The 72,089-nt window shown below is 35.5% G+C and overlaps 1 long non-coding RNA gene across 1 annotated transcript; it reads left to right on the forward strand.

The window, feature by feature from the left end:
• The first annotated feature begins 15,628 nt into the window (after positions 1–15,628).
• On the forward strand, positions 15,629–54,825 carry LOC113603870 (uncharacterized). Its single transcript, XR_003425635.2, has 2 exons — positions 15,629–16,133; positions 53,984–54,825. It is a non-coding gene; the product is annotated as an uncharacterized LOC113603870 (long non-coding RNA).
• Positions 54,826–72,089: the final 17,264 nt, after the last annotated feature.

The raw sequence follows: 72,089 nt of genomic DNA on the forward strand, positions 1-72,089 counted from the left end.
GGACTTGGATTAGTTGTAAATGCATATTGAAAGCTCTAGGATAACCACTAAAAAAAGTAAAAAAAAAGATATTAATGATATGCTAAGAAAAAAATGGAATCATATAAAATGCCCGATTAAAGCCAAGAAAGTCAGGAAAAGAGTGAGAGAAGCACTGTTGCTGGCAGGGAGTGTTTGGTTATTCCTCAGCTATCAGAAATGCACTGATTTTGTTGGCTCAAGTGACTCTATCCAATAATCTGGAAATTAATGACAGAACCCAATTTGTGAAACTCTGATGGGTGTACCTCTTCTGTCTTTACTGTCTGTGTCCTCAATAGCCCAGTGGTAAGGGGTACTTCTGCTTATTGGAAGTCCTGTTCCTAAAATTGGCCCAACTCCTTCCCATAGTAAATCTATGACTTCTGTCTTTACTGCAGGATTACCAGAATGTCTGTGTGGGCAGACTTCTGCAAAACTGCAGGATGGACTTAACAGTCCCTTACATGAGGAGGATTGGGCACGCTACATGGATGGAAGAGGGACATGTGACTCCTTCCTCTTAGATTCATGTGACTAGGACTTTACCTTAGAAAGAGGGAGAAGCTTCACAAGTGGCCTCATCCCTGCTCTTGTTAGCCTAGTTTTCTTTCCTCATTTTGTCTAGAATGGCTCACACATTCTTCTCACGGACTTGGGTGTTCCTCTTGTCATCTTTAGGGCACTTGAGAGCTTCCCAGAGCTTCTCCAGTACCTTTTCCACTCTGCTTATATATCACCACTCTCTTCCTTAAGCAAAGAATTTCCTCTGCCACCTTCTCCATTGAAACAAACGAAAGCCAGACTTCAACTATCCCCTCCCATTCTCTCCCTTTCTAATCCACCTTTGGTTCAATTGATAAACTTGCTTTATCTCACTTATTCCCACATCTCCTATACCACCGTATGCCCCAGAGCAGATCATAGCATTTCCTGTCCTTGTTTTTTTCCTTACCCAGGCACTTGAATCTGTACTTTTTGCCCACCCATTCAAAGTATAAGCTGTATTGCTGCACACTCACCATGGTTGTATTGAGTTATCACAGAAAAAAGATGAATTCAACCAGTTGAGGCAATGTATTCATCACACAAAAACAAACGTTCATGTGTGGTTATGCAGGCAGTAGGGGGTATCTGGCCAGCTCAAAGGACCTCCAAGTTTCCTTGATTTAAATTTTTTATTTTAAACCAGTTCCAGGGGCCATTTAGTCAACATTTAATGTATGAAATATCCACCATGTCACGATACTTAGGAACTCTTTAACTTAAGGCTTCTAATCAGAGGTAGAGTTTTCCAACTAGAGACTACAATTTTTCATAGGCCTGGCAATGTCTATACTGGTCTCACAACCACTCATCCTAATCCAAATCTTCTCTCTACATCAGTTTAATCCCCACATTGCCACCAGAGTTATTTCCCTAAAAATAAATCAGTAAATTTGGTTTAAATGTCCCATTTTCGCTCAAGGCTCCATGCCCTTCAGGCTCTACATAAACTGTTATACCCTTCCTCTCTTTGAATTTTTATTCTACAGACCTAACTCAGACATGTCACTTACATGAAACCTTCTGCTAACCTGCCTGGAAACTAGTCATTCTTCCCTCTGTGGTGTCTTTTCAGAAAAAAAAAAAAAGAATACAAAGTTTATTGAGTTGTTTTGACATGTAACTGTCTCTGCAAGGCTATATTTGGCCATACACATTTCTGGAAATTTTTCTAGCATATAGATAATTACTCATAAAAACAAATAACTTGTAGGAAAATAAACCCTGAATGTAAGCAACCACAGTAAGCACATTTGCAGAAATCTGTTTTGAAAGTCTAGTGCAAATGTGAAAACTACCTAGTGGTTGGAATTGAAACCCCGCTGGATAGGCTTGTAGCAGCCAGTTGTACACATCTTCTCCTCATGTGTTCAGTGATGTCACATCAGCCACATTAGGTGCATTACATCATGGAAATCAGCAAATGCTACAAATCAGGACTCTTTCCTACCTCCTCTGTACCCCTCCCCAAATCAAACATTTTTCAACACTCCACTGAGTAACGTTCCTTTTTACAAAACCATCCCACATCTGTGGTTTGTAATCAAACCTTCTTTATTATCCTTATTTAAAAATTCTTAGTCTTATCATCAGATTTTATTTTAAAAAGCATGCTTTTGCTTACTAATACATTTCATGGCAGTATGAATTTATCTTTTGAGGTTATTTCCACAAACACTTGACTAGTTAAGCTCTATAGTTGACTCAATCAGCTTGATAAAATAATTCTGAATTTTAAAATCAATATTTTATATCGTTATTATGGGAGAATATTACATAAAAATACAAATGATGTCACCAAAGTTAAAAATCATTTATAAGAATGAATGATTTAAACAAACTATGAAGTATAATGTGATTCTTCTATTATATTTAGCTTGTTTTCATTTTTCCTTGATACTTACATTCTGTTCCTTGTGGCTTGTAGCCTCTGGTGTCTGCTGGCATTCCTTGGGTTCTGGCCACATCATTCCCGTCTCTACCTCCGTCATCATCGTACCTTCACGTGTGTGTGTGTGTGTGTGTGTGTGTGTGTGTGTGTATGTCTTTTCTGCTTGTGTCAAATCTCCCTGTGCCTCTCTCTTATAAGGTGACTTATAAATGTGATTACATTATACCCACCTGGAAAATCTCAAGATATTACCCATCTCCAAATATTTAATTACATCTTTTACCACTTAAGGTAATATTTACAGGTTCCAGAGATGAGATTAGAACTCAATATCATCACACTACATCATTGATCATATTTTAAAAAACCACTAAGTATTTGTAAAAACCTATTCCAAGGGAGCCTAAGTGTTTCAACCATTTTTTTCAGAGGCTTGAACAAAGTTGTCTAGTATTGCCAAGCATTCACTGAACACTCAGGAGTGGCAAAAATAAAGATACAAACGATCTATCTTATTAATATTTATGGATTATTTTGGTTATTTTTGAACTTCATTCTATGCATGTCATTTTAAAGTTTATTATGTATGAAATACCTTGCTTTCCGCCCCCCCCTTTCATAGGTATGGTACAATCCCGTGTTCATTTTTAAAGTTGGGTTGTTTATTCATGAACAAATATTTTTCAATACTCACCTTGTATTAAGTACTTTTTAATTTCTTACCTGAACATTTTATGACAGGTGTTACCAATGATGTATTTTTTCATAAGTCCCAGCATACATGAATCAAACTGATTTGCCAAGATTCCTTATAATCATGATTTGAATTATAACATTCCCATTGAAAATGTTTTTATTGAATGCCAAGTATGTCTGCAGTGCTTTATCATCTTCTCAGAAAAAGAAAAAAACCACAAACTACTGTTAAGGAATTACAGAGTTTTAAAGGCAACAGAGAGAAGTGAACTAGTTCAGCAAGATCGAGACCTTCAGCCATTTCAGCTGGTTTAAAACAATGTATGAGAGTATTGATTCATATGATCTTATTCTGCCAGGGTTTCATGTTTACTACCTCCTGTATTACATGGAATTTAACAATGGAGAAATCATTCATGAGTTACAGATAGCTTAGAAGGGTGATGGGGGATGTTTTTGGATTCAGACTTGGTTGGTTTCTTGATTCTGGCTCATATGTGGACAAATCATAAAACTAAACAAATCATTACCTTGCTGTATTCATTTATACTAAATGAATAGACACAGTGAGCCTCCCGATATATGATAATGCCTACTAGAATAAATAAAATATGAGAAGACTTATATTATGTGGTTAGAGACTACATGTGCTTATGTGTACGGGATTTTTTTAATGACAATTATTTTTTGAGAGAATAAGAGAAGGCTTTAGGAAGGAAGGTCTTCAACCTTGAAAGATTGAGGAAAGGGATGAGGAGAAAACACATTACACACACACACACACACACACACACACACACACACACGAAGGAGGAATAAGATCAGGAGGAAAAGGATAAAGTTGTGGCAGATGAAACTAACATGGTATGTTTATATGACAGCTGGAATCAGCCCTGACTGCATTAGGGAGAATGTTAGGTAATACTAGGAAATAACGTTCCACAGCTAGAAGACACAGACACTATAGATCTTGAAAATCAGGGGGAAAAATTGGTTACATATGATGAGACAAGAGATAGAACCATTGAAGGTTTTTGAGCAGAAGAGTGACATAATGGAAATAGTTGATAATTTGCATATATAGTGAAAGAGTTTAAAGAATACTAATCAAATAAAATTGGGAACTGAGAAAAATATTTCTTCTGAAATAGACAATTTAATGGAAAATAGTGACACTATCCAAGTAAATAACATAACAAGAAAAAGACTTTGCAGAATATTGATTTAATGCATCACTTAAGCAAGAGAATATCTCAAACCTGCATTATCTATGCTCTATTTCCTTGTACCTTGGACAGCTTATCTATTTACCTCCTTCCAAAGAACAGGCACATTTTTCTACATGAATTGTTTGCTTATGATGTATAGTATTTAACAGTATGATAAACTGCATCTCAAAGAGTATTCAGCACTTTTAAAGTTATGTATTTGTTAATATGCCATGGGTTAGAATATCATAATAAAAATGACTAAAATTAAATTCAGACCAGCAGAGAATAACTGCCATCATCATCATCTGTTGAAAACATATCACTGCCAAAGAAATCACTTTCAATATGCACAAAAGTTTGTAAATTGCAATTTGACCTCATTGTATAAATTTCAATAGTCATCTGAAACATCAAAAGAACCCATTTAAAATAATTATGTTGATTCTAAATTGTACATTCAAATGATATGTTCAGTTCACAGATTGATGAAATGACAAGAACATATGCCATAAAACCAAGATGAAAAGTTGAAGTTAGTTATCAAGCCTGTTGTTAATTTTTAGATGCAGGTATGGAAAATCTACCTCTTTAAATTAAGAGGTCTAATCTGAAAACAAACAAAGAGAAATTGTGTGGTTATATCTATGTAGTTACCATATTAGAGATAAAATTAGCCTTTATTACAAGGAAAACTCTGGAATTCTTTTAGGATAGGAAAATAAATGTCATTCCCCATTAGAATGAAGCAAATGCCTTATTTGGTCAAGGCAGCATGCATAATTTAATTAGATGCCTTAATATTCTGGAAAATGGCATGAAAGGGCAGCTCAAATATATTTAGCAGTTATGAATTTTAGAGACACAGTAGCTAAAAGATGTGTATCCTTACAGAACACTTTATGATAGCATCATTTCTGCTCATGGGTGTAAAGGGTCTTAGTACATTTCTACTTCCCTGAAACAGCAGGGCACAATGGGAACAGGAATTAATGAATGTGAAAGTTGAGAGCCAGAGAGCTTTATGAATTTCATAACAAGGATCTGAAGAGATCAAGGTTTGCAGCAATCTGGAACTGGTAAGAGCTACAAAGGATGTGGCTTTAGGGAGCAGAGGGTAGAGAGAGGAAAGTCCTTGTAATTGAAATTCTTTGGGGGGATGAGAAGTTTGATCTCACTTTTGTTTTCATGAATATAAGCAAATAAGAAAAGTGATATCTTATTATTTATAAAACCCTGAATATTTTGACAAACCCTAATTTAAGGTTGGAAATCAGAATCGAATGAAATACATCAGTGTCATTTGAGTTTCCCTCCCCTGGGAGTTGATTTGACTCTAGTTCAATGAGAGAATCAGTAAACGTGAAATGATGGAGATGAACTCAAAACATTGATAAAAAGCTCTCTCAAAGAGCTTAATGAAAATCGTACCATTTACAGGCACTACAGAACACTCCAAATCAGAAGGAAAGAGTTGTAAGAGATATTTGCAGAGCAATGCTCTTAGTGTTGACTGGACTTTTACTTTCTTAATGTCAAGATTAGTTTTTCTATTTTTGGATTATATATAATACATTACATATAATTCAATATATCAAAAGAAGCCTAGAAGTCAATGCCACATTTATTATTTTAGGTGCATTTCAATGATTCTATACCTTATCTCTTCCTGTGAGGTAAGAAAAGTCAGTATCCTCATTTTCATTTTCTCAACTAATGATAGTGCTGGGTAATAGTACGTTGTCAATAAATATTTATTGGCTGACTGATTTAATCTTACTATGCATATTACAAATGAAGAAAATGTTTAGGCCTCATATGGTACTTGAGGCAAACTTAAGGGCAATTTTGCAGTCACTCCATGGGACTTGAAGTGACTGATAAAAGGGATATGTGTTTTTCTATTCAAATGCAATTTATTACACAACTTAGAAGGAAAGTGAGGTTAATTTACATATCATACGATGGTTGTGATCAGAAGTTGCACCACACCTGTACGGAATGGATGTCTGTTTCTGTAACCGAACTTTGTCTCATCTGAATCAAAGGAACGTATGTCTTTGGGGGTTGAAGGAAAGATGGCAGGAAATCCGAGGGTCAGAACATAACCAACTCTTAGGACCGAGACCAGACTATGGCATTATAGAAAATTCAAGAACTGTACCGTCCACATCTGTAAGCTCCTGTGCATCACTCCTAATTCTTGCTGATGATTTGCTTTACTTCCTAGTCTATGGTCTTGCTGAAAATGGACCCTCAATCCTGTATAGTCTATCGACTAACGCTAAAATCTTTTAGTCACAAGTTCAAATGCCTAGTTAGCTGGGCTTAGATGAAGTCCCATCTCTGCACCAACACGTGGTGGGCTAGGTAATAGGAGACAACTGCTCCAGTTGCAGTGTGTGGATGAAACGCTGTGATGAGACTTTCTAGAAAGTATCCAAGAGGCATTCCTGTCTACCTGTAGCTGCTGGCAGGAATTCTCTCAATAAGAAATACCTGACAGTGGGACTTAAATACCTTTTCTCCTTGCAATGCCTCCATATCCTCCCAGGTGTTCTTGGCTAGATATTGGCCACTGCATTTTTATTTGATCTAGTAGCTATCAACCTAAGGACCAGTCTACAATCATCTTAGTATGCTCCATCCATTCCTGCTTTCTTTTACTCATGCCCGGATCTGCAGCTCATATTCTAGCATGCTTCACAGCCGATTGTGCCCACTGTAGAGTCCTTTCTGTCCTCACTGACTAAGAAGCATATTTTTATCATTTGCTTTCCATTCCATGAGCCCATTTCTAGTGCTAAAGCTCAACCCAGAAATTTCCAACATAACAATCATCTGTTAAAGCAGCCCAGTGATGTTACTATCCCCCCTCACCTCCCAAATCCGTACAAGTGGAAAAAAATAATCCATTTGGGGAAGGCAGCAGAATGATTCCATTTTCTTTTTAACCTTTCTTTCAATAATTTTTATATAGACAAGAAGGATTTATATATTCAAAGTTTTATATAGACAAGAAGGATTTTTTCCTGTTTTCAAAGTATTTTAAAATAATATTGAAAAGCACATCCAACAACCCATTTTTCTAACTGAAAATTTCATTGCTTATTCTGAAACTTTAAAATTTCAAGCTTCACTGATAAAACTTTCAGCATAAATTATTAATCCAATTTAATTTAAATTTTCATAAGTTATTAAAGAAGATTGCATGTGAGTAACCAATTTTCAGATTTGGTAAGTTCTAATTCAAGACAGCGCTAATGTGCAGCCTTTGGGTATTAACTTTCCTTAAGTAAAGCATGAAATAATTTCTTTCATCCAAGACAAAATGTGCATGGCAGATGCTTTTCAAAGGGTTTAATTAATTATCTCAATTTTAGACCACCCAAGAGTTGGAAGTAGACTTGGAATTGAGTATATAGATACAACTCAAAAGTAATGTGATGTCTGGTAAGGCTAACAATTTTCATAATTGAAGATCTTAATAGATAATTTGGTGTGTCTGTGAAAGCCATGCACTTACGTAGGTTAAGAAACTAGAGTTGTGGAGTGAATTATTATTCTTTGTAACTTCTTTATTTTATTTTCTAGGGTCAATAAGATAATTTCTTAAAGTTAATTGCCTAGAAGGCACTTTCACTAAATACAGTTATCCATTCAGTCATTATCATAGCCTGAGGATTATTTTTGAAGATAAGTAAGAAATAACAGAAAAGAAATTTTCGTGAAAGTGTCCTAGGAAGACTAAATGAGCATTCTGCAGAAGTTTCCATAAATATTTACAACTCCCTAAATAGGGCTGAAAGTACTTCAACCTTGGCATTTCACTGCGTTACTACCATATGGATACTCAATTTATACCAAGGAAGCTAGAACAGCTTAAGTTACTCATATGTGTGATATTAGAAAAAACAAATGCCAAACCCAGAATGCAGTAGATAGCACATCACTTAATGGTGTTATTTAAGGATCATAAAATAATCTCACCTCTTACCAAAATGTTTCCTCTCCAAGTAGTCATTGCCTAAAATTTTCACCACTGGATATCCAAATGGATAAATATCTTACCTAATTATATTTATTCATGCAGGTGCTGTCTCGTGGAACAACACCACTGGAGAATGCTCTTTAACAAAATCAGTCCAACAATAAATTTCATATATTAAAAAAATAATAAATAAAATAAAAAATAAAATAAAAAAAAGATTATTAAAAATAAATAAATAAATAAATAAATCTTTCTTCTTATAAGGGCACTAATCCCATCCATGAAGACTCCAGCCATATGACCTAATTACCTTCCAAACGCCCTATGTTTTAATATCATTACAGTGGGTGTTAAGGGTTTCAACATATGGATTTTGGGGGGACAGAAACATTTAGTCTGTAACTGCTATAAATTATATTGGGACTGCAGTAGATATATAGATTAATTTGTGGGGACTTGATAGCCTAAAAATTCATGAACATGGTATATCTCTTTAATTGCTTAAATCTTTAATTTCTCTCAGTAATGTTAATTAGTTTTTGGTACATAAGTCTTACACATCTTTCATTAGATTCCTCAAATATTTTGATTATTTTGGTGCTATCATAAATAATCTTTCTAAAATTTTATTTTCTACTTTTTGTTGCTTACTAGCCACAAATACAATTATTTTGTTTTATAAAAATATAATAATTCTTGTATATTGATTTTTCTTGTAGTCAGCAAATTTGCTACATTTATTGTCAATTCTAAAAGTTTACAGATTCTTTTGTATGTTGTCGTTCCACAATCATGTAAACAATATCAGCTTTATCCATTTCTTTTCTATCCTTAGTGCTTTTTATTTCTTTTTGTTTGTTAATGTTTTGTTGTATCTGTTACTGCAACCAGTAGAATATTGAATAGAAATAATGAAAGTGGGCATTTCTGACTTCAAATAAAGTTTTCAATATTTGTAAAAAAAAAATCAGTCCAGCAAAATGTTGAGCAAGCATTTCAGGAAAAAAATTATATTATTTTAAAATTTATTTTGGCATAAAAATATAACAAAAACTAGGCAAAAATTAGTTTTCATAGTTTTAAGTTCCCCCCCAAAAAAAAAAATTTCAAGGACTAAGTGAGATCATACCAGAGTGCAAATCTGGATTAAAGATGACTGTAATATCTCAAATGGAGAAATAAAGTAGCAGTACTCTGAGCAGGAGCTGTGGCATGGCTCAGCAGACATTTTATAGATTCTGCTTGGCTGCCGTGTGGCTGAGGATCAGATAAGAATGTTGTGCCCCTTTTTTAAAGGCATCACCTGGAGTTCAGCAACTGCATGAAACATCATACGCCAAGTGATAGCAAGGTGTGACAAAATGTGGAGGGTGAGGGAGAAAATGGACAGCTGATGAGAAAGGTGGGGAAAAGAAAATGAGAGAAACTCTCCCACTGGAGATAATTAGTAAGCCGTATTGAGTAGTTGGTCCCTAATGCTATGTTCTAATCTAATACTTCTAAGTGGCTTCCAGAGCCTTGCTAATAAAAGTGTCCTCAGCTGACCAGCATCATCAGCATCACAAAGGAGATTGCTAGACAGACATGCTGAATCTAAAACCATGCCCCCCACCTACAGAACCAGCTTTAAACCAAGTCCAAGGTAATTCATGGGCACATTAGTGTTAGAAAAGCATTGCCGTGTGGTAGGTAGATATAAACACTCAAAAGATGTACTGATAAGTGAAATTAAGACTCTAATGAAATCATTGTTCTTTCACATAACTGTAATTGTGTTATATTAATCTGAGACAAGCTAATGATGATACCTTGTTTTGGTGACTTTTGTTCTAAAAATTAGAGTCTCTGTTTATAGACTGTATGCTGTCCACATAGCTGTTTCCTTCTGATTGGAAGAAACAGAAAATGCACTTTGCTTTTGATCATCGAAGGCATTAGAAGTCAGGAGATTTAAGACAACAGTAGGTCAGCCTACTTCTCTCGCTTGTTCACTTTATGCCAACACAGCCACATGAAAAGTGACAAGCCAAAATAGTGGGGTTTTTACTGTGTTCTACATTAATCATGTGCATATTTGGGAAATCCTCTATGTCTGGATATTAATTTTTACTCGTAGGAAATGTGAACATCACACTCAAGAGAGGGTAATAAACTGAGAAAATTCAAAAGCATTTCAGTCACTTAAAGGTAAACATCTAAGTTCATAAAAGGTTTGTCTTTTACGAAGTTCAAAAAAAAGAAAAAGAAAAAAAAGAGTAAGAAGCAAACTCTTCAGTATGTTTGGCCCAACTCCCTGAGATCTGACCACACATCCCAATACGTGCTCATTATAAATTCAGAACAGTTGAGAGACTTCCTGCTCAGATATCTCTCATTTTCGTCTGATCCCAATTTTCCCACCCAAGTCTCAGACCACCCATGACAAACAAACAAAATTACTACCAACAGCTAATTTTATAACAAAAAACATTTTGTATGTAAATGTGTGAAAAGCAGAAATTTCTATGTGTCCTTTATTTCAGAATACAAAGTTGAGGCCAAGTTAGAAGGCTTAACATAATCCAATAATTTAATACTTGCATATTTGAGCTACGGAACTCTTAACCTCCTGCCCTCGTATAGCCCACATCTCATGACATCATACCTTGTGTTGCGAGTGCAGAGACATGGTACTGATTCTATGTTGCATTGTTTCTATAAATCATGTAATTTTCCACATCTTAGTCTCTCTGTACATAGTCAAGGGGATAGCAATACTTTTCTCACTGAGTCATTGTAAATATCAAATATAACAGTGGGCCTTAAAGTGCTTTGAAATATAAGATATATCAAGTACATATCAAGTACTGTACATATAAAAGACAGTTACTGGTAAATGTGTTTCTTAAAGACATTTTAGGATTTATAATATGGTATGTATTCTGGGATTATTTAATAATATGCAATTTAGAAGGTCCAATTCTTCCATCAATGATATTTCATTCTTTAATAGATTTTCCTTCAGAAAGTTGAAAGTATAAATTGAGCTTTTTAATGTAGAAAGAGTATTTTTATTTTTTGTAAATATTTATTTATTTATTTTTGAGAGACAGAGAAAGCCAGGGAGAGACAGAGAGTTCCAAGTAGGCTCTATGCTGTCAGCACAGAGCCTGACATGGGGTTTGACCTCATGAACCTTGAGATCATGACCTGAGCTGAAATCAAGAGTCAGATTCTTAACTGACTGAGCCACCCAGGCACCCTAGAAAGAGTATCTTTATGTAACAAAAATATAGATATACTCTTTTTATTTATTTACTGGACTTAAATAATTATAAAAGCACATAGATACAAATTTTAAAGAATCAGCAAAACATATAAACACAAAACTAATTTATTGGTGTTATTTTAATTTTATTTCCATCACCACTGCATTGGACATTTTATTCAGTTTCATTTTCTCAACCAGTCCTTTGCAGCTGAACATACTGAATGGCTGTTATATAGGATATTTGGAATTTTTTAGCTCAAAGTGTGAACAATAAACACAACAAACTTCAGAAAACAAGGCTCATATTCAGGTGGGGAGAGACATATGGCAGACAAGTACATTTGGAAAATGATATATTTTCTGATGATAATAAGTTCAATGGGCAAAAAACAAATCCAGGCAATAAATTAGATTGGATAATAGGTGGGTGTCATTCTATGAAGAAAAGTTTGCCTGAGCAGTAACATGTGAAGAGAAACAGATGACGAGGGAGCCAACAGGTAAAGATCTAGGACAAAGGTGTTCCAGGCAGTGGGGACAATGAATCAAACAGCTTGAGGAAAGTCTGATATATATATATATATATATATATATATATATATATATAGCAAGGACACAAGCCAGATTGCATAAGTAGAGAAGTGAGAAAAAAGAAACTACAAATAGTGAATGTCACTAAATCATTTAAGAGGTTTACCCAGGAAAGACACAATACAGGATGGGGGACCTGGTACCTAAGGCAAGGATTTTTAAATATCGAAGACCCTTGAGCATCTTAAAATGCTAGTAAAAAAAACTTTGTAGGCAAGGAGCTGCTGACAATTTGAGAAAGGTAGAGACATTTAAGAAAAGTTTTCTGAAAACAGCAGGAGGAGTTATCTAGGAACACTGTAATTGATTTGCCTTAGGTAGGTTGAAAAACTTTTCCATTGTAATGGGAAAGAATAAGAAAAGGATGAATCTACATTTTGGCAAGTTAGTTCCTCTAAGGATGGGAAGGCAATGCAATCTAGGGAGAAAGAGTAGAGAGAGAAAAAAAGAGTGGATAGCATTGTGGAAAATGAGAAAAGCTGAGTGAGCAAACACAAGTTTTATACAGCATTGAGTAGTCAAATCTGGAGACTCTGAAATAGTGACGTCTTTTATAGATGGATTTGATTTTTATCTAGCATCCCTTGGAAGCCCAGAAGAGAGGAGATTATCCCCTGTATTTATCCTAAATTGGATTTTGCCTGGTGGAACTGATGGGACATCAAAAGGCAAACCAGGCAAGAAAGTTGGGTATCTTGACCAGATGTGGTATGATGTCATGAAATATGGCTATACTAGGGCAAGGCGTATGAAAGGAAAGGGAATGGAACATGGAAGAGAATGATAGATAAAGAGACAATGGAGGAGCCAGAGAATTGGAGGTATCAGAAAAGGTTGAAAAAGAGGTGTAGAAGGGTGGAAATGGTAGATAGAGAGTAGGTGACTTGACTTTGCAGTATTAACAGTACACTTTTCCAATCTACAGTTTGTGTGGAGTGATTGTAGTGGGAGTGGAGGCGGCCCCATCATCAGAATTGAGATCAGTGAAGTCAGATATTAGAGTGTTGATTGGATTGCCTGTATGAGCATTGAACTCAACCAGGGTGATGGCAGAACTAGAGATGAAGGGGGAATCTGAGACCCAGAAGCCTTGTGTTCAGTGAATAAGGACTGAAGACAACAAGGAGGAGTTAGGTAACTGTGAGCCAATCTTGCGACCATTAATTTAAATCAGAGTAAGTGTCCTGTATGATTAATTTAGACCAAAATTGGTGAGAATCTGTGGTCTCAAAATAGTTTCCCTATTTGTCCTCCAGTGTCTGATTCATTTATTTGGACTTTATTTTAACATATTCTTTTTAACACACTAGCATTATTTATCAGATTTTTTTTGTGATCTGTTGGCCACCAGTGAATAGGTCACTGCAAAACAAACAAAAAAACAGCAAAAATTATCTCTACTATGATAGGAATTAAGAGGGATTAAAAATAGTGAAATACAATTCAGCCCTTGAAATATTTACACTATAGTAGAGAAACTTAATAAAAATAGGATAACATAATATTATCACTTGAGTGTTGAATGAGAAGACAGAACTAGCAAAATTCTGGATGGGGTGGCAACAATTTATGGGAAGCTAAGCACCACTCAATGAAAAAAATATTCAAAAAGAAGAGGACTAAAAATTATCTTCTAATTCTACTTAGGACCTGCATAACCTATTCTAGCTACAACACACTCTAGGAGATAGCAGTGTGTACTTTAGATTGCATAGGTGGTGAGGATGCAGTCATATTTCCTTCAGGAATTGCCTCCAGTCTACAAATAGGCCACATGGAGATGAGGAGGAGTGAATGCAAGTTCCTTAGGCTGGAGGAGGGACACATTCAAAAAACTCCAGGAGGACTCTTGATATTTCCCTAGCAGAAATGGAATTTTTGATGCCATTTTGGAAAGGATCCATGACTTGTCTGATCCTATTAATTCATGGGTTTCAAGCTCCAAACCAGTTGCAAGACTCCTTAAACTCCAGACTAATGTTCTCGGAAAATGCATTCCTTCAACAAATATGGAAGCTTCTATTGTTACAAGATTCTATGGAGGGGCTCTCTCCTGAGGCCCAAAGAAAAATATGGCTCCATGCCTGCTACGCTAATGCCTATTTATAGTCACATTAGGGTCACTTTTAATGGTATGGTCTAGGTCTGATCTAAGCACACTTACATGACTGTATATTCTCTGTTTATGCCGAAACATTCAAATATATTATACCAGAAAGAAAAAGGAAGGAAGGAAGGAAGGAAGGAAGGAAGGAAGGAAGGAAGGAAAGGAGGAAGGGAAAATATATCATCTTATTCAACATCATGATGACAATCTCTATACAACGCATAGTAAAATGGATGAAAATTGGTTTGAATCAAGTGCCACCAATTACCAACTTTATGACACTGGGTAGTATAAACCCCATTTTCTCATCTACAAAGTGGGGATAACAGAGTAACTAACCTATTAATAGTTGTAAGGATTGAACAAGATGATGTGAAGTGCTGTGCACATTACCTCGCATACACAAAAGGAAGATACCTATAAGAGATAACCATTATTGTTTTAGAAGGGAACATATCTATTTGAAAAACAAGGACATGAAATCAGTCAAATATGGGTTCAAAACATGGTAGCAAATTATCTGTCTTTGCCACAGAGAAACAAAGTAATAAAAGGGACTCTATGGATTGTTGTAATGATTGAATTAAACAAGAGTGATTATGTCTTGGTAGGCACACAAGAAAGAGCGAACTCCTATTCACTTCGCTATCCATTTATTTTGCGTAACTCTGCGGATCAGTGTGAATGGATAGAGTTAGTATTTGTCAGAGACCGCCTTCCTCACCTTCAACCCTAGAAATATGGGATTTGATCATCTCTTGGGTAACTTGTACCCCTAAATCTTATGCACCAGTGATTTTTAGGAATCGGGTGAATGAAATCATCCTGAAGTGACTGAAAAATAAATTCTGGCTGTCAGTATTATTACAGTTTTGCATTACCGTAAGTGCTAAATTAAAGAATGACTTTAGAAAAATTATACTTCCTCTCCAGCCCTGCTTAGCTGAAGCCCTTACTTTGATTTCTTTGACATTGTTGCCTTTTAATGTTTTCCAGAGTTATTTTTCCCCCTGCTTTCAGCAGCAACTCAAAAAAGTTAATTCTATTTCTGGGTCACTATTGAATAATTTAGTCTGCTAGTTTAGAACTGCATAAAGCTTGTGTATCAAAATAAAATCTGAAAATTCATGATTGACAAAAAGAAAATGATTTTGTGCTTCCAAATGTGATTGAGTTCCACAAAGGAATGAGATGAGAATTTACTTTCTGTCACCTCCAAAGTTAACTGGGAAAACACACACACACACACACACACACACACACACACACACACGTTTTTCTGACAGGCAACCAGGCAAATCACAGACAAAACTGCAGGGCAGGGGGATAAAAAGGAAAGAAAAATCTTGAAAAAGCTGAGCTTCCAATCTCCTCCCACTGGTTTCTGTGAAGGATGACTTCAGTCCCTTTCTTAACTAATTCTGTCACTGTAAAATCCTACAGTCATTCTTCCACACATAAAGGACAAATAAACTCAAGAGGAGGATCCAGATGCTTTCAGTTTTAACTATTCACCAATGGTGGAAAAGGCAGAATGCCTAAGCTATGTCTTGGTGGCCAATAGGATGGCTGTGTATCTCCCACATGACTCGCTGCCTCTGTCTTTCACATGGGCTGTAATTTAGTTCAATTCAGAACTGCAGATAGTACAGCTTTCACAGGAGCAAGGATGCCTGAGCACAAGTGGCTGAGTTCTGAGTGACTTTATGAAGCACTTTCCTACCTCCCTCCGTCATGAAAACGGGGATTCTGCACCTGCATCAGGGACAGTCTGGCAAAAGCCTCTGCTATGCCTCCGGGGACAAGGAACTAGCACAAATAACCATTTTGAAATTGTAAGTATACATTTCTTTCCGTCAAGTGTACTGATTAAAATAGTTTTATGTCATAAGCATCAAATATTTGAAGATTTTTTTAGGGTACTCTTTTATACGTGTATGGAAAGGTATTCAGCAGGCAGGAAAATGTTTCAGGGACAATTGTTGCATGCTTTATTACGTTAAAGATAAAGAATTAAAAATAAAAGTCAGGCATTCCAAAGAGTAGCTGCAGGAAGCTGCACCCCGGAACATTGCTCCAGTATGCTGCTTTGTTCATAAGAAAAAATGAAGGCACACACATATGTACTTACTTCACTTCTTTTCATTCTTTATGTCTAATCAGATCTGATCTGTCCCCAAGAAAAATAAAAGACAAACTTTGCTGACTCCACTGACAAGGGTACCATAGACTTTCCAGACATCTGACAGTTATTATAATTAGCTATGAAAGACTGTTAAGACACTTGGGGGCAAATAGCTCTGAAATTCTGAACAATGGCTTCAAGCCAGAGCTTTCTTTTTATTTATGTTTTTTAACTACCACTTTTCATTTCATAATAATGATAGAGACTGAACTGGTTTCAGCATTTTAGTCCACAAAATGTGAAATAAAGTCCCGGCAGAAGTGAAAGGTGACCGTGTAAAGTGGTCAGTGTAAAGACAGAAGGAAAAGACAGCTTTCTGTATCAGGATCCAGCCTTCCATGTATAAAGATTTTTTTTTTTTTGAAATTCCTAATAGGGTGGAGTGAGGATGTGGGGGTGGGGAGGAAGCATGCGGAAGCTTCTTTATATAAGAATGCTTGAAGAATAAAATAATTTGGGATTTCTTCTTACCAGAAGGCAAAAGATATGCTTAGCATCTCACATTCTTGGTAAGGTTTTTTTGATGGAGTTTCAAACAGAAGCGACGTACAAACCAGTTTTTTTTTTATTTATTTATAAAATAATTGGAAACAAATGGGGGAGAATGATCCTGTATTATTGCTTTCTTTTTACATTCAGCTAGGGTAATCTAGCAATGCATTATGCTTTTACTTCTAGAATCATCCAAATTCTTAAAAAGTTATAAGCTGAGTCTCATAAGAAATTAAAAGGCAAATCAAATCGACGTGATTGTGACTGATGAAGATTTTGAACGACAAAGCCTCCAACAAAAAGAGAGTTTGTAAGAAAACATTGCCCTCCTTATTTTTAAAAGAGAGTATCAACTCCATCAATTATTGAAAGGAATTATTCAAAGGCTCCAGACATAACTAATTATGGCTTAAAGAGATCTGCCAGAGCAGAGCTTGCGTTCTAATTATAAAAGTCCAAGACGGTAGGATTCATTTTTTAAAGAGGACTTGGACACAAATTTTCGCATAATCTTTTTAAAATACACCATTTTTTTTCTTTGTCTGCTCTCATGTTATCTACACCTCCCCCACCGCCGCCCACTGTGTGCTGAGACACCTGAAGGCTAGACATAATGATCAACAGAGCTCCAGCCTGTCTGGACTCCAGCCAGGTTTTTTTCCCCCCTCTACAATCAAGGAGCTTGCACGCAATGCATGCCGAGCCTATTCCGCTGCTATGTGCAGATCCGGGATGGAAGTCTTACACATACTGCGGAAAGATTAAAGACAACAATATCCCCTTTCTTTTACCCCAGACAGCCTCAATTTTTAACCCTTTCATTACCTTTACAACCAAGACGTCTTATCCTTTCAAAGGCAGGTCTCAAGGGACCCTGCAAGTCCTGCATCACATTATACAGATACACATGCCTCATTTGGTATAGAAATCTCATCTCAGCAGACCCATCGGGGGGATATTTTAGGATTAACAGTGTGCTAACTAAACAAAACATAATTTGCCTGTGCGGGAAATGCATTTTTGAATGAACTTAAGCTGTAAGAAATCTGGAAAAAGTCAAAGGTCTGTGGAAAGATTCTTGCAAACCTTGCAGAAGGTTATAGCATTTCTGATGATGCTGTTCTTTAAGGCTCTCTGGTCTGTCTCCCCCCCCCCCCCCCCACACACACACACTCAAGAGACACACTCAGCCAGGCAATTATATCATTATATCACAGAGAAACCCGGGTTTGCTGGTGATGTCATCACATATAAAATTTCGCCTTTGTGGGCAACATTCTCAATCACCTAATCGCCAATGTCTGTTGGGTGTGTGCCCATAGGAAGTTCACATGTTTGTGGGGTTAACCAACACCCACAGGAAAGGACTATTTTATTTGTAGCTATCTCTTTCTTGAAGATGTGTTTGTGGGGCAGCATGGGCATGTTTATAAAGATATATGTAGTCAGGCAGAGTTTTTTCGTTCTGGGAAGCGTTACTAATATGCTGGTTGAACGTTTCAGAGGTGGTTGAATTTCAATGATATGAATAGGAGGTAAAACTCCAGAACATTTTGCAATCACTTGGATAAAAATCTTATAATGCTGTTAGATGTTATGACTTGGTGATTCTTATTTGCCATTTCAATTTTTGCAAATATTAAATCGTTTCACTCTCAACTTATTGGTTAAAGAATATATGCAAATGATTTAAATATAATGCTTATTTCATGTGCTCTGGGTTAGATGTCAATTTGGTTAAAATTTTGTGGGCCGGTGTAGAGCTTATATCTGTTTTCAAGTTTATTTTGTGGGTTTTACACTAGACAGTTATCCACCAAAGGAGTATCCAGATTGTTAATAATGTGTGTATTTACTTGTACTATTTTATTTTACTCAAATAGAACAAAGTTGAATAATTTTACTGAAACATATTGCCATATCTGAGACATCAATACAGAACAACTTTGCATACATAATGTTTCTTCATTACTAAGTTTTTATATGTAATTTAAATTAATCTCTATTATTCTAGAATGGCCAGGTATACTTAACCAGTTCTTATATGCCAAACATTCGATAAATTCTGTTTTAAATTTTGGAAATTGAACTTAATGCTCCCTTCTTGCACACTTGGAAAAGGATTAATTTTGAAAGGATTTGTAAGACACATGTATATGAACAGCACTATTTATACACCAACATACAAATTAATGAGATGAACCTTGCCGATGTATTGTGTAATTGTTTTAAAACAAGAGAAAAAGTGTTTTGTTCTTTTTTTGCTTTCATGTTACTTTTGTTGAGAAAAGTATATAGCTCAAAGAATGGACACATTTTGTACTTAGAAAAAACAAGCCACACAAGTTAGGTGACATTCTGTGGGGTAAAGATTCCAGTGTGAACTAATAAATAACTTTTTTGAGAAATTTTTGGGCCTGACTCCATAATTTTTACATAAATAGTTTTTCCAGCGTATAGTGGAGTTCTTGCCTGAGGATGAGTTAAGAATTATTTTATCAAACATAAAAAATTAAAAATTGTTGGATTTAAATTTCACCTACTTTCTAAAAACAAAACATGACATTGCCCACTGGGAATACAGGTTACTAAAGAGGCATCTTTCAAAGAGAAGAAGATAATGGACTTGATTGAAATAGTTGAACTACGTAACGCCAATTCAAGAACAAATGGTTTTTCAGAGCATAAAGGAGAAAGAACAATTTACTATAGTACAGTTTATTCTTCTTACACAATAGTAATGATTTATTTGAAATGGCAGAACAAACATAGTAAATATACAAAAACAACCAATGATATCTTATGTCAGAGATCTGTCAAGATTGTTGTGTTTCATATATGAGAATATTCTTAATTCAATTATTTTTCTGAAGACTTTAGTGAAAACCTACACTCTTGCTTAGCATATATGTTGATATTATAATCGTGTATTCTTGCACATGTGTGTAGATACAGTATATATAAAATGTATTTGAAGAGAGTCTGATGACCAAATATAATTGTTGGTATTTTATTATAACGAGAGTTATTTTTAAATGCTGTTGCATTAGGATATTAACATATTTTAACACAATGAAATTTACATGGGGAGGTCAACTAGCTATGTCTATGCTAGCAGAAGGGCATAGTCAGATAATGGCAAAATTAATGTGTTGATGATGTAATTATTGCAAATGCCTCATATCAAACTATATTTCAATCATGTCCAAATAGAGACGACTCTAATGTGGCAAGAGGTATACAATGTTATTTAAAGAAACTTTGTTTCTTTACATTATGAAGATGGTTTCTAAAAGTAGACTCACACTCAGTTTCTCTTATGAAAAGACAGATTGGGTTTTTTTTTTTTTTTTTAACTTAGCCTTTAGGCTTTGAGGCCTGAAGTTATTTTGAGTGGATGTCTGAGCACCGCAAAGAGAATGCCCAGGAACCTCAAGTCACAATGAGAAAAGAAGGAAAATTGGTTTGGCTGCTTCATGCCTCAGATTTTATTCTGTCAAATCTACCTGCAGACAGCCCTCAAAATTAATTTGAGTGAAAACTATCCAAGTTATTTTCACAGTTTTCGAAAGACCCACGGTCCTGTTGATATCCCATTAAGGAATAGTATTCTAAGAGTGATTGAATGTTCCACTGCCTGAAACTCAGTCAAGCTCAGTGAGGCGCTGGGGTCAAATGGGCTCATGAATCACAGATAGGAAATGATCTGTGTATTGCATATTTGGAGGTTTAAAAAGAAACATTTGGGATATTTTACCGTAAACAGATTTGGGGTTGGTTTTTGGCACATCTTTTTAAACACCAAGTCTGCAGTTCAGCTGAAATAACTTTTTATATGTATAGCTAAGACCAGATGGCCACGTGCTCCTTTCTTATTTAGATGAGACTTTTCCTTTCAATAACATCTTTCTTCCTGACCTGCTTAAAAATTCCAGCGAATGAAATCAGCTCAGGATTTTCAATTCTAATTGACCATGTGCAAAGGAAGGGCCAGTGGAGAAATCAGTGGAGGCATTGTGAGGCTCACTGCCTCAGTTTTGTCTTTGTGTTTTCCCCTTACTAGTCAATCTAAACTAATTGAAAACATTTAATATTTAGTCATATTAATATAGCTACAAGATTATTGCTCAATGCAAATTATTTGAGTCGGGTGTTTCTGCCATTTCATAAGTAATCAAAAAAAGTTATCACACACCTCCATAGTCTTTCAACTACCTGCTAAGCAATTTATGGGTTAAAAAAACATTACAACATTGGCATAATGATTGAATTAAGATGAAAGAATTATGATACTAAACTTATTTGAACACATCATTATTATTGAAACACATATATACTGTTAAATTTACCTTGAAAGTATCTACTATATAAAATTCCTGGTCCATTACATGTGAAGTCATTATATTTATAATTTTTTTTTTCTGGAGATTTCATTTGGACTTGGATTTGTAAAAGATACCAAACATTGAAGATGATCTATAGGGTCAATGGCTAAGTAGCAAATCATATATGCTGGTAAAGTGGGCATGTGAATTTTTAGGGTGTTTTTCTTCTTGACAAGTTCTTGACTCAAATAATTTTCTTCATAGTTTATTACTTCAAAAAGTCAAAGATGTTCCCTTTTTAAAAATGTAATTTTAGAATGGCAAAAGTGTTAGATGAAAACAAATTATCCTTCAGATACAGACATTATTTTGACTAATAAAGACAGAAACCCGTACCAAAGGTGCAGATTTTTAAAATACATGCTAGAGATAAGAAAAACTCTGAATTAATTATCATTGCTATTGAGAAAACACTGGCCTCACAGCAACACTTTGGAATTCTTTGCTCATTCTTATCCAGGTAACCTTTTATCCACTAGTTATCAAAAATGGGATGCCTAATCAAAAGCCACACTAGTGCAATTGTTTGAAAAATGCTTTTTATGAGTGATAAGATCAAAACGAATTTCTTTGCATCAAAAGTACACAAAAATTGACATGCGGTTGGTCATGGGATTCACATCTATGAAGGCATGTTCTATGCCACCAACGTATAAAGTCAATTCTTTATGCACCTTGTAAAACTTAAATTTCTGAGATTTTCATATATGTATATTATATATATATGAGTCAATTTGTATTAACAAAATATTAAAACTCCCATTGCATCAAATATATGTGTTAGTTAAGGTGTCTCATATTTTATAAATTTTCCTCCTGATTTGTGAATCATAAAAATCAATTAGAAAAAATATATATGGCAGGGATTTAGCACATTTTTGTTCTACTACCCGAAATGAATAAAATATATTTAGGGACTTGAGACATCAAAATATAAACAGAAAACCTAAGAAACACAAAGTCTAAAAATTATACATATTTTTAGCTTAGTTTTACTCCTAAAAATAACAGATTCCAAATGAAAGTGAATGTGGCTCTTATGTAGGAGATAATGGATAACGGGATCTTGAGAAAAATAGTGAAAATTATATTGGCGGAGTAATTTCTAATGGTTGAAGCTAAGATGGTCAAAACAGGTAAAAACAAGGAATACAACTGGGAGTTACTCCCACTTTCTCCTCTTCCATGTTATTCTGAAAAATAGACCTCGATTCTGCAGGATCATAGATAATCACGCATTTTAAATGAGCTTTACTCTTTTTATTTATATGGGGTCATGATTGAGACTTGCTACTCTGTTTTCCTGTTTATCCTAATTCTGTAGATGAAGAGCACAGGAGAAACTATAATCAGTTTTGGGAGCTTTGCAGCTGTGTAAGATGTCTGCCCCTCACTATATCCCCTCTGCTGTTCTGTAAGCCTGTGATCATCAGTCAGAAACAGAGATCCTTGAGAAACCCAGGCCCCTTTAATTCTCTGGGGGCTGCATTTGTATCTGTTTTCACGTTCCTTCTGAAGAATCTTTCCCCAGACTATAGCACACATCTGAACACTTGCTTCCCACCCAGTTTGCCATGTTCACAGCCATTTCTGCTTAGGTAAGACTTTGCCTCATCCTTAATTATGCAGCTACGGTTCACACTCAGAGCTGTATTTTTTTTTAATTTTATATTTTTAAACTGTGAAGGAAGTGGGGCCAACCGGGTCTACGTGACCTCAAAAGAATAAGTGTAGGAGCAGACGCAGATGTCTTTGGCATTCTGGAAGTCTGCAGTGTTGTAAACAGAATAACAAGATTGCACTGAATTTGATTGGACAGCTCTCACTTCCAGCAAGTGGACTATGCCCACTTCGGAGTGGAAGTTTTCTCTTAAGTAATGCACTTGTGGTGGACTCTTCATTCCTGCAACTCATACTTGATTTGGTGTATTTCCTGCAGGGAAATTTACTGTTTTAATTTAAAGGGCCTAACCTCTCCCTCAGCAAATGCTGAATAGGACAACGGTATGAAAAGAGATTATGTCCATAAGCATATGAGAGAGCAAACTGCACCAGATGACCCAAAACGAGGCGAATATGTCAAAAAGTTGATTCGAGTTAATTATATGTTTATCATGCATATGGGTTATCTAGTAATCTGTAGGTAAATGCAACCTCTCTGTGTGATGGGAAACCAGAACTGAACCAAAATTCTATTTAAGGTTTTAAGTATTATGTTTATTGTTTAGAAGCATTCGTAAAAGAGACATATTTCACTGATTTGTACAGTCGTCTGATTGCCTTGGTACTATCAGCCATCGCTAGGATATTCGTCCACGTTAAATGGGAGAAAATGCCAATGCTCTGGTTGTTGTAAGCACTTCACAATGTGTTCCCCTCACCCTGAAAGGACATAAAGATTTAAGCTGACAACAGTGACCGGGAAGAAATTCATTCTTTGGTTAGTCTGAGGACAGAAAAGGGTTAATTTTTCAAATCTCTGTGAAGAGGTGGGGAACAAGCCCTGGAAGATAAAAATCAAACCAAAGCCTAAGCTGCTAGTGATTTGGTTGTATTTATGGATTATACTACATCTTGAAAAGAAGAAAATCAGAGCTGTAAGATGACGCTGCAGGGGTCGTCTGGACTTTTCACTGAGTCTAAAGTCTGTGTAGTCAATGCTTATTAAGGCCTGGATTTGACCTTTGCTCTCCTCACTCCTCCCTGTCCCAGGTGCAACATTTTTGCAAGTGCTTTACCATTATTGGACACTATGTGCAAGCTTCAAATTGTGAATGAACAGAGTGCTCTTAGCATAAAAAGCAATCCAGTAGTCACCATGCCCGCGTGTAAAAAAAAAAAAAACAAAACGTTAAGATCTGTAAACTTACATCCACTTTCTTTTATAATTCGTAAACAATGACTGTAGGTGTTCTTCGAGATATAACGAAGCGCAACTTACATTTAAACCAGCTTGGTACGTTTGCTGTTATGGTGAAGTTTTTTTATGATAAATTTTTGTAAGAATATTTAAGATAGTGATTTCTATCTAAACAAATTATCTTTGAAGTTAACATAGAAAAACATATATAATGATTTTGTTTAAATTTTTACATAGACACTCTTATAATACCTGACGCTCTTATGGTCTAGGTTTTGTTTTTGGTTTTGTCTGTTTTCCTAGAGGATGAATTTTACTTCTAAAAACTGCATTAGCTAAGAGAAGAGGACAGAAATGCCTTAGTATTCGCTCCTGGGATATAGTATAACTTGTTTACTTCAACATTTCTATGAAGTATATTTCTGTATTTGCATAGTGTTTGATAACTATAAGAGAAAATCCATTTATACTATTCATTAATCGATATTTTGAATAAAATAGCCAGGTTTATGCCTCTGGAATGATAGCTAACATGCTTAAAGCATATAAAATGACTCAAAATTAATTATGTAAACATAAAGGGAGAAAATAGAACTATTCACCTATAGAATACACTAAAAGATTTACACTTTTATTTTATCTTTCTGCTGAGTGTTTTGTTTAATTGACAATTCTTTAAATGGCATAAATTTATGGTTGAAAACCCCAGCCCCCTTTCCATTTTTTGATGTCCCTTTGGATATAGAAGTAATCACTATTTTTTACTTGCTAGGCTATCTTTTATATCTTCATTTTTAATCACCTAGTTATGTACCACAAGCAGTACAAAATGGATGAAATATCAAATATGAAGTTCCTAAATTCGCTGCTTCTAAATTTACCTTAAAATTATTGAGAATTTTTCAAGTGAACATATTTGTTGGAAATAGCATTTATCCATTTGTAGTTAAAAAACTGTAATGATGATTTAATATAAAGACTTAACAAATTTCTTTACCCCACGTCGACTAACTCCCTTGGTTGCAGAAATTGAGAAAATGTCTGTCTCCCTTTTATTCAAACTCTGTAGAATCGAGTCCTGCACACTTTACTATTTTCACTTTACATAAAGGATTGGCAATATGGTTAAAGCTTTATACTTTAACACGACCTCTATTGCTCTCATTGTATTGTTTTTATAAAGGAGCATGCATTATAGACAACTTCATGCCTGGATGTTAATTTTCATACTTTACACTTATAGCATCTCATAAGGATGCTTATTTTAAAATATTCTAAGGAGCCACAAAGTTATGTTTGGTTTGATTTGATAAGAAAATATCAACAGTATCATAGGTAAAGAAATGAGCATTGACTTTAGGATTGTTCTTTGTCTCTTCATGTGGAGCCAGATTTCCCTCTAAAGAGGAGCAAATGCATTTCTGAAAAATGGATTGAAACTGAGATCCTTATTTGAAGACAGTGTTGCTACAGATTTGCATAAACTATTTGGTAATGCCTTACCATATAGACCTTTTAATGCTACGTACCCCCCTGTGAAGGCATCAGAGTGGAAATCTGCTTCCAAATTTTAATGGTGTGTGTTCCCTTAAACATAACCTTCAGAGAAAAAATTTCAGAATTACATTAGGGTGAGTTTAAATATATTTTTCCCTATAGATCCCTTACTAATTATTTAGGTAGCGGTGTATCAAGAGATACCTAAAGTCAATTTAAAACCATAAGAGACTCAAATACAGAGAACAAACTGAGGGTTGATGCGGGTGGAGGGGGAGAGGGGCAAATGAGTGATGGGCATTGAGGAGGGCATTTGTTGGGATGACCACTGGGTGTTGTATGTAAGCGATGAATCGTGGGAATCTACCCCCAAAACCAAGAGCACACTTTACTCACTGTATGTTAGCCAATTTGACAATAAATTATATTTAAAATAATAATACATACATACATACATACATATTGGGACAGACACGTACACACACAAAATTAAGTCAAGATCTTAGTGCCTAAAGGGAAAACATGCAAAGAAGTCCCTAGGTTAGATAACTTGAGCTTGCTCTCCAACCAAACTCAGTTTTTTCAACTTTCATTTATGAACTACATGTTATTTCAAGATTGGACCATATTAACCACTAGTAAATATTTACTTCAGGCAATATGTAGGCTAAGATAGTTTAAAGATGGTAAGAGATGAGTACGTAGGATTCCATCTTTTTTTCTCGTTCAAGCCAGAGTATCCTGTAAGCTTCAATAAATGTGACCTTTCATATTTTATGTTAGGGGTAAATAATAATAATAATTATGATAATAATAATCATAATACAATAATTTTGACTGCACCATTTCTTAAAAGAATAAATTGCTATACAGTATATTTAGAATTTATCTCTTCTATAATTTTTGTACAGCAAAGCGATTCTAAGATATCACTCTATTTCTATAAAATGAATTCAAGAGTATGGAAAACTTTTTTTTAAGTTTATTTATTTATTTTGAGAGAGAGACAGACAGAGAGAGAGAGAGAGAGAGAGAGAGAGAGAATGAGTGGGGAAGGGGCGGAGAAAGGGAGAGAGAGATAATCCCAAGCAAGCTCTGCACTTAGCCGGATGCGGGGCTCTATCTCATGACAGTGAGATCATGACCTGAGCCAAAATCAAGTGTCGGATGCTTAACCAACTGAAACACTCAAACACCCAGGGAAAACTGATTTTTAAAAGCTCTTTTCCTATAACATGGCCCAAAGAACAGCAAACATATTTACTAAATATCTATGGAACTTTTTTCTTTTTTCTCTCTCAGCTTCCTATCATCTTCCTTAGCCTTTTAGCTGCCAATATCCTTTTCCTCCAGATAACTTCTTTTTTTTTAAATTTCTTTAAATGTTTACTTATTTTTGAGAGAGAGGGAGAGAGAGAGACAGTGCGAGCTGGGAGGGGCAGAAAGAGAGGGAGACACAGAATTTGAATCAGGCTCCAGGCTCTGAGCTGTCAGCACAGAGCCCAATGCGGTGCTCGAACCCACTAACTGAAATCATGACCTGAGCCGAAGTCAAGACGCTTAACGGACTGAGCCACCCAGGCACCCCTCCTTCCAAATAATTTCATAGTGCCATTCATTGAGGTCTTTTTTATTCTCATTTCTCCAAAACTCTGGTCAATTTATTAACATCTCTCAGTATTTTGATGTCAGTTTCTCATTAGAGTCACACAGCAAATAGAAAGAACACTAGGTATGGAATAAGAAGATATGTTACTAAATAACTGAGTGACTCCTCTGGGATCTCAATTTCCCTGTCAATAGTTTAGGGAATTAGGGACACAAGACCTCCAAGGTCCCAGGACATACCTCTGCATGATTAGCTGAAATTGAGACTATTAACAGATTAATGAATTCTGTGCTTGCAAAATAATCTCAATATGGTATACATGTGCCAAGTGGTCCAGCCTATTGGAAACACAGTCATATTTACACTTTCTCAAAACTATTCCTTTTAAATGTTTAATTTTCACTTGTTAAATCCCTTTGTATGTAAACTTTGATTCTTGAATGTGCCTTCTGATGGATATTCTTCATGTGAATCTGCTAATATCCTGCATGAAGTATCGTATGTAAAATCATATAGTGTAAGGAAAGCCTAGATAATTCAGACAATGCATTTTATTGTTGAGCCAAGTCAAGTCAGGAAACAACATGGTCACTTTTTCATAAAAATTTTTTTAAGTAGGCTAGTCTTTACAAACTCCATAATAATCTGGAACCACTGGGTTGTACAACCAAAGAAGGGATTCTCTGAAGGGTAGATCTTAACTGTTATTACTGCAATCATGTGATATGACTGTGGGGGTTTCCCAGATGCTGATCTAGACTTTAGTACTAAGAGTTACAAAATAGACATCTTCAAAGTATTACCAAAGTTGTATTTCAAGTTAGCACTACCACTATTTTTATTACAGGGAAGTTGATCATTGAAAGACTGTTGAGGAACTCTGACAATATTTTTACCCTGGATTTTAGCAATGCAAATTTGTTCAAGTTTCTTGTTTACGAACAACTGAAGCAAGTTATAAATTCTCTTGCTAATTTAGGCTATGCTTTAGGTTTAAACTAGTTTATGACTGTGGTGTATGTATATTGAACTCCCACAGGGGTTAAATATACAGAACCGAATTTTCAGATTCAAATGTCAGAAGCAAAGGTAATACTAAAAGTCCAAAAATCAAGAGTACAGCATGAGTGATGGGAGTCCATGGGAGAAAATATGTCAAGTGCGTTAACTAATAAACATAAAGTGAATTACAAAAATGCACTTGAAATATAAAGAGCTATAATTATATTGAGTTTTTTTCTACTAAAGTCTATGTAAGAGATTTAATTTACCCTTTTAGGAAATTGTGATCAACAATCTAACAGCTATTCACATTGTGTCATAAATCAGACAATTACAGATTAATTTCTTAAGCTTATTTGTCCACCAAAATGATCTCTGCCTTCAGAATATTGTAAAAACACAAAAGAGATCCAAATTAAAGTGCCTGGTAGATATCCACAGAATACAAAAATCAAGTGTTATCAAATTATCTATAATATGAAATTGTAGAAATGTCTGTGATTTCCTTTATCCTTCTTTTAAAAAATATTTTGGGACACCTGGGTGGCTCAGTTGGTTAGATGTCTGACTTCAGTTGAGGTCATGATCTCACAAGCCTCATATAGGGCTCTGTGTTGACAGCTCAGAGCCTGGAGCCTGCTTTGGATTCTGTGTCTCCTTCTCTCTCTGCCCCTCCCCTGCTCATGATCTGCGTCTCTCCGTGTCTCAAAAATAAATAAATGTTTAAAAAATTTTTTTAAATAATAAAAATATCATTTTATCCAAATAGTCATATAAGCTTAATCTTTAGAAAGAAGGAATGAAGAAGAAAAATAAAAGTATCATATTAAATCTAGAAAGTAGTTTCTTAACTTAAAATGTGAAGTTAATGATTTAATGAAAATCATGTCCACTTTCAGAAATATTTACTTATATCAGGTTTGAATTTTGTCTATCGTTATGTAAAGCCGTGACACATTATACATATGCGCATGTTGGCACACAATACATTATTAACGATCACATTTGGACTTGGTAGGGAAAAGTTTAATTCCATAATTGCTGTCAATGCTAAGTTGATTTTATGCATCTGAATTTCCATTATACCTATTTCTGAAATGGGATGTTAAACAAAAGGAAGTAGGAAACATCAGTGCCTGAATAACACGTATAAAATGAAATGCAACATTTTTTTATGATCACAATGTGGATTTCTTTTCTTTTAACTTGAGAAATTTATTTATTAGAGTCAAATCTGAAAAACTCAAGAGTTTATCTGGTTTGTGAAATAATATTATTTTCACTGTTGCCAGTAAACAACAGAAACCGAGCCTTGAAAAAAGAAGTGAGTAATCCAGATTCAGGGAGTAAATTATCTAGAATGATAAGGTAGAATTCTTTCAGTTTCTCAGGTGTCTCTCTAAAAATGACTGGATAAAAGAAAACATATAGAGATGAAAGCACAACATTTCCATTTGCCTAATAACATCAGTTCTGATAAAAGTCCTGGTAAAGATAAAGCTGAGTCAATTTGCTTTAATGAAAGGCATCAAACCTCCTACAGAAGCACTTAAAGCCTTTGTTATTCAGCTCCTCATTTGTGAACAGTCTAACACATACCCCACACATCCCATGACACTAAGCATGTTTATTAAGTGTTTACAGCCTCTTAAATCATGGTACTATGTACAGTGTGCATCTAATTCCTATTAAAATTTCCGTGATGTAAGTCCCATTATCATCCCTTCTTTGGAAGTGAAGAAATTTAGAAACAGGATGGCCAAGTAGTAAGCCCAAGCTGCCACAATGCCTGTCATGGTGGAGTAGCATTTGAACCCAAAGACCAGACATCACATGTGCATCTAACTGCTTTTCTTCCATTATTGTCCTAAACTATGGAATAATAAGTGATGGTGGTGGGGGGGGGGGGAACATCAATGTAATAAAGCATTTTATAAATGCAAGATGGTATTAATTCTAGAAAGGATGCCTGCCCGATCTCACATTATCATGGGTAATCAATTCTTAGATGTGCAGGTCAAATCTCTCTAATGAGTTCCATTACAAGGAAGATTGAGACAGAACATATATTAGCACTATGGAAAAGCCCATTTATTTTACTTATTTATTTAAAATTCCTCTATACTGAGTTCTCTTGAAAGTCACTATAATAGGATTTGACCTGTGTGGATAATACACCTTTTATTTTCACACCAATTATATTTGTTTTATGAAATCAATTTGTTCTCAGTCATATTTCCCTGTGGCTCATCAGTTTCTTGTTTTTATCTGCTTTACCTAATCAACAATTATATTCTGCTATTCCATCTAAATAGCACTAATGCTGTTTCAGACAAAAATGTATATCAGTAATGGTTGCAAACTTAAAAAAAAATTAATCTCAAAGCACTTTAGTAAATGCACTGAACTTGGCTTTAAGACAATTTACAGTAGCACAGAAGTCCAGTCTGTAATGGCCTTCGTCCAAATGAATGTAGCCACCAATGATCCTTACAAAAGGACAAAATTACACCCACAGACAGTGCTATCAAATTGTTACAGTGTGGCCATTTAATAATCAATCTAAAATGTTTACTGAATGTTAGCTCTAGGGAAGATATTGGACATCAACATAGTTCGTGTTCTCATGCTTTAAAAAAGAAAATCTGTAAACAATCTCAATCTTGGATCAGGGTTAATGGAGTCTGTCAAGAAATAAAAATATGTACTTAGAAATTCTAAAATCTCACACCTCTCATTTTTTTTTCTGTCATTTTCTAAAATTTCTATAAACAGCTAAAATTTGGTTTAGTTGGAGGCTTGGCTGGACTCACAAGACTTTCTCTCTCATGATTTTTTAAGTGTTATTCAACTGGATGTTTCTAGATGTGAAACTCTGACTCAAATCAACTTCTCTCTTGGAGAAGAAATGTCAGTCATTGCCCGAAAATTTTCTTGTTGCTTCTCAGCTTTCTAAAAAAAAAAAAAAAAGTTCTTGATTTCACGGCAGGTAGTGAAACTCATTACAGAAACTCATTCATTCCATAAACAACAGTAGAGCATTTTTTAAAAATATGCTACATCTGAAAGAGTTTTTACTATATGTATTTTTAATTCACTTGAAAATATCTTTGAAGGTACTCACTATTTTAAAAGGTGTATCTAGTGTGTCTATGTGTAATTTCAGCCTACTATGGTAAAACTTGTGAAAGGTCAAAGGCAACATCCTAGCAAGGGAGTGGAGGCTATTTTGCCAGTTTCCTGTCTGCAATATTGCTCTCAATTCTGAGAAGTTCTACAATAAATTTGAAATTGTCTTCTAAATTTATGTTGACTATCCTGAAGAAGTTCCATTAATTTGTCTCTGGGAAATAATCACTCTAATCAGTCTTTCAAGTGGTACTGAGTAGTTATTGCAAAAGTCTCTTAGAAAACTCTTATTAGAAAGTTTTATATTTAAATACTTGTTCATAATTTCCATTCAGTTTTCTCTTAAACATTCATATTCATAAGTGATTTTCAAATCATTCGATGAAATATCCATGTGTTATCATGGGTTTGTTACCAAGTACATAAAGAGTAAAGTTAAACTAACATGGTGTCCATGAAGAGTAGAAAGCAAAAGAGATGTTGACCAAATTGCGTAGATTCTGGTCATAGCGAAAAGATAGAGCCTGGATCACTGTGCTACTTTAGTTCAATGCCTATTTATCAAGCTCTTGTTAATGTAAATACTAGGCTACACAGGTAAGAAGGTATCCAAAACATGAGAAAAACTTATTCTCCATCCTCAAAGTGTTCATAATCAAGTTGGTTAAAAATAAAAGTGCTGAAAGTAATTAACTTTTATTCAAAATATATGCTAAAGTTAAGAGACAACGATCTTTCTGCATGGTTGTAGGAAATTTTATCATAAAATCTTAAATGTGAAGATAGCAACCTCTTAAGTATGCACAATCCAAAACAAGCAGAAATTTCAAAGAATTGCATTTTCTTTAAAAAAAATTTTAATGTTTATTCATTTTTGAGAGACAGAGCACCAGTGGTGGAGGGGCAGAGAGAGAGAGAGACAGAGAGAGAGAGAATCTGAAACAGGCTCCAAGCTCTGAGCTGTCGGCACAGAGCCCAATGCGGGGCTTGAACTCACTAAGTGTGAGGTTATGACCTAAGCTGAAGTCAGACGCTCAACTGGCTGAGCCACCCAGGAGCCCCAAAGAATTACATTTTCAAAATTATCCTTCTTTCAATAATTTTCAGATAATGGATGTTCACAATAAAGACCAGAGAAATATCCTAAACTCAGAATTATAAAAGTAAACATTGGATTATATAAAAGTAAACATTGGATTATATACAGTTTAATTTTGGGATAACGTCTATGTTTTAATACCGACAATATTTGAAAATGGCAATCTAAGGATTAATCAAATGTATCAGTTCATTTTCAGAAAAAAAGAGACAGATCTGTATTAATGTTCCTTGTTTTGTGTAATTTGAAAGAGTATTTTTAATCAGATAACTACCACGTGTTCTGATAGTGATGTCAAGTCATTATTATTTGACTATAATCCCATTCTCCCCAGTTATGAGAACATGTACATATTTTGAAAGGAAACACTAAGCAGGATACCTTCAATGTGATCAAACAAGTACCTTCTGCTGGAGGACATTTATTCCAATAAATCTACAGGCATTTGGAAGAACTCAGATACATTTCAAGTAACACTTTGGATCTTAAAATTCATTCATGTTATTCTCTGTGTTCTAGGGGTCACATTCATCAAATTAGTGATATCATTGAGGATGTAGATGGCACAGCATTAGCACAGTGGGCATAAGCGTTGACCACACGTTTTGGGTCAACTTCGTCCTACCTGTAGCTGCTTCAAGAATCTTCAAAATTAGAGCTGGTCTATTACTTTTTAAAAATTTGTTTTAAGTTTATGTATTTGTTTTGAAAGAAATGTAAACAGCACAAGTGGGGAAGGGTCAGAGAGAGAGAGGGAAAGACAGAATCCTAAGCAAGCTCCACACTGCCATTGCAGAGACTGATGTGGGACTCGAACCCATGAAACCTTGAGATCATGACCTGAGCCAAAACCAAGAGTCAGACGCTTAATTGACCGAGCCACCCAGGCGCCCCAGAGCTAGTCTATTCTTATGGCTTAAATGTGTTATAGTATGTAATCTTTACAGCAGACTTGAAAACCAAAAAAGAAAAAAAAAATGTGGTCTCAAAGTCATTTCAGAGTAGTGCAATTGATGGAATACCATAATGCTTAGGGAGCTAGAGAGATGGAAACGAAATATTCCCATCAAACTGTAATTTCTAGAATAATTCGGAGTCTCATAACAAGAGTAGCTCATGGGATCATTGATTATAGAGCCATTGGTCCAATGTACAAGTGAGTTCTTGCCACTTGTCATCTTGAAACTTGGGCCTTTATTTCTTAGATCCTAATATGAATCCTCATATTATTTCTGTCCCACTCATCAACATCACCGTGATGACCTTTCTACTCCTTTCTTTATGCAAGGAAAATGAGGAGGGGCTTATTTTGATGTTGACTCATCCCCAATTAACCTTCAGAAGATTTGAAGCCAGATGACTGAACCCTCCTTTCTAGGAAGGGCCATATCCACATCAGGGGTTTTGATTCATTCTGGAGAGGGACCTGGAGGGATCTATCCCAAATGGAACTGCTAAACAGATTTTAAGCTAAGCTAGTTTGCAGGATGGCATAGAATGGTTCCACGAAGAAGAGACAATTTCAGGAAAATAGCAAGGGAACATATTGCGAAGACTACAGGGAGGCCATGGGACACTACACTCTGACCGGGGAATCGGCACGAAACTTGTGAGGCACTCAGAAGCAGTGGCCACATTTCTTTTTTGGTCCTAGAGACTCAGGTGCACGGGGCTACTTCCAAAGAGATTTCAAGTGTCACGAATGGTAGCCCCTGCCATTCTGCTCTCACCTCTCATTTTTGTGGGAATGACACTCTGGTGTAGGATTCCAAGCACCTATGATAACAGCTACCATGTGCTCCCCCAGAAAGGCCCTCTCTTTCTGTTTACTCAGGTCGTGGTCTCTAGTGAGCCTGTCAGTATGAATATTGTTCTTTGTCAGCCGCCTCTGAAATGCTGACTGTGACATACATGTAGTCTTAGATTGTGTCCTTTGGTTTACTACTGTGTCTTTTTGCCCCCAATGCAGCCACTTTCAAGAGTTTTGACTAAACTGTCATCGCTTTCATATGGTTAAGCATTCTGATGCTAGAGTGGCATCCTACCTCTACTGACACCTCTATGGTTCCAATTGCTGAGAAAGTAAATGAGAAGGGAGACTTTTACTTAGCTCTTAGCTTTCATGGGTTTTCTCAATGGAGAGAAATGCTCCCTCTAAATTATGAGGAACACCCAAGAAAAGAATAAAGAAATCATCATACGGTAACAGGGCAGGCATCATACTCTATCTTGGTTCTTTGTATGTCTAAAAGTAGTAAAGGACTAAGAGGTTTGTAACAGCAGTACACATCAGTTCTGAAAAATAGCAAAGCCTGTGGTAAAACTTAAAAAAAAAGAAAAGAAAATTGTTAAAGCGATTTGTTTTGGGTCAAATTTACATAATCTAATAGAGCAAAAGAAGGCATAATACAGGTGTTTGCCATCAAAAGTTTTCATTTGTATTCGCTGGACTTATCCTAAAATAGGTACAGGTTATGATTTCACCTCAGAGAAAATGAAGTGTCAACACAACTAATTGAAGATATTGAGTTAAGGCTTTTTTTAAGAGAAAAATAAGAATACGTCACATTGGGCCCTATTACACACACAGTTCTGAGTCAAAATTAAAAAAGAACAGGGATTATCATAATAGCAGTATGACATATAGGTAAATATATGCTGGTAGTGCTTTGTTTCCTGCAGAGGACAGGGATTTTGTTTGTCTCAAACAATGCTTGCATAGTTCAGATTCTCGAGGCACTCAATAAATAGTACCCTTCTTTCCTGCTCAAGTTTTGAAATAAAAAAAGTAAGACAGATGGAGAGAGGATATCACCTTTATTACTGCTGCAGCTAATCATTTTGAAAAAAAAATATGGCTTATACCTTTGAGCATGCGGGCTGAACATTATGGCATGAAGGTCATCCAAGAGTATATACATTCTGCAGGCAGACCAGTTCTTCAGGGAGAGAAACAGAGAGAACAAAAGACAGACAGAAACACACACACACACGCACACGCACACACACACAGATGCATGTATGCTGGCTCACATACCCAGTTTGTCCTTCCAAACTTTCCAATTAACTGCCTGTCGGAGTAGAATGAATAAGAGTGAAGAGTATTACGCAGGTGTGCCGGTAGAGTCACTGCCCACAGAAAATGAAGAGCAAGAGAAGGAACCTTTCCCCATAAAGATATACACAAAAGAAATAAAAGGAAGTAGAATATCCAGAAAAAAATAATAAAGTATAGCTTTAGAGTAAAAAAAAATCCCATCTTCAATGATCTAAATTAATATTCTTTTTTATTTAAAATTTTTTTTAATGTTTATTTATTTTTGAGAGAGAGAGAGTGTGTGAGTGGGGGAAGAGCAGAAAGAGAGGGAGACAGAGCATCGGAAGCAGGCTCCAGGCTCTGAGCTGTCAGCACAGACCCCGATGCGGTGCTCGAACTCACGAACTGTGAGATCATGACCTGAGCTGAAGTCGGACAGTTAACGACGGAGCCACCCAGTGCCCCTAAATTAATATTCTTAAAAACAGCTAACAAATAACATGTGTGTGTGTGTGTGTGTGTGTGTGTGTGTGTGTGTGTGTATAGAGAGAGAGAGAGAGTCAAAAGGAAAAAAATTCTCCATAAGGAAGAGTTGTGACCAAAGGTTGAAGTGATGGCCAAAAATCTCCTTTTAGAGCTGTAGGTAAAGAGCCCGTGGAGATTTGCATCAGAGGCATATTCCCTTTATTTTCCCCAGGACTAAGATATAGGGTTCCAAACTGTAAAGGGCAGAGTAAATTGATCCTTCGCCCAAGGCCACCTGAAGAAAATTGCTTCTCAACCTTCTGTCCACCTTTCTACCAACCATTCAACTCTGGTTTCACTATCAAATTAAACATGCTTTTAAATAAAGGATTCCATTCAACGTTTCTACAAAGGCTTCTACTAAAATCACCTCACTATCCTAATAATTAAAATAAGAGGGCATTGCAAATATCTGGAAAAAAGTATTTTGGCATATGAAAAATTTTGTTGCCTGAGATTCGTGTTTGATAAAAATTCTTCCACGAATACTTAAAATTGTAATCACAGGAAGAGAACTTCTCTAACCAAGTCATTTCACCGTGCAGAATGAATTAATTTTTGCAGATACTGGAACCATTTTGCTCAAAATATTGATGGCGGCATGGAATTCTCTCATTTTTCTCCCTCACTGTCTTCTGTTCTCAGCCTTTCCACTGATATCAACTCTTTGCCTCCTGGAGCAGCTAACAGCAGGATGTGGCATGCAAGAGAAATAACCTTCACAGTTGCTGCCTTTCAGCACAGACGTTCTAGAGATGTAATAGTGACTCTCAGAATAGCCGGTCTTGAATGTTGGAATAATTCTAGTAGAAAAGTGAAGCCAACGCGTCCAACTGATCTCTACTGACCTAGTTCTAAAATTATTCCAAGAGGGAATCTGTGACAGGATTTGCCAAGGAGTTATACAGCAAAACCTACCTGAAGAGGCTAACTGGTGTTTAGATAGCTATTTTTTCTAATTTTTTTAACATTTATTTATTTTTGAGAGTCACACACAGAGCACAAGCACAGGAGGGGCAGAGAGAGGGAGACACAGAATCCGAAGCAGGCCCCAGGCTCCGAGCTGTCAGCACAGAGCCTGCCAGGAGGCTCAAACCCACGAACTGTGAGATCATGACCTGAGCTGAAGTGAGCCACCCAGACGCCCCTAGATAGCTATTTTTAAGACATCCAACCTTTCTGTATCAGTCGTGTTCTCCATACAAACAACCAGTAGTGTGCATCAGCACATGCGCGTGCGTGCGTGTGTGTGCGGGAAAGAGAAAGACTGACTTTAAGGAATTGCTCATGCAATTGAGAAGGGTAACAAGTCCAAACTCTGTAATACAGTCTAACAGGCTGGAGACCAAGAGAGGAGTCGCAATTTCAGTCTGAAGGCAGTCTGCTACCTAATTCCCACAAAACACCTTGGGTTTACAGAGGCATTTATTCAATAGGTACATGTGGAGTTCTTTATTCTGGAAGTCCCATGTAGCTCTTATGTAAACACCTGGCTCATTCACGCAACCATGAAGCACTTGCTATGCATCAGGTAATCAGGGGTCACTCAGTCTTTCCAGGATTATGAACAGAGAGTATGGCAGGATCAAATCTGCATTTTGGAAGAATAACTCAGGCATCAGTTCAGATGAGGTAACATCATATTTGCCAAAAATAAAATAATGATCCAAACATGAACTATAACTTGTGTTTGTCCCAGTTTATTCTCTAAACAAAATACTAAAAACACACAGCCGTTTATTTTCCTCTTTATTGTGTCCTCATTTACACATTTGGAGCACATGCTGAAGTCAGTGTAGGTAATTTCAGGCTAGATATAATTTTATTCTTGGAAGTATAAAAAGCAAATGCAGCCCACGTAAGGAAGGACTCTAGCTTGTTAATCCTAAGAGCATGTGCCTGGCTACTAAAGGGGCTGATGGTACCTTGGGCTTCCCAATGCCCGTGTAACTGCTCTGCCTTGCTCAATATCCACTTTGTACAGGAACATTGACAGTTTGCATTTGAAATTGATGCTATATAAAGTGTAAGATGCTTTCAGATGTGGAAAGTGCACAATGCTGACATTCTAACTGGAAGTAATATTCTCTTCCTTTGCCACTTGTTTGCTAGTAATGCGATGGAACATGAAAGTTATACTGAAATTACAAATCGTTTGTTCTCACTAGAAATACAAAAATGGAAGAACGGTATTACCCTAAGTCCTCCCAGCAAGTTTGCCATATTTGTATTCATTGGGTATACAAAACAGGAAAACAACCTCCATGTGCCTATGAAAGCATGCATCTTGCCACATAAGCAAATACCTGATCACTTACGATGTAACCTAATATATGTGGCACATTTCCTAATGGCTTGAAAATTTATATTATTTTTTCTTTTTTTTTCTTCAAGTGCTCAAAGCTAAATATGAGTACATTACCTGTGATAATGTATCATTATTGCGTACAGAATTCTCTAATCTACTGTGATCATTGAAAATTTATTTTTGCTTCAAAATATAAAACTAGGAAAAACAATGGAGATGTTTTAGTTTTTTAAATGAATATTTTCAAGTGTATACACAAGTGCATTTAAATTTAGGCCTTACTGTATATTGGAGTTAGTATATTTTTATACAGAGAACTTAAGTGTATAAACAGTCATAGTCCAAGATTTCCCATTATTATGGGAAGCTATTGTTTTCTTTTCCATATACCTCCCTAGTTTGCTTATGCTATTTCCTCCTATTGAAATGATTTTTCCCCGCTCTTCTCTGAATGTCCAAATGTGGCCCAACTCAAATGCCACCTTCTCCAATACGTCTCCCTATCTATCACTGCTGGACTTAATCTCTTCTTTAAACTCTAATAACCTTTCAGCTCTATCCCTTTCAGGGCACTTAACACTTTGTTTCTTGTGTTATTGTCTTTCATCCTTAGAAGACCAATCCTTGAAGGCAGGATCTCAATCACTCAGCAGAGTGCTCTTAATCTAGTAGGTGCAAAGTGAATATTTGTTGAAATACTGAATGGGTGGGTAAAGGACTTAGAAAAACTCCTGCGGAAATCTGAGAATTGGTTCTAAGAATGAAATAGCTCTAGCAATTTTAAGAGTACTAAATTTTCTCTGTCTAAATTGTAATAATCAAATAGTTGCAATTTCTGTATAAGCTGAATATAAAAACCTTAGAAATTGAGGGAATCAGGTAGGAGTTGTATCATTTTATCATATAGATTGCATTTAATTCTCATGACTACAAATCTGTGATCAGTAATGGCCAGCATGGAACACAATGGTGACTTCTACAGATTTTAATGAGAGTATACCCTAAGTGTTAATCATTAAAAAGTACAGATAAAGAACTCATCAAAGAATGAACCTTGAGAAATCAGTGAATCACATAAACAGACATACTACTGCAAGATTAGAAGAGGTGACTGGGGTGTGCAAAAATAGATGTAATCTGAAGAGATTTTTATGGCTTATATACCTCTAAAACTGATTGCTAGTCATTAGTTCTGTTATTCCATATGTATTACGCACCTATATTTTAAGTACGACACTCCTTTAGTTACTGAAAAGACAACGATAAGCAAACAAATTCTCTGCTTACAGTAAATACATGTATAAAATCAGTAAGGTGATAGGCAATGAGTGTGGTATGAAATTTTATATAAAGCTCTCAGGGAAGACCTCTATGATAAGATCATATTTGAGCTAAGGTTTGAATAAAAATGTAGTGGGAGCAATATGAATATTCAAAGAAAGCTTTTGAGACCAGGCCACAGCAAGTGCAAATGCCCTGGGGAAGGAATGTGCATAAGGTGCTTGAGGAAGAGTAAGGTGACCATTAGAGTTAAAACAGAGTGAACAAGGGAACAGTGGCAGGAGATAATGTGAAGGTATGGGGTGGGGGAGATTTTGCAGAGCCCTTGCAAGACATGGTTAAGCTTTGGACTCTTATTCTGAGCAGTGGACTTAATGTGATTTGGCTCTAGACTTAAAAGGTCCACTATGATTTCTGGGTGAAGAGCATGTTAGGCTAGGTTGGTGGTGATGTGTAAGGATAAAGGATGGAGACCAGTCAGGACATTATGGTGACAATCCAGGCAAGAGATGCAGGTGTCTTGTATGAGGACGGTAGCAGTGGGGTGGTGAGGAATGGCTGGATTCTGGATATATTTTAAGATAGCACCAAGGTCAAATTATTCATTCAGATTTTTACTAAGTAGAATTCTACCAGATGTTGATTAAAGAAAAGTCCCTTTTCTAAGAGACCCCATGATATCGTATTTATCATGGCAATTATTTTCCCACTTACTCTTTGGGGGGGCTCATCTGTTAGGATGAATCCCACTTCTCAAAGATTCCTGGTGACATGCTTTGTGTCAGAAGTGAAGCCAGATCCCAGATCCCAGAGCTCCAAAGCTACTGTTCTTTCCACTTTTCACATTTTCCCAGGTTTTTTCTGCATAACCAGGAAGAGTTTTGAGCTAAAAGGTCATATGTAAAATATTTTTGGCATTAAGAAAAATTCTGAATATTAACTACATGGTTAGTTTCATAAAAAATCATGAGCATTTTATGGGGCGCCTGGGTGGCTCAGTTAGTTGAGCGTCTGGCTTCAGCTCAGGTCATGATCTCACAGCTTGTGAGTTCCAGCCCCATGTCAGGCTCTGTGCTGACAGCTCGGAGCCTGGAGCCCACTTCAGAGTCTGTGCCTCCCTCTCTCTCTGCCCCAACCCACTCACATTCTGTCTCTGTCTCTCTCAAAAATAAATAAACATTAAAAAATTTTTTTAAAAAAGTAATGAGCATTTTATTTTCAAAAGATTGTTGTAGTGATTTTTTTAAATTAATTTATTTATTTTGAGAGGAGGGGAGGGGCAGAGAGAAGGAGAGACAGGATCCCAAGCAGGCTCCGTGCTGCCAGTGCAGAGCCAGATAGGGGGTTCAAACTCACAAACCGTGAGATCATGACCTGAGCAGAGATCAAGATGGGATGCTTAACCAACTGAGCCACCCAGGGGCTCCTGTATGATTTTTTTTATCAACGTTTTGAATTTGATAGGCCTCAAACAATAATGCAATAATTCATATTTGAGTGATTTTTAACTCTATGTGGAAGAATGCTGACATTTGATTAGTGATATTTTCTTTGTTGCCTTGTTTTTAAATATGTGTGTTTAAAAATTAAATGTTATTAAAAGCAGGCCTGAAGATACCATTTAACAAACTATTTTTAAACGTAAAAATTTAAGTTTCCCTCTATTGACTAATTCATAATTAGTCAATATTGACATATTGACTATGGACATAATTCTTTATTGTGAAATGTTAGCCAAAGACCTGTCTATTTTAATTCTAAAAAATTTCTCAATCATCTATTCATTTATTTTAAAATATTAACTAATCAGCTAACAGGTTTTATTGTAATGGTAGTACATTTTACTGGACCATTAAGGGTCTACCCAGTTCGTTTTTTCCTGTTCTTGAATAAGGATTGAAGCAATTAAGACTCTTGAAGAGTCTTAGTTGCTATTATATTTAGACTGCTAAAGCATGATGCAAATGTCCGTATTTTAATCAGGAAATATGGACATTGACATTAAAAAATCTTCCCCCTCACATTCTTATGAGTCATTTTTCCTCTATAAGAATCCTTTCTGCATATTTCTACTAGACCCACACCTGACTCAAATAAACTCTCAGCCTCTTGAGTCAAGCATTCATTTCTCTCTCTTCCCCATCTCATTCCTCTGAAAATTCAAAGAGAATTTAATGCATTGTGCATCTACAGATGGTCCCTAAAATGCTTGCCATCCAGGCTAGAAGATAGGAAGAATAACAGAGAATTGGACACAGCCCTTGCTTTCTGAAGACTTGACTCCTAAGTAATTGTTTTAAATGATCTGAGGAAAATCCCGCCATTAGCCTTGAGAAGCTAAATAATATCTGGTGACTCCTACCAGTTGTTTCTTCTTAAAGAGGGCAAAAAGGCATTTTGTTCAGTATCCAAAGAGAATTTTTATTTGGAGAATTCTCCAAAGAGAATTTTTAACCTCTTTCTGTCCCATCAAAGATAAGTTTCATCATCTCTCTTAAGATAGTTTCCCTTTGGATTCCTCTTTTTATTTTTTTTTCCTCAATGATTGTGCTAATTAATCTTTGACCATAGGAGAATTTGCAGATGTGAGTATAGAAGATGTGGAGCATAATAAATAGGAAACATCAACCATCTTCTACCAGGGCTACTCATTCCATGCATATTTACTGGACTGAGAATATATTAAAATACAGAAAGGAACAGTGTTTAAACATGTATAGTCACCAAGGGCATTCAAGATGGCACTCTATATTTGTTATGTAGAGTATTGTTGGGTCCAAGGATGCTTCCAATGCCAATCTTTCATGTTCCCATACAGATGTTAAGAGGAACAAGTGATTTTTCCTGTCTTAGGAGATGCTATAATGGATGCATGTAGATTCACTATAAGTAGGATAGAATAATTTATTCTCTTAGAGCCACTGATGCTCAACTCTATCTTTCTAAAAATTGGTTTGATTGAAAGCCAGGCGTGCTTAAACCCTGATTGCATATTTTAGATGTTTTCAAAAGATTATGTAAGAGTAGAAATTGGAGTGTATTATCCTCTGTGTCTTCTATTTAACGTTCTGTTCTGTTTTCAATGAGCATACTAAGTATGATGAAAGAGTATAATGAAATAGCTATTTGGTAGTTTTGTTAGGTTCCAGGGCCCAAAATTTTCTAATCCCATTAACAAAAAAATACATTGCCCCTCAAAACCACAAATATCTCAAATATTTCAGTTTCTGAAACTAATAATTAGCATTAGGAATATTTTCTCATAGAGCCTTACAACATAACCAAATAATTCTTCTTGAAATTATACATGGAAATGCAGTAACAAAATATAAAAAATAAAGAAGTTTTCTTTTCATACTGTATTGACAATAAATTTCATAATCTACATGTTAACTTTGTAAGAGCTAATTATTAAAAAAAATATTGCTGCATTATGTATAATTAACACTGTACGCTATGCTGAAAGAAAAATAAATTTTGAATGGTTTTGCTTCAGAAGCATTGTTGAAAGAAGAATTTTTATTTTCTGAAATTGTAATTTAAACTCGTGTAGCAAGTTTGGCTTGATCACTATATGCGGCCATGGAATTTACAAGAGAAAGTGCAAGGCATACCAGAAAGAAAAGAAAATCTGTGGTTTTCCTATTCAATACACCCCTTTCCTAGATGTGCAAACGGCTGTTGGTTCTATTCCCATCCTGTGAAATGTGGACCACAAGGAAGGAATCCGGGCTGCCAAATAAAAGGGCACGCCCCCTGTTTATATGAGCAATAAATACTTATTTAGGGAATGAAAAAAAAAAAAACAGAAACAAGCAGAGCTGATTTGTGTCCCATTCTCTGTGCACAATTTGACATGCCTATTCATCACTCTTCAATAAAAGTGAGCTGAAAACTTCAGGGATATTGTATCCCATGCAGAATAGAAATGTAGAATTGAACAGCATCGGTCCCCAAAAGTTGTGCACACATTGTTCCAGTTTCCTTTCGTGGAGAATTTATGTACCATGTTTTTAAAGTTTCAATAAACCTTTTATTTGGAAGCAAATAAAATGTAACAAAATTCGTGATGCATCCTTAGGTTTTCTAAGCAATCTTTAAGTAAATCACAGCCTCTTAAAACGTCAGGAATTCTCTTTAAGCAATGTCATTCAAATTTTTCATTTACATTTAAAAACTGCAAATTATACTTTAAAGTTATTTTTACTCTTAAATTCCCACAGATTTTGTAAAGCAGAACTAGATCAGCTTCCGAATATATTTTGGATGCAACATATTGCACCTGTTAAGCTACCAAGACAAACTTTATGCTTTTGCTTTCTAAAATTAAAACTTATACACATAATTGCCCTTCTAGCAAAGCAAATTTGGTTTTCTTTGAAGGAGTACTACACAAAACTGGTAGGAAAAGAAAATGAAAGAAGAATAATATTAATTAATGGCAGTAATAGTTCACCACTTGCCCTGATTGTAAGGCAAAAAATAGAAAGGGTGATGGTTATATCTTAGACATGTTCCGTTGTTCATTACAGAAGAATCAGCATTCCTGGTATTTATAGACCACGTACATGTCCAGTCCTGATCTATATTTATACTTCAAATAAAATTTTAATTGTTACTCCAACGTAAGTGCCACCAAAACCACCATTTATTCATGCTTGGGTATTTAAAAACTGGTCTTCAATCTCAATAGTTTCTGCTGCTAGCACATTATTAACCAAATAACATGTTTTCCATCAATAGGTTTGGTATATTGCAGGTTGCATTGTTTAGAAAGATGACAATAACAGGAAATATATTGAAATGTGCTAAGTCAAGCACACAAAAATGCAAGACAAAAAGAGCTCCAGAAACCTGGTTGAAGTTTGGAAGAATCTCCTCGTTTTGAGAAGTGTGGAATAGTTTTTAGAGTTTTGTTTGATGATAACAATGAAGCTCAAGGGGGAGCAGGGTGGGGGGTATTGAAACTGCTACATTCCCTGCTAGAGAATTGGACCAATACCCCAACTGTTTCCTAGCTCTTCAGTCAATGGTGTAAATGGGAATTGCCCACCTTGCACCTGACAGTCATAGCAGAAATTTCCAGCTTATATTGGGAATTTGCTAGGTGCTGGGTAGACCACAGGGGCTACTAAAGATGTTAGAAGGCAAGAGTCATCATGCAGTCAAGAAATAATTTTGCCGGCTTCCATTCATATCCAAGTTTTACCTATTTGGAACACCCTTTGGAGAAAATTTACAAAGGGCTAAGTATATAAATACACACGTACATAAATAAAAATAAAAAAGGGAAAGGCAGAAGTCAGGTGATAGATTTTCGGTGTTTCCTGGGGCAGTTTCCTAAAACACAAATGAAAACTAGAAAACAGTGCCATCAAACAAGAAGCCATCAAACCTAGATTTATGTGATGGACAAACAGAAGAGTGAAATTCATATGCTGTACACAAGCCACTTGAACCCAAAGGTGTCACCATTAGAAAATTTACACAAGTCTAACTTTGCTTTATCTGTTTTAGCTCTTGGATCAAAATATTGTTCCAAGCCCAATGTAATACTGAGATTCATGTCCATTATATTTTTTTCTTTCCAGACTGCATTTTTAGGAAACGAAATTGTAGTTAGTACTTTCCTACATAAGCAAGATGATTTACTGACTCTGTGGCAATTATGTGCAGAGCTCATTGCTATTCTCTTGATAAATGCACCGAAATTTCCCCATCAGGTTCATCTAAAAACCAGTACATCGCACTCTGATGGAGTCAAAGGAAAGAGGGGAGGTATCCTTGCCAGGCATTGGTGACCCTATTCAACCCACCTGAGAAATAAGTGTAACCAGATCTTGAGTGGCTCTGGGATCATTTCATTGAACAATGTAACTCATATCATCTATATCATCTTTAGGAAGAACCATTTCCAAGAACAACTTTAAATACTCTGACATGAGCGCATACAATAATGAGTCTGCCTGTGAAGACAAATATTTTTAAGTGTATCTTCATTGCTTCCATATAAATTTATGGTTAATAATTAATAGATTTTAGCTTATACTTAAAGTCTTTCAAGAAAATCCTTTACCTAAGAATTTTGGAAAAATATTTTCTGTATTTCAAAGCATCAATTTGCAAATGGCATAATCCTAGGACTAAACCTGCTGGGCTTTACTTTTCTTTAAGGATCTAACAAAAGAGAAGTGTGATGACAGTTCTTGTAATTTAGGATTTATTAATTTATGTTTTTCTTACAAAAATTATTCTGAATAACTGCCATATTCTTCATAATCAATGTGTGTAGTTCATCCCCTACTTCAAAAAAATCCAAATAAGTATGCTTTAAATTTAATCATTTAAAATTATACACACTTTTCTTGCTCTTCTACAAACTTATTACATTTTACAGCTTAGAAAATATTTTACTTGCACTTTCAATTAACAAAGATTTATCCTTATATTTTTCCAATTCATTTTTTGTTTAAAGATATTCATTTTGTGGGTTTCAAAATCCACAATGACTAAAAGATTCTGGAGATAAAGTGGGTCACATTTACTTTTCCTTATCCACACATATATATAATATGAAAATTCACATTTATTTTTAATTAGACTTAACTCTGCTTTAAATTTATATTTATTGCAGATTTTGCTAGTTCAGTTACATGTATGTATATTACACATGGACAAGTACCACTGCCCCTAGTACCCAGAATACATTCTATTCTCATTGCTCTAGTGTTCAGATGTGACTTACTAGGAGCTCACCAGGAAAACACATAGCTCTGGCTGTGTAACACAGTTTAGATTTCTCCTTATTACACTAGAATCATCAAAATACATCCTTTAATTTGCAATGTAGTTCATCATAAAACAAAAACATTTCCTCTCTTTTGCCATAATTTTTTATTTCCCTATTCATCCTCTAAAACCAGAAATAAACATTTGATAAAGCTTCATTTTGCACTTAGCAGTTCTTGGATGGATAATTACCTTTAAAATGTAGTAAGACAGTGTCGCTTAAAGGATTGCCATTTATACCTAAAAATTAACTGCAAATTAAGTGGCTACTGATGTAAAAAAAAAAAAAGAGTTAAACAAACAAGTTCAAATCGAATTCAGTGTTTCTAAGAAGCAGGGAAACCACATATCACATCAATTTGCTGCTTCCGAGGTCAGTACTAAGATCAGAGAGCCCCACTGTATGATACAATTGGAAGATAAAGACACATTACTTCCCAGGGAAGCTTTGTCTGAAGCTTTAGCACAAGTGGGTCAAGTTCCCAGTGATCCTTTGCGCCTGTCTAATTAATGACTGTTGCATTTAGTTTGCCTGAGACTTTATGATTATATACCCCCTCCCACTCCAAATAAAACAATCTTACACACACCAAAATTATCCTATTAAGTGTTCTCATTTCCAGAGTTTGCAGTAAGAATAGGCTTTAAAAATCTCATAATAATGGTAAAAAAAAAAAAGATTGTCCTCCTTCATATTTGTTTGATTGTCTAGAAATTCTGTTTTCCAGAAATAAGGCTTTTCTGCCTAAATGTTAAGCACACAAATATCCTGAGATCACTTCAAATACTAACCAGTGGGAGAAAGGATTACACTCTACAAGCGTGTGTTTGAATGGTCAGAAATTGACTTGAAATGTAAAATTAATGATCATTTACTCTGGAGTTTTATGTGAGTATTGCATAAGTCCGTGGTAATGGAGCCACTGTGGTGTAACCGTACAATGATGCATTGTTTCATTTCCCACGTTTCTGTGTATATGTTACTGTTTTCAGTTTCATTTGTCAGCAAATGTCTGTTTACCCCGCTTCCTGTTATTAATTATGGGAAACAGGTTTTCTTGAAATATATTAGAGACTCTTTTAACTCTTGTCCAGACACTTCCAAGGCAAGATATTGATGATTCCTTTAATGTCTGTACAAAGCCGGAAACTGAGTTAAAATACATTGTTGTCTCACATAGCTTACAACTTCTTATCTCTCCCAGAAAAAAAAAAAAAAGGACAAAAATAATAAACAAATCACAGCAGCTTCTATTCCTAAGACTAGACACTGAGATAACAGAGTTGGATACTTTCTTCATTGGCCACAACAATTAATTAACATTTCACACTGTGAATTCTGAACTCAACCCACAAAAATGTTTCAATGATCAACTCATAGTCAAGTGCTAAAACACAATAAGATATATTCTAACGTAAGTGAATCCATAAAGAGACAAAAATACTGATCATATTATTGGTGTATTACAAAGCTTTTTATGTAGAAACATATGGTCAGTCCATCTAGCTCTGTGTCTTTGAAATAGGAGCAAATATACTTGCATGCATTAAAATCATAAAGGAGCCAAAACATCTGGAAGTTTTAGAAGAAAAGCAAAATAGTTATGGGAGGAAAGTCCAGATTAAAAAATGCAGATGTTTAATTGGGCTGTCAGTTATGTTACGAGGAAATAAGGGCAGAAATAACCAGAAGCCACTGGTGGAAAATTAAAATAGTTTCATGAGCCATTGCCAAGCTAAAAGCAATGAAATCGGTAACATAATATGGACAGGGGCTTTCTAAACTGAGATCTGAAAATGTTACCATGTGCAATTTTGTAAATTAGCCATCTCCCCAAAAAAATCTTTTTCATTAAAGCACAATAAAAGTTTTTCAGACTCTCCTTTCTCTCTTCAGTCATTAACATCGGGCAGTTATTTGGAGTTTGGCTTTCATCAATGACAAGCTCTCCCCCCACACTCCTCACCCCGTTTGTGAGACCCTCTAATACTGCTGAGTGGCCAGAAATTACAGATGCAAGAAAAGCTGACAAATGACTGCCAGGCCCCTCCCCCAGTGCCTCGATAGTCAAAGCCCCTGCCAGAACATGCCTGAAAGCAGTAAACGGAGAGACAAAGACACAAAGATTCCATTTTCTCAGTGAAAATAGATTTCATGTGTAAAACACTAGTGAGAAAAAATTGAAAGCTGACACATATGTGCAATTTTAGAGAGGCAGGGCTGAATATTTCAAGAAGATTGAAATTGCATTTGATTGCATCAAAGCCTAACAAATGTTGTTTAACCTAAAAGTCTTTTCAGTCTGTAAAAAGACATTCAGTGGCAAGATATTTTATTTTTTTAAGCACATGGTTAAAAAAGAAAAAAGAATCTTGAGCTCAGTAGAGAGATGTTGATTACATACTACTGTTGCATAAAGAATTAACACTGGCTCACATCACTGGGTCTACAAAATAAAGGGGGAAAGTTAAAAAAAAAAACCTATTGAATCAAAGGGTTCAGAAAGATAATATTAAATCCTTATGAGTATGTTTCCTATAAAAAGAATCCCCTCCCAGCAGCCCCAGGGTATCATTACTGGAGAGGCAGCGAGTGGTTTATTAGAGATTCAAACCTTGGCATCTGAGCCTTGCCAAGCATGCAAGTTTTAGCTTGTGAGCCCAGGGCCCTTGGCTTACACAGTCCCTTCTGGCATCTAACAGTGAGGGCCGTCTGGTTGGTCTCCACACGCCAGGCAGTGTGTGGGTGCAGGGGCTCAGCCTGGGAGACAAAGGAAGATCATCACTTGCTATGGAAGGTCATGCTTTGTGTTTTTCTTCCTACCTAGATTCATACAGGCCAGGGTAACATTTAGGGATGAAAAGAGAAATATGTGAAAAAGGAAGAAATAACAAAATGAATCAGGGAATCCACCCATAACGTATCTTCAAGTGACATTATAAATAAATACACAGAGAAAGAGGGGAAGAGAGAGAGAGACAGAAAGAGAAAGAGAGAAATGGAGAGAAAGAGAGGTCAAAGGTTTGATTTAAAATAATCTTTTCAGGGGCGCCTGGGTGGCTGGGTCGGTTAAGCGCCAACTTCTGCTCAGGTCATGTTCTTGCACTCCGTGAGGAGCATGGAGCCTGTTTCAGATTCTGTGTCTCCCTCTCTCCCTCTCTCTGCTCCTTCCCTGCTCATGCTCTCTCTCTCTCTTTCTTTCCCTCTCTCTCTCTCTCTCCTCTTTCTCTCTCTCTTTCAAAAGTACAATAAACATCTAAAATTAAAAAAAAATAATAATCTTTTCAGGGCTGCTTGGGTGGTTCAGTCGGTTAAGTGTCCGACTTCAATTCAAGTCATGATCTCCTGGTTTGTGGGTTCAAGCTCCACGCCGGGCTCTGTGCTGACAGTTCCGAGCCTGGAGCCTGTTTTGGATTCTGTGTCTCCATCTTTCTCTACCCCTCCTCTGTTTGCTCTCTGTGTCTCTCAAAAATAAATAAACATGAAAAAAATTGAAAACAAATCTTTTCATGCAAGGAAGGGATTTCTCCCACCTGCCTTCTTAGATTTTTAACTTTGGTTTGTGTTTGTAAATCTTTAACTTCATATACCATGCAAAGCAAATTCAGTATATGAAAAGTGACTGAGGTCATTTTTGTTTATTTTTTAAAAGTTTGTATTGAAGTATAATTGATATACAATATTCTGTTAGGTTCAGGTGTACATCATAGTCATTTGCTATGTTTAGTTACTGTCACCATAGAAAGTTATTACAATGTTATTGACTATATTCCCGATGCTGTACATTATATACCCATGACTTACTTATTTTGTAACTGTAAATTTGTGTCTCTTAATCCCCTTCACTTATTTTGCAAACCTCCTAAACACTCCTCACTCTGGTACCCAATAGCTTATTTCCTGCAGCAGTGAGTCTATTTCTGTTTTTTTTATTTGTTTTGTTTTTTTAGATTCACACATACGTGAAATCATACAGTATTTGTCTTTCTCTACCTGACTTATTTCACTTTGCATAATACCCTGAAGGTCCATCCATGTTGTCACAGATGGCAAGATTCCATTCTTTTTATGGCTGAGTAATATTTTATTGTACGTATACACCACATCTTCTTTATCTGTTCATTTATGGATGGACACAAGTTGCTTCGATATTTTGGCTATTGTAAATAATGTTGAAAGGAAGAAAGAGGTACATATATATATATTTTAATTGGTGCTTTTATTTTCTTAGATTCTTACTCAGAAATGGAATTGCTGGATCATATGGTATATATGTTTTTTAATTTTTTGACGAATCTCCGTGCTGTTGACCAGCGTGGCTCTACCAATTTACATTTTCACCAACAGTGTATGAGGGTTTCCTTTTCTCCACATCCTCACCAACACTTGTTATTTTTTGTCTTCTTGATGATAGCCATTCTGACAGGTGTGAGGTGATGTCTCATTGTGGCTTTGATTTGCATTTCCCTGGTAATTAGTGATGTTGAGCATCTTTTTGTGTGTCTGCTGGGTATCTGTATGTCTTCTTTGGAATAATGTTCTGTTTAGGTCCTCTGCCCTTTTTAAAATCAGGTTGTGGGAGGTTTATATTAAGCTGTGTACATTCTTTATAATTTTGAATATTAACCTCTTATCAGATGTATGATTTGCAAATATCTTCTTCCAATCAGCAGGTTGCTCTTTTGTTTTGTTGTTGGTTTCCTTAGCTGTGTAAAAAATGTTTTAGTTTGATGTCATCCCATTGGTTTATTTTAGCTTTTTTTTTTTTGCCCTTGTCTGAGGAGACTGGTTGCCCCCAAATATTTCTAAGACCGATGTCCAAGAGCTCACTGCTTACGTTTTCTTCTCTCTCAAATTGGGCCTGCTTGCAATCCTGACCCAATCCATTCAATAGCATGCTGTCCTTCATTGATAGACTCAATGTTTGCCGAATAGTTGGAATGTACTTAATATGTGTTGAAAGTGTTAGACCATTAACAGGTTAAAATGTAGTTAATACCAGCTGTCAAGGGTTATAGACCAAAGAAGTGTGCTGGGAATATTTTAATTAAAAAAAATTACAATAAAGTTTTTAAAAATTGAGGACACATTTTGTACTCTGCCACTCCCTTTGAAGCCCCTATAGTTCTTAAATCCCTTTCATCAATAAGAATATCAGAGAGAGAGAGAGAGAGGGAGAGAGAGAGAGAGAGAGAGAGAGAGAGGAAACTAATTACTTCATAGTCTCGTAAGAGACGGCTGGGGGGAAATGAGGATATTAGGTAATTCCTATGACCACTAAAATGCTTTGCACAAACTCTTTATTCCCACAATATTCATATCAGGATGCATTCTAGCTATCCTTTCCCATCAAATGAAAATACTAGGCAGCATTTTGAACAAGATATTTATAACATTAATAAAACTGATATTTCAATTAGGATATTAAAAATAATCTAAGAGTTAAAAGTGTTCACCTATTTGCCATCAAAAAGGAGTGGAATATATATTTGGGAGTTTGGGAGCATAATTTATTATGCATATTCAACCCTCTGTAATTTTAGTGAGTTTCTGAGTCTCAGTTTCCCTGTGTATAATATGAGGAATTTTGTCAGTCATAGGAAATTGGGGATTAATCTTCTAAGCCGGCGTTGGCTCCAAAGTGCTAACATGCAGTGTGCTCACTGGGACGGGAGTACAAACCTTTTACTGTGTTTTTATTTATTTGTTGCTGTTTATTTTTGAGAGAGAGAGCGAGAGCGAGAGAGTGAGAGCTTGTGCATATGAGCAGGGGGAGGGGAAGAGAGAGGGGGAGAAAGAGAATCTCAAAACAAGCTCCACATTGAGTATGGAGCCCTACGTGGGGCTTGAACCCACCAACTGTGAGATCGTGACCTGAGCTGAAATCAAGAATAGGGCACCTAGGGGCACCTGGGTGGCTCATTCAGTTGGGCATCAGACTTTGGCTCAGGTCATGATCTCACAGCTTGTGTGTTCCAGCCCGTGTCTGTGCTGGAAGCTGGGAGCCTGGAGCCTGCTTCAGATTCTGTGTCTCCTTCTCTCTCTGCCCCGCCCCCACTCGCACTCTATCTCTCCCTCAAGAATAAGTAAACATTAAAAATAAAAAAAAATAAAAAAAAAAAAGAATAGGGCACTTAACCTACTGAACCACCCAGGCACCCACTGCTGTATTTCAATTTTTAAGGTTTAATATGAAGAGAAACCTCATGTCATTAATAGAGATAGGAAGCCCCCGGTGAATTCAGTAAAATAAATCAGGCAAAAACTATGTAATTACCACACCACAGACCGGTTAATTGATGTCTTGGTACACATTTCAGAATGTTTCTGTAACTTGGAATCTGATACTCTGTGATTTCAAATTTCTTGAAGTACATGTCACATATTTACATTAACTTTCTCCCCCCGGTAGTCATTTTTCTGCTAAGTGGATATGCACAGAGTAGCTGAGTGAGCCAAAATGAATCAGCATAAGATCCAAAACTCTGAACAGAAAGAACTAGTTATCTTAGGCCCCGCCCCTCCCTGCCAAGCCCACCGCCTCAGAAGACTTGGGAATAGCAGCGGAGGATGTGCGAAGTGGTTCAATACACGTCCTAGCGGTCCCAGCCCAGGACAGTGTCATCCACACCTCTTAAGTTGTGCTTCCTCAGTCCCCAGCGCATGACCTCAGGTGCCGATGAACCCAGAAGAAAATTATGAAAATGAAGCATGTTGTTATATGGAGGATATTGGGGAAACTATTGATAATCTTTTAACAGAAATCTATTCTTGAAGACAGAATATGTATGTCTAACCTGAAAAGGTCAACAAACTTATTAATTCTAAACAGTGTTTCCCAGAATAATTTTTTAACCAAATAACAGGATTCCCTAATTCAGTAGTAAAAAGGAAAATAATACAAGTTCTTGTCCTCATTTAACCTAATTGAAAGGGAGAACACCACTTTGCTTCGTCACATTCAGTATCTTCCTTTCGGAACATTCAACTGCTATCATAGACTAGAATAATGATATAAAATAGCATTATATTATTTAGACAAATTAGTCTCTTTAGAGAAATTAGATGATGAAAATAAAGCAAAGATATTTAATATGTCTGGGAATAAAATCTAGATTATCTATCAATTGTACTAATAGTAGGTAATATTATAAAAATCTTTTGAAACATGGAGAATACATCCAAAGGAAAATGAATCCTTATACTTAATTAGCATATTGAAGGTAGCCAAAAGTGTTTGTTTTATATTTTCAGGGGTTTCTGGTTTTTACTTGACATTTTATGGGGAAACCCAGACAATGTTTTCTAGGGCCAAATTAGTAGCCTTAGAAAAGAAAAAAAAAAAAAACTTAGGCTATGAAAAGTTGGTAGATCTCTGTGGATTGTTGGATTGGAAAACATCCCCATAAGAGGATAAAAATCAATTTTAGCTAATTTGCTTAGCATGGCTTGAGTTTCACATAATATTTCTTTTTGTTTTGTACAGGGATCTTGGCAAAATTAGCAACAAATCCATAAAGGAAACTGAAAGCAATTGGATCTCCATCTTCAGTGGAGTCCCACAAAAGTTGGAGAAATACGTTGTCTCCAAAGAGGATACAGCTGTACCCTAAAATTAGGACATAATTAAGGTATGAAATTTCTTTTAGTTCATTTCTTTAGTTTGGTTGCAATGCTTTGTTCTTTCCATTACAGATAATTTTTTCTTTTTTTTTTCCCCCAGTCTCTCTCTCTCTTCCTTTTCTTCCTCTCATTAGCAAATGTCTTTTATAATTGATCTTGTTTACTGTCCTTTCATCAAATATATGCCACATCACTCAGGCGAGCCATCTGACAGGGCACCTAAATACACATTAAAAAGTACTGGGAGCCATGCGTCACTTTGTCTCATCGGGGCAGTTATAATAAGCATCTTGATGCCACTGAAGGCAATGCTGTATTCAGATAATAGCCTTCATTTTTACCCTTTTTAAATATAAAAGTAAACCTTGAAGCATTTGAAGGACCTAACTAAACAACACACATGTGGAAACAGACCAGGGAGCCTTTGAAAAAAAAATCTCTATGTAAAATCTGTAAAGAATCTTAGCAGTTTTTCAAAAAGACCTCCAGATACATGATGCCTGTGAATAAGACACATGACCACCTTAATTATGAGAATCATTATTGTAGGCCCTCTGGGCCATTTTTGCTCCCAGCAGGATTTTTCTTTCCTCATCCAGAGTTTCCGGGGATGTCTACTATTCTCTGTGTGTAAAGCACATTTAAGTGGTCCCACAAAGCTGCACTAATTAAACACACACACACACACACACACAAACACACACACACACCAATAACAACCAAAAAAAAATACAAAACACTTTGTCAAGTGGTCAGACAGACTGGAACTAGAGGATTATAGGTAAGAGGGATAAAATGAAGGGTTGAAAGCCATAATTTCTATTTTTGTGGTGGTAACCGCATCAGCTGTTGGAGTCAGGCAGTTTAAAGATATGGCTACTTAAGCATAGAGTCTGGGAAGAATGCCCTTCAAAATGTAACAGTAAATCAGGCCTTCAGTGGTAAAGATGCAGTAAATGTTGGGGATTCCTTGCTGGATCCCTTTTCCAGTTGTCCCGGCTTCTTTCCTCATTCCCACACCCGTGTCTCCCACTTCCCATTTGATTCCATGCCTATCTTTGACAATTCCATCTATTACTTTCTTTCTCATATATAAATATATATATATGTATGTATTTATATGTATTTGTATTTTATATTTATATGTATTTATACATATTTATATTATTTATATGTATATATATTTATATGCATTTATATTTTTTATTTATATATTTATATATGTTTTTAAGCCTTCTATTTTAATCTTAGTTGCTTGGCCTTTAACTACCAATCCCATTCTCTGTGCTGCTAGAAACAGAGAACATGTTATAAAAGGAGACACTGCATCTCAAAGGGTTCCTTCATTTGGCCAGAGACTAGTTCATTCTTGAACATGATGTGGCTTTAGATTTTCAGAAAAAGCCCCTTCCTTGGGGTGGTTTTGAAGAACATGTAGGTACATATGGGTGTCAGGCAATCAAATTTGTAGATGCAGTAATTTGAAGAATGAATTATTATAGTGACAGGATCGCCCATAAAATGATAAGAAATATAGAGGTCTTTCTAGCTTACATAATACTGACTATGATCTTGAGAGTTTCATTCCATAATTTGGCTTTATTCTTATTTTTATTGGAATTAACAGAATCAGAGAGTTGGTAGAAAGCATAGAAATTTTGTAATACAGCTCTCATATTGAAATGAAGAAAATGAAGCCCAGAAAATAATCTGTTCTAAGTCATTCTGTTTGTCTATAAATGTCATTGGTTTAATTTTAGTTTTGCATATATTTAGACAAAGAAAATATTTTCCCAGAAACTGGTTACAAATCTTTGAGATGAGATATAACCATTAAAATACATATGCAGTAAAATAAAACTATCATTCAGTAGTCGATAACATAAATTGAAATTGCCTGGGGATATTATAAAACTTACTTTCATTGTTAATATATTATCTGACTTCTATGTATGTATAATATGTAAGCCAGCTCAAATTATCTATATAAATGAACATTATTTTTGTATACAAATATAATCCCCTTTTGACATTTTTATGTTCTGATTATATATTACTCACAGTTTTGTAATTTTAACCAGAAAAAAAAAAAAAAAGGATTGCCCAGAAGAAAAGAAGGTAAGTTATTTCATAAGTTGGGTTGGAACTTCAGAAGTTCTTTTTCCATTACTAACATTGTGTTCTTAAAAAAATAAGACAAATTCTCATTTTTTCACTTGTAAGTATTCCTATAAGAAGTGGCAGAAGTGGGGGTGAGGAGGAAATCCACTGTAGACAGTTAGACCTTATTATTAGAAGCAGTTGGTGGTATCCTGTAGAAAAAATAGTATATTCTTGAAGACATAACTACTTAATGTTTAAAAAAACCCTAAGGTATCATGCATACAAAAAACATTTATAAAACAAAGCTTTTAAATTTTTAATTATACCCCTAAGCTGACTTTCTAGTTCTTTAGGATATCAAGGCATAAAAAAGAAAGACAGAAAGAAAGACAGACAGACAGAAAGAAAGAAAGAAAGAAAGAAAGAAAAGAAAGAAAAAAGAAAGAAAGAAAGAAAGAAAGAAAGAAAGAAAGAAAGAAAGAAAGAAAGAAAGAAAAAGAAAGAAAGATTTACTCAGATTAGTGTTGGAAACATCACATAGAAATATGTGTGGTGATGTTACTGGAAATGAGTATTTTTGTAAAGTAAACAAGTAGACTGTCTGAGCTTTAAAAAGCCTGCCACGCTGCCTTAAGGTTAAAAATGCAAGTCTAGATATATCTAAGAAATTGTACTGTTTAACTTTTTAGTTCTAAGTATGTTTTGATGCAAATAATTAAAAGATGCTTATGTCTTCAGTTAAAAATGAACATTTTGCTGAAGTGGTAATACTTAGGTTGTTTTCAGTTTCCATAATTAAATGCTACTTGCTACTTATTTAGGGCGTATGTTTCAGTCCCAGAACACCGAGGACAGATCTAAGTGACATCAAATTTTAAAAAAAAAGTTACACAAAAATTTTGTGGTAGCTTTCAGGTTTAATTTTAACTTGTGTTTTAGGGACTTCAGACTTAGTTAAACAGCATCATGATCTGTATTGTCTCTATGATTGTCATACTTGAAGTGAGGATATATAAAATATGGAGCACTATAGTATAATGAATGCAAACTTACGGAAATATTGCATTCTCTTAGCCAAAAAAGTGGGGGAAATCAGAACAAATGAGGATGAACGTGATTAATTTTCCTAGTTCTTTCATAAACTCATCTGTAATTGGGTTTGATATATCTTGTCTTAATGGTGTATGAAGAAACCCACGGCTGACATCAGAGTTTGTAGGTATGTGGTATGTGTATTCTTAACAAAGATATCTATGATCAAACACTGCAAAGATCATTAGGCTTGACATAAAACTACCTCTTCTAGAATCTTCAGGGACAAGGAAATTCAGCTGTGTGTCATGCCCCCCTTGCGTAGATAGTGGCAACGGATCTAACTCAATGAAAATTCAAATCAGAATGCATGAAAACACAATATTCCCAATCTGCTATTTATATTGCCAGATAAATTACATATGCACAACAGTTTTCCATTGTTAATTTTTATGTTGCACAATTATACTAAATTTTGAATGGCATCTTTAGCAAAAGAAGCCAAGAAACATCCTTCGGCTAACAAAGGAAAAAGCCATCACATATGCTGGAGGGAACTTCTTCAGAACTATTGTAGGGGTTGCTGAACTACACAGTGAAAGATGTTTATGAATCAAAAATATATTTCATTTAGAAACTGAGCTGTGCTTTAGTATTTATCAGCTCCATAAAACACTTGATTTATAGTGCTCAGTCATAAAAGAAATGTAGAAAGAGAAGAAATGTAAATGAAAATCTTGTTAGAAGCGGTATTTATAAGATTGTGAAGTGACTGCTCGTTTTTTCAAGTTGAAGTCCCATTTTAAGTAAATAACATTTTTAGGACAAGAATTGGTTAACAAAATTGAACATTCACACAAGGCAATGTGCCATATAACTCAAAACACCAGTGCCAAAATGTTAGCTTGTAAGAGGGGATTCAGTGCTGGTCTATAATAATTAGCCATGGTTTCTCCACCGAGAAGAAAAGCTCTCTTCAGATCTTAAGGGCTAGTGTGGATGTGGACATTTTAAGTATAAGAAAAGGAAATTTAATTCATGCTCCATAGTTATACGGCTATGATGGAAGGCTTTGATTTCTCAAGTGGGTATCATGGAAATGATAATAACTATGATGAAATTATATTGTCTAAATAGGACTTAATTTCTTTCTAGGCCAGGGTTCCTCAACAGAGGCACTACTGATGTTTTGAACCAGATAATTCTTTGGCATGGGGGATTGTACATTGTAGCATTTTTAATCAGCATCCTTGGCCTCTACTCACCAGATGCTAGTAGCATCCCTCTCTCACCACAATATTACTAGGCATTGCCCTTGGTTGAGAACCACATGTCTAGGCATTTCTTATTTCTTCTCTTATCTCGATGGAAAATGAGTTATGTTGGTTTTGTATTATTTTTAATAGACATTTTCTGTAGAGAACTCTTATGTACTAAGTGAAGAAGCAGTCTATAATGAAATGTTTCTGCAGGATATAAAAATGTAGGAATCTCAATGGTACATTCATTGCTTGAAACATTAATTTAAAAAAAATTTGGTAATGTTTCCTCATTTTTGAGAGAGAGAGAGAGAGAGAGAGAGAGAGAGAACCAGCTGGGGAGAGGCAGAGAGAGAGGGAGACACAGAATCCAAAGCAGGCTCCAGGCTCTGAGCTGTCAGCACAGAGCCTGATATGGGCTCAAACTCACAAAGTGTGAGATCATGACTTGAGGCAAAGTGGGACGTTTAACCAACTGAACCACCCAGGTGCCCCTGAAATATTAAATATCATATGAAAAATACATGAATTTGAATGGATATTGAATGTGAGCTCATACTTCGTGCCATAGCTGAAAACTTGCGATGTAAGCCATGTAAATTAATAAAAAATATGTTTGCCTTTGATTGGACATGAAAATTAATTCTGTGTATTATAGTTAAATATAGCAATACATTTCCAGAGGAGAATCATCATCTAAATGGACTGATAATCATGTATCTAAAATGTGAATCATCAATTATTTTTTTAACTAACAGCAATGAGATGGTATAGAAGTTATTAACTTGATATGTCTTTGGTATTTGAGGGGTTTTGGTGGAAATACATCAATAGAAGAGGAAAAAAATAACCTGCATGGAAGTCTAAGAAGCACTTCCTCAAAAAGAAATATTCAGGAAGCAAGGAATCATGTTTTAGTCCATAGGAAAAAAATATGTTGATGGTATTGATCCATTGGTCTTCTGAAAACTGTGGAAGTCATTAAACCACTAAGTCTTAGCTTGGTTTAGCTTTAACAAAAAGCCACATGAATGATTTCAATACATTAAATGACATTTTATTTAGCTTTTGTATACAATGATAAATGTATTATGAGTGTGTGTGGCCTCTCCCGTGAGTTCTTGAAAAAACTGGGATGATTTGCCCTTCCTTCTTAATGGCACTCATGAACTTTTTCAAAAGCTCTTTAAGATCACTGACCTAAAGACCTTATAATAGATGATGTGGAGGCATTAAAATTTAAATATACCAATACTTACTTTTTATTACATTTTTCAGACTTGAGATTTAAAAAAATCTCTGGATCTATGGAAGATAAAATAACAAGTTTGCCTTTTACAGACCTTGAGTTCTACACTAAGAATAGATATGGGCTGAGTTCCTTTCTAGTATGAATTGGATTATCACTGAACATATAGCCATGAATCTATAATGCCAAGAGTTAGACACAAAACTTGGAAGGGCTTATAGCTCCAACTTGTAGTAATGAAATTAGAAGATACAGTTATGCTTATAGCTTTTTTTTTCTTTATGAAAATCTCAGAGTAATGATGCTTTATTTCTGTATGTGCCATTTCCCTGGTAACATATAAGAGGAAAAGTGGATATGAGGACTTAGCATTGCTAGTGAATTTTAAAAGTAATAAAGCATTTTTATAAAAAAAATGTAGAAATTGAAAATACAATTTCCTTTACCAGTGCACTATGTCACCATTTCTTGCAATTTAATTACTAAAGAATGATTTTGATGATCACACATTTTCTAGGTCAAGAGTTCCAAAACTTTTACTATATCAGAACTACTTGGAAGGTGTGTTAAAATATAGTTTGCTGAGTTTCCTGCCCAGGATTTCTGATTGAATCGTTGAGGCCTGAGAACCTGGTAATTTCTTGCAGATAATCCAGGTAATCCAGGACCAAAAAGGCCCACTGCTCCAGAGACATGTATAATTTCAAATATAGTTTCTTAGTGTTACTTGATGCCTTCCTCTTTATGGAAAATTGAAAAGGTTGCAAAATATAAATACATTAAAAGAGTTGTATAAATTTTAGTTTATTCATTTGCAATAGACCAAATTAGCTTTGTCACGGGGAAGAATGACTTGTGAGAGTGGATGTTTTCAATGTTTATTTATTTTTGAGAGAGAGACAGAGTGCAAGTGGGGGAGGGGAAGAGAGAGAGGGAGACACAGAATCCCAAGCAGGCTCCAGGTTCTGAGCCGTCAGCACAGAGCCCAGCGCAGGGTCGAACTCTGGAACAGCGAGATCATGACCTGAGCTGAAGTTGGATGCTTAACCGACAGAGCCACTCAGAGTGGAGGTTTTTAGTAAAATAGCCTAGAGAGTGGAGGTTTTTAGTAAAATAGCCTTCACATTGCATTGAAAGACAGGAAACCTTAAAAGGAAAAGACAGCCAATAAACCACTCCCAAAGATTTAAATTAGTTAAGAACATTAAAAAAAATAAAATAAAAGTTTGCTTACAAGTAAAGTTTCATTTTCCCACACTAGCAAACACTTAGTTATCATTATAATATATCAAACATAGTATCAATCATATTTTTCCTTAGTCATCCTTTTTCCATCTTCCAGGAAAGAATTAATCATTCTCACCACTCAGTGTCCACCGTCCCAAAGTATGCAATAGCTCTTGTCCTTATAAATTTTATAGCTTAAATGTACAGCAAGGCCCTATTAATCCAATACTTTTATTTAAATTTTGACAAGGTCCTACTATATTTAAGATGTCATTAAACTACAGAACATCAGGGGCACCTAGGTGGTTCAGTTGGTTAAGCTCTGACTTCGCTCAGGTCATGACCTCATGGTTTGTGGGTTCAAGCCCTGCGTCAGGCTCTGAAGTGACAGTGTGGAGCCTGCTTGGGATTCTTTCTCTCTGCCCCTCTTCAACTTGCTCTTTCTCTCTCTCTCAAAACAAATAAGCTTAAAAAATTTAAGCTACGGAACATCTAATATAGTGAATAAATTATTCAGGATTCAAAAAAAAAATCCTCTCCAAAGGTATTTAGAGCTATCACCTATGGCTATAATGGTTGTGCCCTGCAGAAGTCTGGGAGGGACCATTGATATGGATGATGATGTAAATGGTACTTTCTTGGATTGTGCAATCAGGTGTTCCTTAGTCAGAAGTAATAGGGCAGGTTTAATAATGCAGACATAATGTTCTTGTCTTAATTCCAAAATTCTACAGAATGGGGGAGATGTGGCTTAAGAATTACACGTGTGATTTACTTCTATTTAGTTGGCTGCTATTAGCTCAGTGTGAGTCAATAGTAACATACAACTGCCCACAAAAACCATGAAAAACTTAAGTGTTTCGGTGGGTTGGGTTTCTGAGGGAAAAGAAAAGTGTCTTATCTTCCCAGCTGGTAGAATGAATCCAGAAATGACCATTTCTCAGACACTATTTTCCATCCTGTGTTCTTTGTAGGTAAACCAAGGCACCAACTGTTAATGTTCATTTACAAAGAACCCTAATGATCTACACTCAGCATGATAATTGAGAACGTTAGACAGAAAAGCATGAAATTGTTAAGCTGAATTTTTTCAATTAATCCCAATGACCTGTGAACAAATATGTACTGGTTTTGCCAGTGAAATATGCCAAAATTGTGGAGTCTTTAATAGAAATATGACAACACAGCAGGGGAAGCTGAGAAGGGAGATATTTTAGCTGAATACTGGAAAATCATCATCCAGTTTCCTCTGCTCAATCACTAATAATCACAGGCAGCCATAAAAGAGTTGTTGATTAATTAATCTGTGTCCAAACATTTTATTTTTTTCTTAATGCAGTGCACAATCTGTAGTTCAGGAACACTTACAGTTAAAACTTGTTTGGTTCTATGCCTTGTAAGACCGACTTTATCTGGTAATACCTATTAACCCACACAGATGCTTTGTAAAACAAGCAATATAATGCTTTGAGAGTTCTCACCCTTTGTTTCTCCCACATTTTAATAATTCTGGCCCATCCTTTCCTCCGAAGCAAGATGTGGAGACACTTGTACATGAAGACCTAGTTTCTAATGTGCATATCCAAAGCACTGACATTGATGCTGTATCCATGGTTTTCAAAGGGGAGGGTAATCTGTGATAACAAAATTGTATCCCTTCCTTCCTGCAATTACCTCACTATCCTTACAGCCTTGACATCTGGAAACCCACTGCTACAGTAGCAGCTGTGATTCCTGTTCTACAGCAGGAAGTTAACTACACATTCCAAAGTGCCCTAATTGTTTTGATATTTTCTGGCTGCTTAAGAATTTTGGGTGTTGGAGAACACACTATTTTGCACCAACCACATTTTGTAACGAGACACCAAAGTATATCTTGTCACAATCTAAACCACTTAGAGGTGATGAAGGCTGTCGTTCTCTTCACAATATATAACTGTACGTTGTGATCAGATTCCAGATTTGGCCACGTTAAACACAGTGCACTTTAGTAGAGAATTAAACCTGATTTTATTCATAATCACTGTATTTTCCATAGTTTATGTGATGGTTTCACCTCTGCCACAATTTTCTCAAGTAATCAGCGTGGAAGAAGGCTTATCCAAAGATGTGTTCTTACATAAATATTTGGAAGAGGATTGATTAATTTAAGTTAAAAATTGATTCCCATAGTATTGTGAGAATCATGATGCTTTACATTTGCTCACATAGTGCCCCAGTTAACAGAGATTTGCAGATACTTATCGATTTGCTAGAAATCAAGAGATCTCCAAAAGAAGTGCACAATTATTAAGTGTTGGGCGAACACACTTGTATTTTGGCTTCATTAAATGTCCAAAACTATTTTGTGTTTTAAGCCAATGAAATCTATATATTGTTTATTCAGAATGCTTTTATTCCTTAGAAAGAATCGAAAGGAATATCTTCTGTGTCATTTTACTGTTAATTTAACATTAAAATGGCTACAAATAATAGTTGTCTTTATTATAAAAGAATTAGTACTTTTTTTATTCATCAGATGAAGAATGAAATGGATTTTAGTAACACCCTACAATTACCTTATTAATCGAAATTATCACCAGTGATCTCTTAAAGCTAAACTCATTGGCTGCAAAACAGGTTGAGGATTGCTGTGATTCTAAGCATAATTCTGAACATAAAATATATCGATATATGACTTTTATTTAAATTACAAATTTTATTAAGATTTTCCTCTTTCCTATATTTCCTCCAGAATATGACGCTACCTCCCATTGTATATTTTTATTTGCGTTAATCTCCAATTTAGTCTTTCTTTTCGCTTAATTGCTTCTTCTGGAATTTTACACTCATAAGTGATTAAATTCCAATCTCAATCTCTCTCTCTCTCTCTTTCATAATTAAATAGTTGATATTAAATAATTATTTATGCTGTCTATTCTAGTGACTACAATCTCTGATATTCCCTTGTGGTTAGAAATGTTTTTATACTATATTTATAATATATTTTCTGTGATATTGATTCTATGGATGCTTAAGCATCTTGTCAGTTTTATCCAACTGTTCTGATGATAACCAGTAGATTTTGTGCCTTCTCCTACTATTTCAATACTCCAATGTATACTGAGTGGTTAAACAACCATAAAAGCAATATTTGTTTGCATAGCTATTGGTTTGTTTATCTTCACTGCTCCAGAAAATCTTGCTAAGCAATCTGCCTGGGGCTGATACTTGTAACCATTAGCAATTATGGATTCCAGAAAATTGTTGACATGAATTTTTTTAAAAACCATTTCAAAATCAGATACAAAATACGCAGTGTTTTCCTAGGATAGTTTTCTTTTGTTGCCATTCACACTCTTGCCCTTATTGCTATCTTCACCGTACTTCACTTTTCATCAACATGCACCCAGTAATAGGAAATTCTCTATCAACCTTGGGTTCTTCCTTGACATTCATAGGCAGATGCATTATTTGCCAAAATTAATAAAGCAGAATTACTTTTATATGATGGTGTGTTTACACACCATTTATGTTTTGCAGGGCTTTGGGTAAAATAGTGATGTACTTTTCATCGTCAAGGAATCCATCTACACAAAAGAGGCATGCGGGTGCCCCAGCTAGCAGGTGGGGATCTGTCATCTGACAGCCATATTGAGCTCTGGGGGAGACACAGAAAAGAGTGCATGGGGTACTCTCTCAGGGAGGTTACACTCTAGAGTCTGTACTAATAATATGCCCCCGGTGGGCAACAAGAAAAGCTACGCAATGACTTTTCAACAGAAACCTCTCCACTAGTCCTCACACTGGGACAGTGTGGACAAAAGAAGCCCCATTTCTGCTGAATGCAAACCACTCTCTGAAATATTTAGAACAGCATTAATGAAGGGTTCAATTATAGGCTTTGTTTTTTATTTTGTTTGCTTGTTGACGGATGTTTTGCAGAAAAGCCTGATGCATTTGAATTGTTTTACTTGGAGCATGATTTGCGCCAGAAATAGCACTGAATACGATTTTCTTTTTTCTTTCATTTTTAAAATAACTTCTATTTTTCTAAAAAAAACCTGTCAATCAAAAAGTTGACTTCTAGAATTTTGTTATGTCACGATATAACAAAAGGTATCAAGGAAGAAATAAATAAAAGAATCACTATTTATGCATAAGATGCTTCACCTTTAAACTATATCAAACCTGACTTTAGTAGTTGATTATCAAGATTTTAGTGGTTTATTGTCAGGATGGTATAAATTTGACAGCATAAAAATGTGATTTTTTTGACCACTAAAAATCTGCTTCAATCATCCCAAAATTTTCACCCAGAAGAGAAACTGGAAATAGTTCCTAAGCATGAGAATAGAAAATAGAAAAAAAAAATGACATTTATGTAATATTAGATTCAATCTTGGCAAAAATACTCTTTTTTAAGTTTCTTTTAATGTTTATTCACTTTTGAGAGAGAAAGAGAGACAGAGTGTGAGCAGGGGAGGGGCAGGGAGAGAAGGAGACACAGAATCAGAAGCAGGCTCCAGGCTCTGAGCTTTCAGCACAGAGCCCGACGCAGGATTGAACTCACCAACCGCAGGAAGGTGACCTGAGCTGAAGTTGGATTGAGCCACACACCTGCTTCTGGGCAAAAATATCTATTTTTAATTAATTATTTCTCATTATTTAAAATAAAAAGAGAACCAAAATATAAATACTTAAGACCTAAAGTTTACTTTAGGTTCTGGGAACTATCACTGGCACATTGTGGTCTAAAAATAATATTTATTTTTGACATGAATTTATTTACAATGAGCTACCAAGACTATGTACAAATCACAATGAGTGATTACTTTTGTCAGATTTTCCAAAGAATAAGATACAATGAATCTATTATGAAAATCTCCCACATCATACTTTCCCTTAAAATGTAACATACACATTAAAGCCCCCCAAATTGTTAACATATCACAAGTTTTACAACAATTAAGAGTCTTACTCAGCAGAGAATTCACTGTGATTTTGCAAATGACTGTAGCATAAATTTTGTTGTAGATTATTAGCTACTGATTTTCTTCACGGAGGTCAAACGTGTGTTTATGTTCTGCTGAGTCTTATATGCAAAATATGTCCTTACTCTTTAAGAAGAAAAATGTATAGAAGAAACTACAATGTACTTAATTCCTAAGATACAATTGCCAGTAAACTGTACACATCAAGACATTTGGAATTAGAGTCTAGTCACTTTAAACCCAGATGTGTGTATTTTGAGCACATTTTTTGAGCCCTACATAGTCATAAAGTAACCTAAAATAACAATGAAAGAAAACTGAACTCTGCTGATAAAATACACTTTACTTTTTATGTGGTGTTAACAAAATGACTTAGATGGAAAATGAAATCTGTCTTAGCTTAAGACAGAAGCACAAAGACATTTCCCTTCTGGACAGCAGACTTTGGCATTGAAAGATCAAAGGAACAATTTTATCTGCATTGTGACTACAGACCCAAAAATTTTACAGTATTCCTGTCTCCATGCTAGAGCTTATGTGTCTTTAATGGCATTTAAATTATAGCCCTTCTGCAGTCAAGCAGTCAAAACACCACGTCATCTGATGAGACACCATATTATAATCTGTCAGTATGTCTCATTTAAAAATTCTCCTATACTGTACTTGTCCTCATTTTTCTCTTTTGCTAGAAAAATTGAGCAAATTGTTTTTTAAACTGGGTTTATGAGTTGACCTAATCAAGCTAGATAAAAGGCATACTTTGGTTTATGTTATTTTAATTTAATTAATTTAGACCAATTTGTAACTTTTTTCTTCCTTTTTATTATGATAACCCCTCACCATATTTTTTGGTTGTTTGTTTTTAGGGTTTTAATCTTACATGTGAAATGATATATGGTTTACTATATACAAATATTAAATGAAAATAAAGAATGAGGGTCCATTGGAGAATAATAGCTAAAATATTTTTTTCTTAAAGCAAAGTATTTTATGTTAAGCTAAAATATAATAGAGTGACTATTATATATAAATGAAAGGAGCTGTTGTCTGAATTTTTGTGTAGCACACAATATAGATGGTGTTTGAAATGTCACTGGAGAGACAAGTTTTGAATGTGTAGCTTTAAGGTAATGTTTATTATAGTTATTTAATAATCAAAACTTTCTGAAAATGACTATTTCACTTAGAATATTCCTGCTGATAGGTAAATAAAATGTTACATTTTCTACAAAAACAGTAATTTTTTTTCTCAAAAATATAAAAATTTTAAGAATTTTATTAAAAAGATAGCAGGAATATGTAATCAATTATCTTATACCTTAATTAATGCTATACAATATTTTATATATTTACAGAAATAAATTGATTCTGAAGTTTCCAATTTTGAACTTTTATTGCTAATATTTTTTCATGTGGAAAATCACAGAAGAGTATGCTATCTGCTACATATTGAGTAGGAATTAAGGGAATCACCAGACATACAAGAGGTTTGAAGAGTTAGGTCTCTTTCCCAACCTGGAAATGCCACAGATGCTTCCATATTTTACTTACATGAGGAATTGCACAAGATGCTTACTGAGCATGGGACAATGTAATACATCACTTTTTTATGGAATCAGGAATGGATGTCTCTACGCTTAGTTGACATTTGACAAGAACTCTGGACAAGCCTTTTATTTTCAGAATTTGGTGTAGGCTAAATGGAGTCATTTGGTACACTATTTTGATTTAAAATATGTATTTTCTTAGGTAGCAAAAAATAGTGATTTTTAAGGGTGAAAGAAAAGAGTAAAATAAAAAATTTTCCATGTATGGAAAACAGTTGACTTTATATCCCCACTCCCTTCTATTCTGAAACCCAAGATATATTCTAGAATTATTCTGGGAGTCTATTGATAAATACAAAAAATTATATGCAACATAATGAATACCTATAAATCTACTACCCAATTTAAGAACTAGAACGGTACCCAAACTAGAACAGTACAAGCAGTATTCTCTCTCCCTTCTTCCCCGGAAGTTACAGTTATCAAGGCCATTGTATACAGTTGTACAAAATGTGTACTTTACAAATATGCAAGATGGGTACTTTCATATCCATCTGGGCCTGATATGAATGACGTCCTTTGAAGTATGCAGTGTGACCTACACATATTCCTACAATGGCTTTGCCACTTTTGTGGCTTGTTTTGTTATTATCTTTTCATATATGTAAGATAATTGTGCTTGTTTAAAACTTTGCAAAAATGACAACATTTTCTATAGAAAATGTTCATAGAACTAGCTTTTTTCACTTAAAATTATGTTGTTAAGGGTAATCTACATTGTTGCATATAATTATATGTTTGTTTACTTCACTGCTGTATAGTATTAAATTATGCAAATACCCTCAATTTATTTCTCTATTCTCTTCTTTGACATTTGAGTTATTGTCTGCTTTTCAATTGTATATGCTGTTGCTATAAATACCTGTGTATACGTCCTTTGTTGCACATGGGCAAGAAATGTTCTAATAGACAAGAATAGAAATTTCTGAGTCTTAAAACTTTTGGATAGAGCAAAGGCATATGTGAAAAGTAAAACTTAAAAGTTTTACACTGATGAGTGTATATAGAGAATATTATGATACTTGGCTGTAGTTTGTATGAATACTCTTTATGTATAGGCATCAGTTTCATTCATAGGTAGCTATTTGGGTGTTCTATAAAATGCCTGCCTTGCTAATCAATCAATTATTCTAGTCCAAATCCATTATCTAGAAGAGGAAGCAAATCCAAAATCCATTTTGATTATCTTAACATGGATTAAATGAATTTATTTTAAACTCAGAAAATGGGGATTAGAATGAGATGATTCAATCAAAGCAAAAATGATCAATTTTACTCCCCTTTCCACATCCCATTCAAATTATTTTTGGAAATACTGAATACACACCAAAAACTGAAGATTGTGATTATAATTCTAAGTATAAGGAGGCAGAAAACTATACAGACAGTTAGGGGTGCCTGGGTGGCTCAGTTGGTTAAGCGACTGACTACAACTCAGGTCATGATCCTGTAGTCTGTGAATTCAAGCCCCGTGTCAGGCTCTGTGCTGACAGCTCAGAGCCTGGAGTCCTGCTTCCGATTCTGTGTCTTCCCCTCTCTCTGCTCCTCCCCTGCTCACTTTCTGTGTCTCTCTGTCTCTCAATAATAAATAAACGTTAAAAAATTTAAAAAATATATAGACAGTTAATAGATGGGAGATATCTTATGGCATAAAATGTATATAACGTAAAACTTAGATGACATTTAAGTGTACCTTTCAGTGGCATCAAATGCATTCACATCATTGAGCAGCCATCACCACTGTCCATTTCCAGAAATTTTTTCATCCTCCTAAACTGAAACTCTATACCCATTAAACAACGACCCTCCGTGCCATCCTCCCCCAGCCCTGTCAATCGCCATTCTACTCTGTCTCTATGAATTTGACTACTCCAGGTACCGCAAGTGGAATCATATGTGTTTGTCCTTCTGTGATTGACTTATTTTACTTAGCATATTCAAGGTTCATCAGTGTTATAACAGAACCTCCTCACCTTTTAAAGCTGAATAATATTCCACTGTATGTACACACCACATTTTGTTAATTCATCCATCTACTGATGGACAGTAGGTTGCTCCTACCTTTTGGTCTTTCGCATGCTACTTACATTAATAATGGAATACTAATCTGCAAAATGCTTTCTTATACTTTATTAATATTTGCCAGCACTCACAATGTGATGATTACTTGGTAGATGAGTACATATGTAGATAGAAAGATTGATGATAGATGATAGATAGGTACATAGGTAGATAGATAGAAAAATAGATAGTGGGTAGATAAATAGATAGATAATGGAGAAACATATAACTAGTCATTCTGGCTCAACTTTTTTTATACCCATTTTATAGAAGGGGAAACTGAGATTTTGAAAGGTTCTTCAATTAGAAAGTGGCAAAAGTCAAAGTTCAAACTTGGTCTTCTTAGTACCAAAGCCCATTTTAACCGTTATAGATTCTGTCTTCCCTTAGCTAAGCTAATGCTCACCACAATACCATGAAGTCCATTGGGAAGTTGAGAGCTATTTATTTTCTCTTGAGGAACGGAGCTCTGAGAGATTAAATCATTTGTTTAAGATTTCATAGTTGATAGGTGATACAGCAAAAAGGTCTTCTGTTCCATCCTTTACATTTCTTACTCCACCCCCTTAACCTATGCAGCCCATGACTGGCATTAGTTTTTGTTGAAGTTAACGTATTATATCCCAAAAGTTAAAGTCTGGGCCACCTACCTTAAATATACATTTTTAAAAATAGGCAAAGTATGTAACTTGTCCTATGTCATACTACTTTTCAGTGGAATGAGCATCTTATTTTAGATTTGTTGAGGTTTTTTTTTTTTAGTTTATTTATTTATTTTGAGACACAGAGCACAAGCATGAGAGGATCAGAGAGAGACCAAAAGAGAGAGAAAGGGAGAATCCCAAACAGGCTCCACACTGCCAGCGCAGAGCCTGATGCAGGGCTCAAACTCACCAACCATGAGATCATGACCTGTGCCGAAGTCAAACGCTTAACAGACTCAGACACCCAGGTGCCCCAGATTTGTTGGTTAAGGTCCATTATATGAATTTGTTTTTCACATTTATTTGTTTATTTTGAGAGAGAGAGAGAGAGAGAGAGAGAGAGAGAGAGACAGTGAGTGAGCAGGGAGGAGCAGAGAGATAGAGGGAGAGAGAGAGAATCCCAAACAGGCTCCACACTGTCAGTGCAGAGCCTGACGCAGGCTCAAACTCACAAACTGCGAGATTATGACCTGAGCTTAAACCAAGAGTTAGATGCCCAACAGACTGAGCCACCCAGGCATTATCTGGACTTTTATTTCATCACACTTAGGAAGAATTACTGTGAGAAATTTTATTAAATATAAATTTAGGGTACATTTATGCTTTGGTAGTATTAAAAATACTTTTAAGCTTTGATGCAAATCCTACTAGTCCTGAGCTGATATGATAGGTGTTTCAAAACTGGATCTTTCAAAGGGTTCCCACAAAACTTGTCTTCACAGGTAACTCTGTATAACTGGCACTATTCAGGATCTTCCAATGTGCTACTTTTTAATCCATGGAAAAAATCAGTGATTACTGCTAGAACTATTTGTAACTTCGCTATCTTTGAATTTTAGTAAATAGAAATGTTATTTGTGCATTAACACACAGGAAGGGAGGTATCCCCTAAAGGTCCTTACTCATTATTTTGAGTTAATCCAGTTTTTTGTCAAAGAACTGGGCTATAATTTCCACACATTCGTATGCAAATGAGGAGGTACAAATGTAATGAATTTACCTTTCTTTTTATATAGCCTAAAAATCCCCCCTCTAGTCAGTTTATCAAAATATCTGTGTCCTTTTCATTGTAACGTCGTTTCAAAAAGAAGGGAGAGAAGCTCATTGTAAATGTTAAAATACAGAACTATATGAATGAAGTGCTTTTTTTTTTTTTTTCCTAAATCCAGATCCAAACCCTCTTAGGTTTCTATTAAGAAAACAGATATTACATCATCTTATTACAAGTGTGTTCGTTATTACCTCTCCCACTGCTGGGTTTCATTTCCACCTAGAGACATCTGTATATGAATCCTAACAGTAATGCCTATGCTATAAGTCAAAGTTCACATGGCCCCTCTTTCCTGGAGAATGTATTATTATTATTATTTTGTTTAAGAAAATTTTTTAATGTTTATTTATTTTTGAGAGAGACAGAGACAGAATGCGAGTGGGTTAGGGGCAGAGAGAGAGGGAGACACAGAATCCGAAGCAGGCTCCAGGCTCTGAGCTGTCAGCACAGAGCCCAATGCAGGGCTCGAACTTTCGAGCTGTGAGATCATGACCTGAGCTAAAGTCGGACGCTCAACCAACTGAGCCACCCAGGCGCCCCTGAATTATTATTATTTAATGAATTATTAAAGTAATCTCTACTTTTATCCAATTGATTTCACTTCCTCCACATTTTGATTTCATTAGCATAAAACAGGACAGGTCTTAATGATTACTTAAAACTAAAATAAAGGAAAGGAAAAAAAAATACTTTGTTGGTAAGA

The sequence above is a fragment of the Acinonyx jubatus genome, chromosome E4 (assembly GCF_027475565.1).
Source record: "Acinonyx jubatus isolate Ajub_Pintada_27869175 chromosome E4, VMU_Ajub_asm_v1.0, whole genome shotgun sequence".
Taxonomy (NCBI): Eukaryota; Metazoa; Chordata; class Mammalia; order Carnivora; family Felidae; genus Acinonyx; species Acinonyx jubatus.